Genomic DNA, 61,095 nt, shown 5'->3' with positions numbered 1-61,095 from the left:
ATCAATTCCTTTCTTTTCTTCTTTCTCCTTCCTCCAAAAACTCTGTTTTCGATGGCGATGCCGGTTGCAGCAATATCAACAACAGTGGCGCCAGCAACAGCAACAACAACAGCAGCAGCAGCAGCAACAACAACAACAACAATCATAAGGTTTTTCCTGAGAAACAGTAACATGGATACCAAGTGTGTACGATCAAGATTGTTTCATCAAGTTTTTTTTTTTTTTTTTTTTATTTTTTTTATTTTTTTACGTTGTATTTTTTTCAGTCCAAGTAATGATCTAATATATTGTGCCCTGATAATACTCTGTTATCTGTAATTGAATTATGTTTTTTTTTTTGTTGGGTAACTCGAAAGCTCTGTTTTTACTCTGCTTGGATTCATATATTACTCATAAACGACGGCGAATTCAGGGAATAAGTAAATTACACATTGCAAATATTGTAAAATCGATGAAATGTGGATGAAAAATCTAAAAGTATTACGATTGTCCAGAATTATTAGTCGCGTTAATTGAATTAGCCAATTTAGACTAGTAAGTAGTAATAGTGTAACAAAATTTGGTTTTCCTAGTAGTAAGAACTGTGTTGCCTAGTGATTATGGTTTGGGAAGTCAAATTAATGATATCGTTGATAATTTTCCTGAATTGGGGCTTTTTTTTTAAGGCTCAACACCTTTTTATAGATTTAGTTAGTTCCATACAATACATAATTATGCTTTCATTATTTGGAATATAATTGTCCATTTTAAGATTGCAAACAAGATAATTCTCTCTATACCAAAGTGTGTTAATATCATAGTGATTAGAGTCTTAATATCCTAGTGATTGGAGTCTTAATATCATAAGGCCCGATTTATGTTCCAATAGTTTCAGTATAAAACACTAAACAACCCTCAAAAGTCAAAACAAATTAGCAATGGTTCTTTACTAACTCCCTATCATATCATTAATTTATTTATTTGATGTGGATAATTATGGTCCATGAAAGGATGAAAATCACTCAACGATACAATTAGTATGTTAAAAAATTGTGAAATAATTTGTTTGAAGTACATTATATCTAAAAGGGTTGTGATTATATTAATTTGTAACATGACAACCAATTCCAACCAAAGTTAATTTTTAGTACTACCCCGTTTGAGCCATTGCCAAGTCATTAAACGATCCAAATATTAGACATCTCTCTTCTCGTTTTAGGTTTTTATAAATTTACTCCGTATCTCAAAGATTCCACCAATCTTGTTCATGTTCAATCATTTTATGTATCAACCTTATAAAAGTAACAACTCCATGACAATCTTAATAGACTAATAGGCAATATTCGTAAATATTATTATTTTTTATCTTATTTTACTTGTCTCAATAATTAATTAATTAGATCAAATATGACAAGCAAAATGACAATAAGAATCAAAAATAGTATTGCAAAATTGAAAATTACTTATACAATACTCCTTTCGTTGTCTATGGAGTTTTTATTTTGTTTAAGGAGAAGCTTTCACACGCTTACCTTGATCCCAACCCCACTCTTTATTTGTCTACATTTGTTTATTTTAGTACGGGGTAGGATTTTGTCACTGCTTTTATTCCAACACTTCATTTTCTCTCTACTCGTTTTTCCTACTCCCCTAACTTATCCCTATTTATTTGCTTCATTTTATTTTTTACAATTTTTGAGACTCATTTTAAAATATACTAGTAAATATCTTTAAATTCATATGAAAAAATTAATTTTTTATTGATATTTTAAAAGGATATTGAAATGAATCCAACAAGATTTATAAATAACTAAATTATTTCTTACTCTGTATGAATTAGTGATAATTTGTGGTCAAAGTTATTATAATTTGATTATAAAAGCGCAATAAGGCAAAAATAAGAACAGAGGGAGTACTTTAGTGGTGAAAACACCAAATTACATACATACATTAATAAAATGGCAAAGAATAGTGAAATTAGCAAAATTAACTTGGAAGTCCAAGAAGGGTAGTGTTATCCCAGCTACGAGAAATCTTGTCAAATGCATCATATTAGATCAACTCGTGTCATTCTTAACAAAGAGAAGAAATCCGACATTGATGCTTGACGGATGAAAGATTAAATTACGTTTGACATGTAATAATAAGAATTTCAACATAGCTTGAATATAGTATAATTACATCACCAAAACCTGAATAAGGAGCAAAAAGGCTAATTACCACTAAGCATAATTTTAATTTTTAAGCTTAATACTCCATAAACCTTGACTCATAAAGCTAATTATCACATCAACTACTAAAATTGAACTAAAACTAATTAAGATACTACCTTAAATTAGTGATATTCCAAGTTTACCAATAACATGTACACTCCTATATATCATTAATCTAATTAACAAGCTAAACAAATGATTAAATATTGGAGGGAAAGAGAATATCAATAAGTCTAGAGGCTATTAGGACAAAGAAAAAGGTTAATGACGCATTTGCAATTGAAGGGGTCATATTGGTGGTGACTAAACATGAAAAAGATACTTTGAATATTACCAACTGCATGTCAGCATGTTCCTCTAATCCTCTTTATTTATGATCATTTGGCAACTAAAAATTTGCACAAAAACAGTGCAATTTTATGCATACGAAGGGAACTCTAGGTTATTTAGACTAGAGTTGTTAATTTGGCTGTCGGGGCTAGAATCAGTGAAATCAGGTCGGGTTTATTTTAAATTTGAGTCAAGTTGAAATTCGAATTTAGTTTTTTCAGCCGATTTCGGGTCATGTTAATCGGATCGGTTTTTTGACAACTCTTACTTCCTTGATCGGTCCCCAACGATCATGGTCACAGTGACACAGCGTCATTTTAAAAAGGTTAACGTTGTATTAAAAAAAATGATAATGCGTTAAGATGGAAGTTAGTTAGCAAATTCAGTTGATTCTGGTAGGATTATATAGTCAAGCTGGTGATGTCATTGTTAATTTGCCGACTGTTATAATACTCGTACAGATATTAAAAGGTTTTATTTATTTAAACAATTAACTACTTCCTTCGAAAGCTAAATAAATAAGGGGAGCACCCTTGATAATTCTATATCATTTTCTCACCTCTATCGATCTGATCACATTACCTCCGTCCTTGTCTCTCCTCTTCGTCAAAACAAAACAAGAAAAAAAAAAAGGGCAAAGAAAATGTCGAAAGAGGGTGAAAATGGCACGTTTTACTTGAACACTAACAAGGGGAGTTGTGTTATACCTGCTAAAAGGAAGCTAGTAAAGCGACTCATTTTCGATCAATTCGTTTCTTTTTTCGTCTCTCTTTGTTCCACTTCCGACTCTGTTTCCTTCATGCACAACAGCGGCAGTGGCATCGGCAGCTGCAACAGTGGTAGTGGCGAGGCCGGTGGCAGTGGCAACAGCAACAATAAAAAGAATCAGCAGGTTTATCCAATGGAATAGTAACATTCCATATATATTTTGTTGGGTTTTTGTTTACAGAGCTAAATAATGATATGTTGTACCAATTTGTATTTTGCTTTTTTTTTTTTTTTTTTTGTTTTTTCTCTCGGAAATTATAGGGGGGGGGGGGGGTGGGGGGGAAGATTAATGTAGATTAATTGTTTGTTTTTGTTAAAATGTATTTGGGTGATTTGTTGTTTTCTTTGCTTGTTGTGAAATTTAATGTTTTATCCATTTGGGATCTGCTATTTTTGTAAATTGGTGGGTAATTATAAGTAGATACTCTGTTTTTTACTTTTTCCCCATCTAACACTAGAGTTGCTTATCGATGGGATGACCCATTGACCTGGCCGATATATCCCGAAAAGAGCTTGGTTTTTTATTAACCCAAAAAAGTGTTTTTAGGCTCAACTCTGTCGAAAATACCCAAGTTAGCCCAAAAAGTCAATCACATTTTTAGTTTGTGCATGACATTTGGGACTGTAACCCGACTTGGCCCGATATGAGTATGACTAAAAATTAGCAAGATATTTGGACATTAAACTAATGGTGTAACAATAAATTCCAAACAACAGTAAGTTCATAAGTACTCCGTAATACTCTGTAAGACCTAATGATGAATTTTAATTAACAATGTCAACAGAGGGAGAAGATTTTTTCATTTAATCACAATGATGGGAATTATAATTACCCAAGACAATTGAAATAATACTTTCTCAAGTCACAACCAATTTAACTTCGAACACGAACACGTGTACCCATCAAACGACAGTCCTTTCTCCTGTTTTGTCCCAAATGTTGTATCCACACTCACTAAAATTCAAAATTGGATTGGGTTTTGGAGTTAACAACACATTTTCCGAATACCCAAACCCATATTCTTTTCGCGACGGATTGGACCGGGTCAGTAAGCCGGACCATTGATCTAATCTCAAATAGGGGAAACAGAGTCTCCATACCATCCAACTAACAAAACAGATTACAAAATGGACAAAATACTAAAATTTGACAAGAAGCAAAGAGAATTACAAATCACCCAAATACATTTTAACAAAACTAAACAACTAATCTTCCCTCCTCCCCCCTCGCCGCCCGAATAAAAAAAGCAAAATATGAAAATACAAATTGGTCCAACGTTGATTAAAAAAAAAAAAATGTAATGTTACTATTCCAGCGGATAAACCTGATGACTCTTGTTGTTGCCACCATCACCGCCACCGGCCTCGCCATTATTGTTGTTGCCACCGTATCCGTCATGTATGGCCCTATTGTACATGACGGAAACAGGGCAAGAGGGAGAACAAAGAGAGACGACAAAAGAGACGAATTGATCGAAGATGAGTCGCTTAACAAGCTTCCTCTTAGCTGGGATAACACTACTCACCTTCTTAGGCTTGTAGTAAAAAGATGAGCTAGTCTCCTTGGCAATTTTATTTGCCATAATTGTGTTATTCTTCTTGGAGGACAGAGAAAGGAGGGAGGTAGTCGTGGAATTGAGGTATGAAAATGATATAAAATTTTCGAAGGATGTAATTGGTTATTTATTTTGTTTTGGAAACAAGAAATGTAGCATAAAGTTGAAATGGGCGAACTTTTTAGTTAAGGATTGGGAGATGGTGCACTTGGTTGCGGCAGATGTTTTGGGGAAAGGTGGACCTCCGAGGATATTTACATTTTTTTTTTTTTTTTTTTTTTTTTTTTTTTTTTTTTTTTTTTTAAGTAAGTGAAGTTGTATGTTTGTATACGTCAGTTATCAATTGACTGTAGTTTGTCATTTATTCAATCTACTCCCTACGTTTCTTAATAATCACAATATTTTGAGTGATACACATGACAATACAAAACTTTAATTATTAATTCTCCCTCCATTTCTAAAAATTTAACTCATTTTATATTTGTGCGGTCTCCAATGAATATCTTTGACCATGAATATTTTCGACTATATATAACTAAAAATTATAAAAAGTTGATATTTGAAAAATTTTAATAATGGAAATCTAATAAGATCTCATATGCTAATTTATTTACATTGTATAAGTCATTAAATGTGGTCAAAGTTATTTTATTTTGACCCCATAAATAGTAATTGAGTCTAACTTTCAGAAATAGAGGTAATATTTATAATCATACATTATTAAAAAGTATAAAAAGTTAATATAATGAAAACATGAAATATAAGTTTTTATATATTAGTAAAAAAAAAACATAGTCAGTAAAAACATATAAATAGTGTAAAAGTCAAAGTGACGCAATTATTACAAAATAGAGGGAGTTAGTACCCTACAGATCGGAGAATTTAATGATTACTGCTTTGTGTCAATTTTCAATAATCGGCACATTTGTTTTTCAATGGTTATATGGGTAGCTGTGGTCATGTTGTCTTAATTACAAGTTTACAACGGTAGAATTTGTTTCTTGAGTAGTAAAAATAAGTTAAGTTTAGTAAAGTGGTAATAATTTTAAAAAACAAATACAATAACGAGTTAGTAAAAATAAGGTTTTTTTTTTTTTTAAGAAAATAACTTTATAAAAATATGTTTCTATTTATAAAAATAATTTACGTACAATAAAAAAAATGTAAATTTAGTAAAAATAATTTAGATTGAGCGATAATAATTTAATTCCAATAAAATAATTAATGTTTTGTAAGTATTAAGTTAAGATAACAAGGTTTATATGATCAAAGAATCTACCATTCTACTTTGTACTAAATTTGTTTCTAGTGTCAATCTTCCTAGATTTAGTATCTTGAAGAGTAAAGTGTGAGAGTATGAAAACATAAAGAAACCTTATTTTGAGATTCGTTATTGCCTTTATTAGGCTTAAACCTGTCAAATGTGACCTGTACTTTTTTTTTTTTTTTTTTTGAAAAGTTCATCATAATTTGAATTTTTTTTTTTTTTTTTTTCACTTATCACTACTTTAAAGTACAGTTTTGCGGTTCAACATTATTTCTCATATACAAATAAATACTTGTATGAATTATAATCAATTATCGGACAAACGATTCAAAGCAAAGAGATCATCTCATCAAAAACCTCGCCATTGGACAATTAGACACCCCCTTTTCCCCTTCTACCACCAATCTACCATCCATCTTTGTTCATAAACCAATATTTCATGGGACCATGTACTATTGACAACTTCACGCCACCACGGCAAAAGTGAGTTAGGATTATTCTATGAAATTGACATCATAGCAACTCTCGAATACACATTATGATACTCCTCTCCTTTTCTTGTGATTTTGACATCTACATAAAATGACACGCTTATATCTCCTCCCTAATTGGCCCCATAAGGCCTAATCGCACCCTTATTTACCTCTTATTATATCAACATTTAAGTTTATTTTTTGTATTTTTCTTTATTTATTAGTCATAATTAGTACTTCTTAATTCTTATTTTAGCTCGACAAATGGCAAAAAATAGTGAAATGGGTGCACTTTACTTAAAGTCCAAGAAGGGTAGTGTTATCCCAGCTAAGAGAAAACTTGTCAAAAGCATCAATTTTGATCATCTCATTTATTTCTTTCGTTTCTCCAACCGCGATGTTTTCATTCATAACTAAAACAAGAAGAATTGTCAAGTTATCCGAAGAAATAGTAAATTCCTTTATTTCACATGATCAAATTTGACCATGTTGTTCATACTAAAAAAAATCATCATCAATCCAATTACTAATGATACTGTGTTATTCTGTTTCATATCCATTGTTTTTCTCTTAATTGTACCATTTCAAATGATATTGTGCTAGTAAATGTGGAAAGTCCAAATAAGAAAAAAAAAACTATTTAAAAAAACAAAGATACCATACATTTTTAATTACAAGTGTTTAATATAAGGAGACAACAAATTTCTAACAAGGCAAATACTGACTTATGTATATATAAGTCTCCACCCAATTAACCACATAGTTTGCCTTTCTCATTCCAACTTAGCTTCCTTGTACCTTCCTATTTATCGTCCACATCATTTTCACAAGTACTTGTATTACTATAATAGGATAGATATGGTTATGAACCGTGAAAGTGATAGCAAAATATGACATGCACCATAAACCATTATTGGTTAATTAAATCGAGTGGGGCATTCTTGGCGATTTTTTGGAAAAATGAACAAAAGAAAAAAAGGGGGATCTTGGCTAAACTCTCTCCATATTTGATACTCGGTGGTAGAGAATCTACATATATGAAAACTTTATGGTAGTCATCCTTAAAATGATTATCATTATTATACTAATTTTTTATTGGTTAATTTTTCATTATTTTTTTTGTCAAAATTAATTATAGATTAATTATAGTAATTATTTATTGAATACAAATAAATTAATTTTGACATAATACTAATTGGATCTTGCTAACGAGCACCCCGGGGCGATTGATAAGGAATAATTATGTTGGTTAAAATAGTATTAAGTTAAGAATGCATGACAAAATCACGCGTCATTCGGTGTAATTAATGTTAGCTTTACTCTAATATTTCCACTTTTAATTCTCTTATCTAACACCCCGAGGGCGCTCATTAGCTTTTGCCATACTAATTTTTAGAATCTTCACTAACTCAATAATATACATTGGTATGTGTGAAAATAGAATAAGTGCAAATAATATAGGAGCAACAAAGGAAGCATTATTTATGGAGGTGTGTTCTATCAGCATATTTTCTTTTGTTTGAACTTTTTTGAGTTTTTTTCCCTAAAACAATCATACCTAGTTCTAAAATTAAAATCGAGCTCAAGTGCTGGCTTATTATTAACCCTTATAAGTTTTTTTTTGGAATTATTTCTCTTGAACTTAATTTATTTGAACTAAATTTCTTCTGAAATAAGTGAAATAATTAAGTTATATAAAAAAAAATAAAAAAAAATAAAAACCTAAATTACACATATTGTTAGGATACATGTATTTATGTAAGAAGTTTTGATAAGTTAGGTTATGTGTTGTACGCCTAATATCAGTGACGGATCTACGGTGGGTTCAATTGGGTTCATTGAACCCATTGAATTTTTGAAAAAAAAGGGTTTTTTTTTTTTTTTTAAAAAAAAAAAAAGGTGAAAAACGGATAAAATCAATTTGTCCGCATAACTAGGATAGAAAAAACAACATAGCCCACTGGTAGAATGGAGTCTACTCATGCGCACCTTCAAGGTCGTGGGTAGGGATGGCAATATTAGATGGACATCCGCTAACCTGATCCACCCACTTAAAATAAATGGACGAAAACCCGAAATAAATGGATGAAAAGCGGGTGACATATGAAGTGGATGATGTATCGGATGTGGATGTGGATGATGATTTTTTCACCCGCTAACCATCCACCCACCCGTTTAACATATATAATGATTTTTAATAAAAAATTTTAAACTATACAATAAAAATGCTTTATTTGTTGCAAATTAATTTTTTCAAAGAATATGTAGTTAGTGCTTCCTTTTATTTACAATAATAAGAATTTATGGTAGAAATTACCTTAAATTTAATTTTATGTGAATTTTTTTTTCGTAAAATGTTCATCCATTAGTCACCCGATCCACCCGTTTCATCCACGGATGATGGATGGACGGATAAGGATGATGGGTGAAATGGATGATGGATGGATGTGCATGAAGCGATTGGAATGATGGATGGATGCGGGTGAAACTCCACCAGATTCGAATCCGATCCATTGCCATCTCTAGTCGTGGGTTCGATTCCCGGGTACATTAATTTTTTAGTTTAGCCTTTTTATTTTTATTTTTTTCCCTTTGGCTTCAATTTCTTCTGTAAACTCCCCCCCAAAAACTCATTCAAAGACTCAAAATATCAAACCCCTTTACCCTAACTATTTTTTCTCTCTAGTTTCGTCATTCTCCAAAGTATATAAAATTTTAAATGCTTTAATTTTTTATTTTTTTCCCTTTTGCTTTAATTACTTCTCTAAACTTCCAATATCCCAAAAACTCATTCAAACACTCAAAACATCAAACCCCTTTACCCTAATTATTTTTTTCCCTAACTTTCTTCTCCAAAGTCTATGAAAATCCAAATGCTTTTGTAGATCCGTTTTTTTTTTTTTATTGTATTCTATTGTATTAAGTTATATGTCATCCATTGTAATCCGGAATTGGAAAGTATCTATTAAAATCTAATTTATACTTCCCATGTTCTTTTTTAATTGCAACGTTTGTAATTTTACAATATATACACATACACTCCTTTACTCGTTTTTGTGATTCATACTGATAGATTTTATAGTTATGATAATAATTGTCGCAGATTAGGATAATATTTGTACATATTTTGTATCCTTATCGTACTAGGTTTACGATACTTTTATAGTCAAGTGGATCTTATTAGAATCGTCTCGGAAAATATTTTTATAATATCAACTATTTATAATTTTTACAAATTTGATACAACTTTAAATATTTACCTTATAAAAAATGTGTATCTCCGGGATACGCCACTAACGCCTATATGTATTTATTAACGGTAAAGGCTCCCAAAGTATAAATATATCCTAACACATGTCACGACACAAATTATAAATAATTACTCGTATAACCGTTGAACTAGGGTTGTGGATAATAAGATGATATATTCATGATAATAGAGATGATGACAATGCAGACGTCATGTTAAATGAATACTTTTTTTTCTTTTCTTTTTGAGTAAATAAGTATTTACCCTGTGCGATGTAATCTTTTTGTCTAAACATATGTATTTCAACTTTTTTTTTTAATCAAAAACTTCTCTTTTGAAAGAAAATCTAAAACATTTGTAAATATAAACCGCATCTTTTTAGCAAACTAAAATGTAATAATATGTACGTAAATGTAATGCAATATATTCTTAACATTTAAAAAATACATCATATCATATGTAACATTAGATAATAAGTTGCATCAAGCAAAAAAATAACTCTGCCAATAAAAAAAATAAATTGTTTTGCCGTTTTATTTCAAATTTTAGCAAAAATAATAAATACTTAAAAACACTAAAAAATCAAAATGTTTGGGACATAAAGGAAACCAAGAAGAGACACAAATGAAAATTGGTCATTTATTTGGAGATTGAAAACGTTTGGGAGATTTTTTATTTTTTTTTTAATTAAATTAGCTCGAATAATGTAGAATTATGAATAGAAAAGAAATTTGAAACATAAAATTAAAATTCAATAGTTAGCAAATTTGAACTCCAAAAACACAAAAAATCCAACAACCAATAAAATAAATACAAGAAACTTGAAAACCCACAAATTTTTAAAATTTCAAATTACAAAAGCAGGATGAATAGATTTGACCAACTTCTATGTATGAAGTAGTATTTAGGAGTCTGGCTATATACGAATTAGTATTTAGGAATTTTTCCAAAAAAAATAATGCACATGATTGATTTTGCAAATATAATATTCACCGATTTTAAAGACCCAACAAATATTCAATTTTTATAAAACTATAACATCATTTAGTCATAATTTTTGAATATCCATACATATTGTTTAATTAATCACAATATTTATATAATTGAGATTAAAATTGTAAAATTGCAAATTGATAAAAAAAAAAAAAAAAAAAAAAGGGAGTAAACTTAGAGAAAACAAACCTTTTTATGACAAATTTGATGAAGTATGAAACTGATCAATACAAAATTTTGCCAAATTGTCTTACAAAATTATGGAATAGCTGGACTCAATTCAATTGCAATGTGAGGTTGTATAAATGAAATTAGAGAAATACTTCGTATGACGTAATGAAATCAACTCAATTGCGGTGTAATATTGTATAATTCAAAATAGAAAAATAGGAAGGAAAATAAATTTTAGACATGAAAATAAAATGGGGAAAAGGAAGAGAATTTCTAATTTATAATGAGTATGATTTAGAAATTGAAGTTTTCAGTATCTATTATTGAAGGCCATCAAGATTCATGATAAGCATTGAAAGAGTACATTTATCCAAGGAAATCAAAAACCATATGATGAAACGGCATCAATGAAAAGGTTTAATTTAAAGTAATAAAAAAATATAAAAATATTTAACTACAAATAAATATTAGGAAAATGCCACGTGACACTTTGTATGACTTGTAAAAATTTCTGTTTTAAAATATTAGTATAGATGTTACTAGATCAGAATACTTCATTGGGATGTAGAATATTATTGCTAACGTCGTGTTTAGTAAAAGAAAATTTAGCATTGGACAAATTTAGATGATTCATGATTGCCATAATGAATATCACAACATTTTAAAACAAATAAACAACAGCATTTGGACAAAAGACATGTTCGCAAATATAAACTGCTTGCAAAAATAGCGCAGCTATACGTAATAATTCTCCATCCGTCTCAATAGATAGTTCCTGTTTGTATTTTTCACGGTATTTAAGAAATGAGAGGAGAAAGTAAATGAAGTACAAAAAAAAAGTTGAAAAATAAAAAAAGATGAAAAGTAAATTATAGACTAAAGTTAGAGAAGAGAAAGCGAATGAAGTACATAAAGAATATAAAAAGTACAATTATAGACAAAAGTTAGCGAGAGAAAGTAGAAAAAAGTACTACAAAGTATATGGAAAATTTAAGGTTACTTTAGAAAATACAATGAATAAAGTTAAAAACATTAGGGTATAATGGTATTTACATACTATCCAAAATATAGAAACATGAACAACATTTTGAGTCTCCAAAATAGAAAAACGAGGACCTATAATATAAAACGGATGGAGTATAATATTTCACTATAGCCATTAATTGGTAAGTATTGGGATCATCTTACGTCAAACTAACCATTGGCAAACTTTTATTCTCTTTCAACTTTCAATCTAGTCACCTTAAGGTTTATAAGGGTCTTAAAACTCTTAACTCTTAAGGCCTAATCCCTCAATCTCTTTTTGTTTGCTCTATGGTCCACTTGTTTGTGAGAGCTTTATGTGTCACATGAGGTAAAACATAAAGAGACATAGAGAGTATTTTGTTGGATGAAGGTATATACGGAGTACATAATTTGCAACTTTACCTTGGTCAACTCGATCAAGAACAGTGATATATATATAATTCGTAACTTTACATTGGTCAACTCGATCAAGAACAGTGATCAAAATTAAAGTGCAAAACTTGCTGGGAGGTAAAGGGTCAAAATAACTAATATAAAATCAATACTTTTAATGTACTGATTTTATTGAAGGAAAAATCAATACTCGGTTTAATTATCTATTTTTTTTTTTTTTGAAATGACTCGTTTCTCAAAATATTTATTGTTAACCAATTTTTTTTTTTTTTGAACGGGATGTGGTATACTCATTGATTAACTTGAAATAACCTTATGAGTGTGTTTCAAGTTAATCCTTTGCAACTTTAAACATGTAAAAAAAATAAGGGACATTCTCAACGGTGACACCCAACTTCTGCTACGCACACATGGTGACCCTCTTGAAAATCAATTATACAAAATGATCTTAGTTAAGAATTTTTTCCCACTTATAACTTTATTTCATTAAATTGTTAATTAAAATTAAGTATGGTTATATTTATAAGAAAAAAACATTTTAAAAAAAATTAACCACCACCAACCATCTACCCACAACACCACCTCCAACTCCACCACCACCTTCACCGAAACCCTAGCTCTACCACCTCACCTTAGCCGAATCTCTAGCACCACGGCGAAGGGCTAGGTCGTCAGAGGACAGAGAAAGAGTGAGGTGTTTAGTGTTCGGGTTTGGGTCTGAGCGGAGGAGAGAGAGAGGGAGGGTTGTGGGTTATGGTTGGAGAAGTGGTTGTCGGTCGGGTTTAGATCTGGGCGTAGGAGAGGTTAGAGGAAAGAGAAAAGGAGGTTCGTGGGTTGTGGTGGGAGGATGAGCAGTGGGTTTGGTCTGGTGGCGGTGCGGTTCTTGGTCTGGTGGGAATGTCGGGTTGAGGTGAGGAAGAGGTTAGAGGTGGTGGTGGCGGTGAGGAGGAGAGAGAAGGAGGGTCTTTGGTGGGTTGGGGATTTTGGCTGGGCGGTGGTCGAGGTTGAGCAGCATCGCCGGCGGGGGGAGCTTGGCTTCGCAGGTGGGGCTGGCTACATCTGGTGGGGATGAGGGTGAAGGTGGTGGCTGGGTTGGTGGTTTTTTTTTTTTTTTTTTTTCAAAGTTAACCATAGTTAGTATTTTTTTTAAATTAATAACACTCATTTATGTCATATGTGAGATAAATTTCTTAATTAGGGTCATTTGGTATAATAAAAATAAAGAGGTCACTATTGATACGTAACAGAAATTGAGGGTCACCGTTGAGAATTTTCAAAAAAAAAAGTATTCTATTTTTGTAAAAATTTGGCCATCATCTACATACTTCTTACTTCTTATGAAGTCTAACAAATTTTAAAAGGATGTAGACTTGTAGGTCATGTGAGATCACTTTGCTAGACTCTCATGGAAATTGTAAATATTCCAAATAAATCAACAAGTGATACTATGTATGTAATGAAGATGAGACATAAACATATACTACTATACTAGCTAGTAGTTGAGATTGATGGTGCAATTTTTCCTATATTGATATAATTATTAGTTATAAAGAGATGTATTGACATTTTGACATTATTTTTGAATGGGACATTTTGACATTATAAGTAATGTCTTTTTTACGTCTTTTTTATATCAAATATTTTGAGGAGTACATAATTTTCAAATAAAACATCATCCTAATGTCTCCTATTCCTTGTTAATGCAATATCATCCCTAAAATTATTTTTTCGTAATACAGACATATACACATAAGGATCTTGCTAACTAACGAACACCCCCAATGCTTTAAATAAGCATTTAAAATATTTTCTAAAATAGTAATAATTTGTAAATTTATGTCAAAATCACGCGTCGATCGCTATAATTAATGTTTATTTTAATATAATGTTTTTACTTTTAGTTAGTTTATCCAACGCCCTTGGGGCGTTCGTTAACTTTTGCCTATACAAAATTATACAAGTATAATTAAAGAATTTGGAATTAATGCTACTCTACTTATTAAATTATAATTACATTCATTGTTGTTAACAGTATTTATAATCGGTTACCAAACTACTTCATTCCCAAATCACAAATTAACAATATGACTAATTAGACCCCACACTCCTTATCCGCGTCTTCCTCGTGCCTTCCATTTTTTAATTAACCGCATTCCTTCTAGTATTACTACTAAACTATCAATTAAACTATCAACCATCAAAGTAATTGAAATTTTCTATCTAGTAGGAGGCTAGTAGCACCAACTTGGCAACTTTCACATTTCCACAATATCATCTATCCAAATAATAGTGGGCCCCAATCTTAAGCGACGCGAAATAATAACGGAAATCTTGGTCTTTTTTCAGTTAATTTGTCCATATAAATACCGTCTCACACTTGTATTTTTCTCACACTTCATTTTTTTTTTCTCTCTCCTCTTTTCCTTCTCTTAATTGGTTTATATTTCTCTAACTATCCTCTACTACCAACAAACAAATTAACCCAAAAGAAAAATGGAGGGAAAAAGTAGCAAATATTACTTGAAGCCTAAGAAGGTGAGTAGTGTTATCCCAGCTAAGAGGAAGCTTGTTAAGCGACTCATTTTCGATCAATTTGTCTCTTTCTTTCTCTCTCTTTGTTCCTCTTCCGACTCTGTTTCATTCATGCACTACAACAACGACGATGACAAAAACAACAACAACAACAACAACAATGAAAACAACAACAAAAATCATCGGATTTTTCCGGTGAACAATTAACATTCTAGTATTACACGATCAAGCTAAGCGGAGGATGGAAGAATACCTGTACTACCGGAGGGTAGATTACAGCTTACAATTTCTTTGTTTTTGTGAAATTGTTCTTGGGTGATTTCTGATTTGTGTTATTTAGTTTGATTTACTACGTATGTGCAATTGATTTTTTTATTTTTCACTTCTTTTTTTTTAATGTAATCAGGGTGCTCTGTTTTTCCCTGTTTGAGTTCATTATTATTATTTACTACCAAAGAATCAGGAATAGACATTACAGATTCATGTGATCCATCAATGAAATTCCTTGCAGTCATGTTAATTATGTAAATTGAATTACTAAATGTGACATGATAACGAAATTTAGAAGCCGGAATTTTAATAAATGTTGAAGTTTTGACTACTACAATAAAATACAGAGCAGATTTTTAGAAGCATAATTGACTTCTTGTAACTTGTAACTTGTCAATATATAATATTGCCTATATTGGACTGTTTTTGTCTATATTTGTACGGCTTACACCGTATCATACACGGGAAAATCTTAGAGCTGATCATATGTGGCGCGGCCGATTTTGGGCAGCTTTTTCCAGCCCAAAAACGGGTTGGGCTGTCTCGGCCCGATTTTTAAAAAAATTTGGATGGGCTTGGGTAGATGATTTTATGCGAATTTCGTTGATTTTTTTTGGTACGGCCCGGCCATTTTGGGCGGGATTAGGCACAAACTTTTCGGTCCAAAGTTTGTCTCGGCTTGACCTGAGATACAGGCTGATTTTTTTGGCCTAAACCCAGACCGTCCAATAATCACTTCTAAAAAATCTCATAAAATTATTTAGAGACAGAGGACGTATACAACAACATTCATAAATAAATAAATACAATACACCATTCAAATAACCGAATACTCCCTCTCTTATCAAATGGAGTAGTTATCGTTGATTTCACTATCTAGCACTCTAAAAACATACTTCGGTACTATATTTTATTTGCCTATTATGCTATTCACATTCTCTATTATTTAGACATAACTGAATACTTCCTCTATTTTTAAATACTTGCTCCATTTCTTTTGAGCACATATACCGATGATAATCTTTGATTAATAATCTTTAATTATCAATAAGTAAATTCTAACAATTGAAAATTAATAATATACTAATTGAGACAATTCCAAAAAGTACCCACAAGACTATTTTTTCTTATATATAAATCATAAACATTAGTCAAAGTAGGAGAAATAAATAGTGTAAAAAAAAAAAAATTGGACAAGTATTTAAAAACGGAGGAAATAATTTATTGGTGTCTAGGCAAGCTATGAAAGATGACACGGTGGTAATTCTACTTGGTGAGATAGGGCGCAGTCTTAATCTTCCATAAAAACAAGTGGACTACGTTATCTTCGACACTTGACAATAGTCTTTTTCTGTTAAAATCTCTTTTATATATTAGTGCTAGTATAATACGCACTTTTTATTATTGAAAGTGTCCTACTTGTGAGATGAAAAAACAGTTCATTCTCCTTTTTCCTACTATTTTCACATTCATTAGTGTCGTTTACATAATGACATGATTATACCATACTTATTTTTTTTTTTTAGGAATGATTATACCATACTTCACTCTCCGTTTATGAGAAGCAAAAATGTTGAGATACCCTCTTCTACCACGTCAGCAGGGTAGTTATGATAATTGCTAGCTGAGCAAAAGTTGTTGTAACAAACTTATTGCTTTCTCTCCTAATTGCTAAGCTTATTGTTTGCTGTATAAATACTTGTCTGTAAGCTTTATTTCATTTTAATCTATTCAATCAAAATTCCCAAATATTCTTCTCCGTTTTCTCTTTCAAAAATTTCTGATATTTTTCACCATTGTTGAGCTTCTGGTTCAAGTTTTAGAACTTAACATGGTATCAGAGCATCAGTTGATCATTATTCTTCGCTTGATTGCTTGATTGCTTGATCAAGATTTCTTCAACTGCTAAAAGTTTTGATTGAATTGTTCATAGTTCATCTTCGCTGGTCGTATTTTTGTTTTCGCTCAATTCTCTGGATCTTCTTGCATCAATATTTTTTCTCTTCAGCTATTGATTGTAGTTAGCTAGTATTAGTGCTACAATTAGCTTCATTTTTTAATATTGTAGTAGATAATTCAATTGATTGCATTTTCCTTCAAAGTTCATTTGTTCCAGTTTGTCTTGAATCGGTTTTTCAAGTTAATCCTTGACTCAATATGATTAAAAATGGAAAACCGAGTACCTATTGTGGATCCTTCTCAAGATCCTACTTCGCCTTACTTCTTGCATCCTTATGATAATCCTGATATTAAGATAATTTCTGATAAGTAGTTTGATGGAAATGGTTATGGTGATTGGAAGAGATCAATGCTAATTAGTTTATCAGCTAAGAATAAACTAGGATTTGCGGATGGATCAATTGAGAAACCTGCTCCTACTTCAAATTTGTTGAGAGCTTGGGAGAGGTGTAATAGTATGATAATCTCCTGAAATTTAGGCGTTTTGGATCAGAATTTAGCTAGAATGGTCTTATACTTTAACATTGCAAGAGAAATCTGGCAGAATCTTGAAGAGAGATATAGAGCTTAATCTGGTACTGTTCTATTTGCTCTTGAACAGTCAATCACTAAGATAAAACAAGGCACATATGACATTTCAACTTTTTACACAAAGCTCAAGAAGTTATGGGATTAGTTGGATGATGTTGATCCTTTACCATACTGTCATTGTGCTAATTGCACTTGTAATGTTGCTCAACGTTTACTCAAGTCTCAGCAGGACAAAATACTAGTGCAATTATCTCATGAAGTTGAATGATGGATTTGAAGTTGTTAGGGGTAGCATATTGTTGATGAAACCTCTTCCAGTCATCTCTCATGCATATAGATTGCTTATGCAAGTGGAGAAGCATAGGCAGCTGTGTAAGGAGAACAAAGAGAATGCTATATCTATTACTGATGAAGCAAATAACACTTGCTGTGAACAAAGGAAGGTATCAGGCCAAATGAAACAACATACCTTACATGCAGTCTCAAGGTTATCAAAATCAAGGCAGCAAACATGCTCAGAGTTCTTTTCAGCACCAAAGACAAGCTTTTCGTTCAGGAAACAATGACAACAAGAGAGCAGGCAACTATTATTGTGATCATTGTAAAATGCTTGGTCACAGCATGCAGAGATGCTACAAACTCCATGGTTTCCCACCTCATTTCAAGTTTGACAAGAATAAGATGGTTGCAGCTATGGTGTAAAATGATGAGTAAGGAATTTCTGCTGATGAGCAAGGACATTTGATGATTCCACCAGGACAAGCTCAACAATACTTGGAGTTTCTTGCTCAATAGAAGATGAACTCAAAGAATAGTGGTGGTTCAAGCAACATCAAATCTGCTAATGTTGTAGGTAAAACTTGTTTACTGTTACCCAAATTGAACAATTGAATAATTCGAAGGTCTTCACCTTTGAACTCATGTATGGACACAAAAGCATCCTTATCATGACAGATATGATAAGTAGCACCACTATCAATTATCCAGATGGAAGAAAAGTGATCATTTCACACAGTGGACATTTGCAGATAGGATCTGACATTGTCTTGCAAGATGCTCTATATATGGCAGATATTAAGTTTAATCTCATATTCATTCCTAAATTATGTTTGGATATGAGTTGTACTGAATTTTTACTGATGATAAATGTAGTGTTCTTCAGAACTCTTCAATGAAGCCACATGTTCTTGGTAGATTGAGGAATGACATATACTACTTGGATGATTCTCTAGTCCAATCAAGTTCTTAGAATAAAGTTGATGCAGCAAGCACATGAACTGAGCAACATCAGAATAATACAAAGCTTTAGCATCTCATGATAGGACGCTTACCAGTTTCTCAGCTTGGGTATGTCTCTTCCTTCTCTAGTAATTTTGATAGTAAGCCTTGTTTGGGAGAATTTTTTTTTGTCAAATCTGTCATGCAGCTAAACAAACTAGGTTACCTTTTAGTTTAGCTCAATAAAAGCAACTACTCCTTTTCAGTTACTTCATTTGGACATTTAAGGCTCTTTTTGGGAGATTACTCACACAGGTTGCAGAATTTTTCTCATTGTTATGGATGATTATATGAGAATGTGTTGGGTATTTTTCATGAAAAATAAGTCTGATGTCACTTCAGTTTTCTCAAATTTTGTTGCTTATGTTGAGAATCAGTTTGATTTGAGAGCCAAGTATGTTAGAATTGATAATGCTCAGGAACTTATTGAAGGTGATATGAAACTGTTTTATCACAATAAGGGCATAGAACATCAAAGGAGTTGTCCTGATACACCCCAGCAAAATGGGGTGGTTGAAAGGAAACATAGGCATCTTCTAGAGACAGCTAGGGCTCTTTATTTCTAATCCAAGTTGCCTGTTGCTTTTTGGAATGAGTGTGTTTTGTGTGCAACACATATCATTAATAGAATGCCTTTACAAGTGATGTCAAACAAAATTTCTTATGAGTTGCTGTTTGGGAAAGTTCCTGATCTTATTACTTGATGGTTTTTGGATGTTTGTGTTATGTTTCAACACTGAAGCAAGGGAGGAGCAAGTTTGATCCAAAGGCAAAACTTCATGTTTTTTATTGGATATTCTCCTGGCCTGAAAGGTTACAAAGTCTTAAACATGGATACCCTAACAGTTCATACTTCTAGGGATGTCATGTTTAAGGAACAACATTTTCCCTTCCACATTTCTTCCTCCCATGCTTCTTCTCCTTTACCTTTCTTTCTTCCCATTGTTACTGATTTCACACCTTTTCTTGATGATAACCTTCCTGAAGTCTTTACTCCTGAATTCCCCTTTACTCCTCCTCGTATTCCTTGCTCTTCTTCCCACTCTTGTCATCTTTCTCCTTCCACTTCTAATCTATCTTCTCCTTCTTTCTTTTCTTCTACTCTTGATACTTCTGACATTTTCGATGATCCAGCTACATCAAAAACTATCTCTGATCTGAAATGATCTGATAGGCCTAGAAAACCACCATCTTGGATGGACAGTTACTACTGTAATTCAGCTCACTGGTGCAACCTGGTCAGTTTTTCTGACCTTCTTGCTCCTTATAGAGCTCTTATTGCTCAAACTGAGTCTCTTGTTGAACCTATTACTTATCAAGAAGCTACTAAGGACCCTAGATGGGTTAAGGGAATGAAAAAGGGGCTTAAGGCTCTTGAAGACAACAGGACATGGATTCTTGTGGAGTTGCCTACTGGTAAAAAGACTATTGGTTGCAAATAGGTATTCAAAATAAAACTCAAAGCTGATGGTTCTATAGAAAGATTCAAAGACATATTGGTAGCAAAGGGTTTTACTCAAAAGTTTGGTATGACTACATTGAAACCTTCAATCTTGTTGTGAAAATGGCCACAGTTAGATGCATCATTTCTCTGGCAGCTAGTAAGGGTTGGCCTTTGTTTCAATTAGATGTTAACAATGCCTTCCTGCATGGTGATTTACATGAGGAATTTTACATGAGACTTCCTGAAGGTTATGATAATGAGGATACAGGAAAGCTTTATAGGCTTCTAAAGTCCTTATATGGCCTAAAACAGGCTTCTAGGCAGTGGTTTGCCAAACTTGTTCAAAAATTGAGTTTCAAAAGCATGTTTGCAAATAAATTGAGTTTACTTATCTTGCACTTATCGTACTTAGCATATTTTGCTAATCCGTATTTCCTATTTGTTTTGGTTTGCCTTGTTTATTTTAATGGTAAGCACTGTTGACTATTTTTAGTTGGGGTCAATAATTGAGCATATGGGAGTCTCGGGATGTTCTTCACCTAGAATTAGGAATGTTGGTCTTTGTTTTTATTATGAGTAATCATGACAATGGTTTCTATTTATTGTTATTATTAATAAAGAAAGAGTTTGATTTTTCGCTGCAAAGTATTGGTTTTGGTTAGTAGTTTGAGTAGCCTTGCATAATCACGCGGCGATAATACGCCTAAATCTATCTCTATGATGTAATTATACGTATTATACTGGTATTTCTTTAGAGGGAGATTTGGGGGTGTTACACCGGTTGACACCAACCCAAAGCTTAGTGCTCATGCCGGGGATCCAGTGGATGACCCGTCGCTCTACAGAAGCCTAGCAGGGGCATTGCAGTATTTAACCTTTACTCGGCCAGATATTTCCTACGCGGTTTAGCAAATTTGCCTTTTCATGCATGCTCCTCGCGAGCCACACTTCAATGCTCTCAAGCGGATCATAAGGCACATCAAATGAACTGCCGACCATGGTCTACACTTGTTCCTATTTGCTCCAAAGCGTCTCATTTTCTACACCGACGCTGATTAGGGGGGCTGCCCCGATTCACGCAAGTCGACTTCGAGCTATTGTGTGTTCTTAGGGGACAATCTGATCACTTGGTCTGCGAAAGGCAAGCAACTTTGTCTCGCTCTAGTGTCAAGGCAGAGTACAGGTGGGTCGCTAATGTAGTTGCCAAATCTTGTTGGCTCAGGAATCTTCTTCTTGAGCTATTTTTCCCTCTTCAACCGGCAACCTTAGTATATTGTGATAATGTCTCAGCTGTTTACCTCTCTAGCGACCTTGTCAATCATCAACGGACGAAGCACATCGAGATGGACATAGACTTCGTACGTGAGAATATGGCCTTGGGTCACATCCGGGTTCTACACGTTCCATCTTCGTATCAGTTTGCAGACATATTTACTAAGGGGTTACCACGACAATTGTTTCTTGATTTTAGATATAGTCTTTGCGGCATCCGTCCTTCTCCCGCTATGACTGCGGGGGTGTGATAGAGAATATGTAATATTCTCTAGTATATTTTGTGAATATTCTTCTGTATAATTAGGTTAATGATATACTCTCATACTCTAGGTTGTAATCCCTATAAATATTATTAATGAGAATAACCTACACTAGGCGAAAACACGTAATCCGCACCGGTTCAAACCCCCCATTTCGCACCGGTCCTTATTTGGGGGGTGCTAAAACCCCATACATTTCGCACCGGTTCAAAACCGGTGCGAAATAAGGCTTTTCGCACCAGTTCTGGCTGAGAACCGATGCGAAAAACCACACTTTTTGCACCGGTTTTGACTTAGAACCGGTGCCAAAAGTCCCGAAAAAAATTTTAAAAAAACTTTTAGCACCGGTTCTTTTCCAAAACAGGTGCCAAAAATGCCCAAAAAAAATAAAAATAAAAAATTTGCATTTTTTTTTTCACTTAAATTGATATATAAACACTAACATATATATAAAGTTACAGAAATTTACTTTTAATACTCCAAAAACCTGTTCTAATGAAGCATATAAACAGCAAACATCGAACTAAGCAGCCCAAACTAAGCAGCTCAACAGGCTACAAAAATAACAAAACACAGCGCAACACCAAAGCAGCAGAGCAAGCACATCAACTCAGCATCACAGCACCCTAGAAACCAGCAACACAGCACTGCAAAAGAAAGCAGACAGCAACACAGCAACACCAACACAGCAGCGCATCACATCAACATAGGAAAACTCGACATCACAACACAGCAGACACAACACTGTAGCAGAAACAGCAGCTCACAGCAACACAGACAGGAAAACCAACCCTGCAGTAATCAAGATAAAAGAACTAGCATCTAATAGCTGAACAGGACAACCAGCTGAGCAGACACAGCCTCACAGATAACATCAACAAAACAGAAACAACTACACAGGAGCATTGATCTTCAGCTGATACAACCATTTGCAATGATCCCTCTTCCACGAATTATCCATGGTGCTCCTATCCTTACAATGGCATAACCTGCCTACATGAAAGGAACAAAAAATTTAGCTAACAAATCATATCCCTTATGATTAGGAAATTTGTAAACATATTCATTCTGAAACAACAAAATTAAATTGTGTACACTACTTATTCTAGTTTCTGTTTCCAAAATCAGTATTATGAAAAATTCATCCTTGTTTGCATGATTCATCAAATGAGATAGAGCTTTTAGAATAATAAGCAGTACATTCTCCTCACTTATTCAATATATACCTGACCAAGATAACTTTTCATGCAGTGGAAACATCTTAATGACCAACTTATGCAGAAATACCCTCTGGAGTAGGTTTCACAAGGCACGATATATAGAGAATCAAAATTTAGAAATTTGGGTCTGAACTTGGAAGGATTTTAGACATTTGGAATAATGTTTGAAATCAATTTGACACAAACTAATACAAAAGCCCTTGTAGTATATGCCTAAATAAGCTTTCATAGAGATCCAAAATTCACATGAAAGAAATTTCACTTGCCAAGCAGAAACAATAGAATATACTCCCGTAGATCCTAGTAGGCTTCTGATGTGCTGCTAATGGAGCATCACTCAATATATCCAAGAATCTATCAAGAAATTGATCCGTGTTAGAGAAAATATGACATGAAATATCAAGGGAAAGAGCCCTTTCGCAAATTCAAACAATTAGGCATGTAGTCATAATCAATAATTTTCTGTCTGCGTAGCATAATCATTGCACAATTTGTTAATTAATCATTGCACAATCCATTAATTTACCTCTAGAAAACAATAAAATGGTTATGAAGGTTTAATTCAGTAATTTATAACATTGTGATACCATATATTGACAATGCCACGGAAACAGTAATGAAAATTGATGTGCTGCTGTAAGTTAGTTTACAAATCAGTTGCTTATCTCTATATTTATGTGCTCTATACAAGGGCTGAAGAATCAATTCAAACTTGAAGATCACAAGCATAGTGCAAGCAAAGCAAGCATCTCATCCATCTAATGCACTATCAAGTGTATGAAAGTCTGAAGCCCATCCTAAGACATGAGTGAAAATAAAAGTTTTCCCCAAGTGATCCTCAAACGTTCACTAGTCAAGGACTTAATCAATTAATCTTAGACTGTAATAACAAACTACTCACCCTGGTCAGTAGTCGAGTGAGGCACAAGAAGCCCGTTTTTGTTTCCTGCCATGAGGTCTTTACAACGGGAATATAATCCGCCAACTCGGATTCAAATATACTGCAAACACACAACAATTCACAGTGTGACTATAAAAAATTAGCCTTATCACAAAATAACCCAAACCAAAGGAACACTAAGCCACTAATAATCTCAGTAGCTTAAGCAAGCAAACCTGTAAAAGTTCTCAGACCTGCCAATTGCGACCAAACAATATGCATTAGTCAACTTAGAGATTACACCCACTTCACAATTGTTCTCAAATTGAAGCCCTACAAAATATCCATCATAAACACATTGAAGCAAACAAAAATTGACACTCAGATCCAATGCTTGAAAAAATTGCCTAATGCATACAAATTTTAATCAGTATGAATATAGTGAAACTCAACTTGTTCATAGGCCAATTATAATGAATTAAACTAATTATTTATCAAAACAAACTCAGATTCATAGCAAAGTTATTGAATAAAAAAAGAAAAAGAAAAAAAGAAACAGTGAACCCAAAATAACGAGTCAAGTTCCAAAATCAAAGAACGCACAATACACAATCTACAGATTCTACACAGCCAAGGTTAGCAAAAACATTACTTGAAATTGGGGAAAAAATTGAGCAAAAAAACGAAGATTAAAAAAAATAAATCAAAAATACAACGTAATACCACAAATTTCAACTAAATCTATAACAAAATCAACAAAAAATACAGCATAAAAGAATATAAAGATGAATTAAGCGAAAAAGAGAAGAAACTTACTTGTAATTGGGGAAAAAATTGAGCGAAAGAGAGATTTATATTAGGGTTTTGTAAGCTTTAACAGGAAAAAAAAAAAAAAAAACCTTTGAAGCGCCGGTACCGGAGGCCGTTAAAGGTGACGGTGTCTTAGTCGGAAGCGTTGCAGGTGACGGTGCCGCCGGTCTAACTGTCTCTCTAACCGTTCACCACTTGCTTTAACTCGAACAAGATTCGAACGAAAATCGAAGACCTCACACGAGAGATGAGAGCAGAACGAGATGGGAATGAAAGAGGAAGGAGAGATGAGAGCAGAACGAAAGATGAGAGAGAATGAGAGCAGAACGAGAGATGAGAGAGAACGAGAGCAGGGCAGAACCAGAGATGAGAGAGAAGGAGAGTAGGACCAGAGAGGGAGAGATTAAAATAAAGAGGCGGATTAGAGAGATATAACAGCCCCGTTTTTTTTTTTTTTAAAAAATTTGGCACCTGTTTGAACCGGTGCAAAAACAGTCTTTAGCACTGGTTTGGATTGAACCGGTGCGAAATCCCTTCCACCCCCTTTTTTTTTTTTTTAATATTTCATAATTGGCATCGGTTTGAACCGGTGCGAAAAAGATGATTTCGCACCGGTTTATTAGGAACCGGCGCGAAAAGTTTTTTTTCCAATCCCGCCCATTTCTTTTCCCACCGGTTTTTAAGAACCGGTGCGAAAATTGCGCTGCGTAATTCATTTTTTCTACTAGTGCTAATCAAGGAGATTTATACACACTTATAGAAAATACAAGGTCTCTTTTAAGACTGTTAAGAGGTTACACTAGATACATTAGTATTATATGAGTAATTCAAATGTCCTAATGATTTGAGTCTTAAGATCTTAATTTGGTGCCAGATTTGAGTTTCCAATAGTTTCATTAATATAAACAACCCTCAAAAGTCAAACAAACTAGTAATAGTTCTTAAATGACATTTATTCTATCATATTACTACTAAAATTATTTGACGTGGATTGTGGTCCATGATAAAATGAACATCGCACAACAATCACTATCACTACTATGCTCCCAAATTATGAATTAATAATTCGAATTGAAGTACATTATCTAGAAGGCTTGTGATTACATGAATCTGTAATATGATAACCGATTCCAAGCAAAGATTATTTTAATACCCCGTTCAAGTCATTGTCAAGTCATTAAACAGTCAGAGTATTTGACACCTCTTTTCTCTTCTAGGCTTCTACCAATTACGATTTACCTTACGATTTCCACCGTTCTTATTCATCTTAAATTATTCTATGTATTAAACTCATAAAAGTGACAACTCTACGACTCTTTGTAATACAATATTCTCTCTTTTTTTTTTTTTTTTTTTTTTTTTTTTTTTTTTTTCTGTCCTATATGATTTATCAGATCAAATACGACAAGTAAAATTACACAATCTATACAAGAATTGCAAAATTGTAAATTACAATATTTCTTTTCATTGTCTATTAATTTTGTTTAAGGAGAACCTTTCAATGTCATCATGCATTGACTTAAAAAAATTGTCTTTTAAAGGAGATCCTTTCATATGTTTCATTGTCGTTGACACCAAAACAGGCTTACCTTGATGCAACGGATCACACAGGGAGTTATAACACCAAACTATTTATGCAGAGTAATAAAATGACGAAGAATAGTGAACTTAGCACACTTGACTAGAAAGTCCAAAAACTAATCAATATAGCTTAAATCAGTGATCCGTACACTGTTATTCCAAGGTTACCCATAAACAAAGATAATCACAAACATGTACTCTCCAATATCATTAATCTGATCAACAAGCTAAAGTGGAGTATTGATTAATTATCGCCTTATTGGAGGAAAAGCTAGAGAACATTAATAAGCTTACAGACTAATTAGCACAAAGAAAAGGTTAATGACAAATGAAGGAAGGGGTCAAACTGGTGGGCCTAAATATGAAAAAGATATTTAAATGCATGTTCCTCTTTATGCATGATCATGTTGTAGATACTATACGAGGGTGCATCTCCTATCACAGGAGAGGTGGGGGTGAGGATCGAACCCTGGTTACATCGAGGAAAGATAGAGCGATTAATCATCCCTCCACTCGATATTACTCATGTTAGTTAGCAAATTCAGTTGATTCTCGTAGGAATAATATATATTCAAGCTAGTGATGTCATTGTTGATTTGCCGACGTTTATGTACAAATATTAAAAATAAATAAATAAATAAATAAAAATAAAACAAAAGAAAAGAAAAAGCTCCATTTAAACGATTAGCTACTTCCTTCTAAAGCTGAATAAATAAGCTGAATAAATAAAGAAAAAGCTTCATTTTTAACACGTTTGGGTATGACATTTGGGACTAAAACCCGACCTGGCCCGATATCTAATGTAGTGTAGTTATATACTTCATAACTACGAGTAACAGTTTGACATCTAAAATATTAGCAAGATATTTCAATATTAAACTAATGGCATGGCAATAAAATTCAAACAATTGTACTCGGTAAAATACTCAATATAAATATAGTGATGATTTGAATATACGAATATCAAACAAAGGGGGGATAATTTTTAATTTTTTTCTCAATGGTGGGAATTATAATAAATCAAGGACATTTGAAATTAATGTTTGAGGTTTTCAAAGTCCCAACACGTTTAACCTTGTAAATGAACTTGTATATCCATAACCTTTTTAAAACAATATGACATGACACGACACAACATAACATGTTTCCTACTTCTATTTAAAATATCGTCAAGGAAAAGAGAACGTCACCAAATCTAGGCTAATTATCAACAAGAGGTCAATGACACAATTGCTATGAAGGGGTCATGCTGGTGGGCCTAAATATGAAAAAGGTATTATATGAATTTCCTCTTTAAGCACGATCATCAGGTCATGCATTCATGTTGTGGAGTAGCTAGGAAAGTACTCCAACGAACAGTGCATTTCATAAAATTCCATGGTAAGGGACACACAAGGAGTCAAGGATATCTAGTGGATGACAAAGTGACAATTGATGATTTGATGGTTTTAAAACTTGAAAGATGAAAAAACAAAATCTAAAGTTTAACTTGATCATTATCATTTTTTTTTTTTTTTTTTTTTGAAACAGTCTATTCTTGTCCGATTTCTTTGAAAAGATGTACAATTATAACATTAGCTTCTAGAGTCCTAGTCGGAGAATGCCAAATACTCGTATTGCAAATAAATTAGCTTAGCAAATGGATTTGTATTTCATATTCATGAAATTATAAAAGTAAAATTCACCAAAGAGCACTTTGGGGTGCATATTTTATTGCCCTCCTTATCCTTTCAATTTTGAAGAAGCTTTGTTTAAACTAGGTTGACTTTTGAAACTTGTAATTAACTTGTAATATATTCCAATACACATTATTTTGCATAACAAGTAAGTCGTAAATTGTTCTTGAACCACTTTTTTTTTTTTTTTTTAAATAAAAAAAAAATTGAAAAAGTGTATCAAATTAAAACATGACCCAAAAATAAATGTAACAATAATTAGCGTAATAATTAAATGGACTCGAGCCATAAGGCGAGCCAAGTCACCCTTCAAGGATATACCGTGGCACTACACATTGGCTAGACGGCTACACTAACTAGCACTCCAAAAACATAAAATGTACCCCATTCATTTACTTTGTGACACGGTGACTTGATAATTCTACTTTGTGAAATAAAGAGCAGACTTAATCCTTGATTAGAAACAAGTGGAAAACGTTATCTTTGATTCTTTGACACTTGAAAATTTTAGGCTTTTTCATTTCAAGAATCCCTTATGTGAAGTACTACATATTTCTCGTATATATTATGCACTTTTTATTAATTTGAAGTGTCCCTACTCATGATTCCTCAAAAAAAAAAAAGGGGGGGGGGGGGGGGGGGGGGGGGGGTGGGGGGGTGGGTTGAGGGGTGTCCCTACTCATGAGATGCAAAATACATTTTGTCTTCCTTTTTCTACTAATGTATTCATTCATATGTGTCATACATATTCATAATAATACGATTATGTTATACTATCAAACTTTACTCCATTTATGAACATTAATATATAAAGTTACTCAACACTCCCTTTCACATCAAATTTCACATCAAATTTATTTTATTGTAAATATGTTAATATATAGGTAACTATTTAATTTAAATCTCTCAATAATTATGACTATTGCTATATAATTATAAAAGTTCTAAAACAAACAAATCCCAAAATTTAATAGGATGATATAAGGAGTTGAATTTTACATATACCATCCAATGACATAATTTTACACCATAGCATGTTGCTAATGTGTATATATACGAAATTTCCACAAAATTTCATTGGTGAGATTTTCAAATATATATTTTTGGTATAAATAGCACCATTTCATTTTCTCACCCTCTAACCTCCCTCATTATTTCTCCCCTCTCCTCTGCTTCAATTCCTAAAGTTCTAACTTCTAACCCTCCAAAAAACACAATTTAAAAATATATATATATATATATATATATATATATATTAAAGAAAATGGTGAAGAAGATGGAGAAGAAGAATGAAGTTAGCTCAGTTAACTTGAAACCTAAAAAAGGAAGTGTTATCCCAGCTAAGAGGAAGCTTATCAAACGCATCATTTTCGATCATTTTCTTTCATTTCTTCTTTCTCCTTCCTCCAAAAACTCTGTTTTCGATGGTGATGCCGGTTGCAGCAATATCAACAACAGTGGCGCCAGCAACAGCAACAACAACAACAACAATCATAAGGTTTTTCCGGAGAAACAGTAACATGGATACCAAGTGTGTACGATCAAGATTGTTTCATCAAGTTTTTTTTTTTTTTTTTTTTTTTTTTTTTTCAGTCCAACTAATGATCTAATATATAGTGCCCTGATGATACTCTGTTTTCTGTGATTGAATTATGTTGTTTTTGTTGGGTAACTCGAAAAATCTGCTTTTACTCTGCTTGTATTCATATACTACTCATAAACGACGGCGAAATCAGGGAATAAGCAAATTACACATTGCAAATATTGTAAAATCGATGAAATGTGCAACAAAAATCTAAAAGCATTGTGATTGTCCAAAATTAGTAGTCACGTTAATTGAATTAGCCAATTCGGATTACTAAAGTAGTAATAGTGCAACAACATTTGGTTGTCCTAGTAGTGAAAACTATGTTGCCTAGAAGTCGAATTAATAATACTGGTATCTTGGATAATTGTTGATAAATTTAGTGAATTAGGGCTTCTTTTTATAGGCTCAATACCTTTTTAAAAATTTAGTTAGTCCATCCAATACATGATTATGCTTTCATTATTTAGAAAATAATTGTCCATTTTAAGATTGCAAACAAGATAATTCTCTAATCTCTAAATATACGAAAGTGTATTAATATTATAAGGGTAATTTAAATGTCGTAGTGATTGGAGTCTTAATATCATAAGGCCAGGTTTATGTTCCAATAGTTTCAATATAAACATTAAACAACCCTTAAAAGTCAAAACAAATTAGCAATGGTTCTTTAATGACTCCCTATCATATCATTACTTAATTTATTTGATGTGGATAATTATGGTCCATGAAAGGATGAAAATCACTCAACGATAACAATTAGTATGTTAAAAAATTGTGAAATAATTTTATTGAAGTACATTATATCTAAAAGGGTTCTGATTATATTAATTTGAAACATGACATCCAATTCCAACTAAGGGCATGCTTGGATTGGGGGAGATATATTAATAGGGTAATAAAAGTCAAACTAAGCAAAATAAAAGTGAAAATAGGGAAGGAGGAGATAGTGATGGTGTGATTGTAAGGAAAATTATGTAGTGATGGTGTGGTATGAGGTGAAGAAAGAGGAACTAATACCCTCATTTTGGAGGTAATAGTTACACTAAGGGGAGGGTGGGTAACTATTACTCTCATCATGAGGGTAATAATTCCTCCATCTCTCTCTTTTCCTCATAGCACAATTACTTTATTTAATTTGTAAACATCATGCCTCCTACAACACCTCTAATTACTTATGTTTTTTCAAGTTTGACTTTTATTATCCCTTTAATATATTACCCCTAATCCAAACAAGACCTAAAGTTAATTTTTTAGTACCCGTTCGAGCCATTGCTAAGTCATTAGACAATCCGAGTATTAGACATATCTCTTCTCATTCTAGGCTTTTTTCAATCTACTCCGTATCTAACAGCTTCCACCAACCTTGTTCATGTTCAATCATTCTATTATATGTATCAACCTTATAAACATAACAACTCCACAACAACCATAATAGGCAATATTTGCAAACATTTTTATCTCATTTTTACTGGTCTCAATGATTTAGTATTGCAAAATTGAAAATTACTTGTACAATACTCCTTTCGTTGTCTAAGGAGATTTTATTTTTTGTTAAAGGAGAAGCTTTCAATGTCATTGTCATTCATAAAAACACGCTTACCTTGACCCCAACGGCCTAACCCCACTTTTTATTTGCCTACATTTGTTTATTTGAGTAGGATTTTTGTTACTCCTTTAATTCCAACACTTTGTTTTCTCTCTACTCGTTTTTCATACACCCTTAGCTTATCCCTATTTGTTTTGCTCCATTTTATTTTTCACAATTTTTAAAATACATCTTAAAATGTAATAGTAAATATCTTTAAATTCATGTGAAAAAATTATAAAAATGTGATATTCTAAAATTACATTGAAACGAATCCAATAAGATCCACACATAACTATATTATTTCTTAATCTGTATGAATTAGTGACAATTTGTGGTCAAAATTATTATTATTTGACTATAAAAGTAAACAGAGAGAGTACTTTAATGGCAAAACACCAAAGTACATACGTAAATTAATAAACACAAACTACTGGGTGCGGACGTCCGCACCCAACAGTTCGTGTGGCAACCCTTTCCCCTTCAAACACATTACCCGACGAAGATGACGAAGTGCGATTTGCGATGTATGGTGGACGAAACTATTGCAATCGAAAATACTGCTTGGGTGCTGATAGATTTCGATTGCTTCACCATCGCACCACTGCACCAAATCGGCTTCTCATTCCAAATTGAAACTACTGCAATCGAATTTGTGCGATTTGCTGGGTGGTTGGCTGGGATGGTGTTAATTTGGAGGTTGTTGGCCGTGGTGGTGTGAGTTTAGAGTGGTTGGCTGCAGTGATGTGAGTCGTTCGAGTAAGTGTGAGTTTGGAGGTGGTTCGGTGGTTGGTGGGTGCGGTGGGTTCGATGGGTTGGTGGTTGGTTGTGGTGGTGTGAGTTTGGAGGTGGTTCAGTGGGTTGGTGGTTGGCTGCTGCGAATTGCGATGGTGTGAGTTTAGGGGTGGTGAAGAGTGAGGGAGTGCGTGAGTAGTTTGGCTGATACATTTCTGTGTTGTTGGCTTATTTTTGGGTTGTTGATATTTTGGGTTGTTGGCTGATACATTATTCATTTGAAAGAAAGAGAGGAAGAAGGGGGAAAGAGGAGAGAAAAGGAAATAAAATATATTGTATGTTATTAATCATATTAGCCAACAAAGGATGCATATCAGCCATTAAAATGAACATATCAACCAATTGACATGATGTCTGAAATCAGTCAACATTAGGGACATATCAGACATTAATAAAAACGTATCAGCCAACAAAAGAAATATATCAGCCAACAAAAAATACATATCAGCCAACAAGAGGAAATATATCAACTAACAAGAGGTACTTATCAGCCAACATAAGGAACATATCAGCCAACAAATTAAAGGAAGCATATCAGCCAACTAAAGGATGAAATCAGCAAACAAAAACAACAGGTAAGCCAACAAAATAAATATATTAGCCAACAAAATGAAACATATAAGCCAACAATTAAAATATACATATCAGCCAACAAAATAAAAAAAAATAAAAAAAAAAAAAAAAAAAAAAGCCAACAAAAGGAATACATTAGCCAACACAAAAACCATATTAGCCAACAAATGAAACATATCAGCCAACAAGTCAAATATATTAGCCAAGCCTCCCGCACCAAATTTGCGTGCAGACGTCTGCACCCAATACCTTCTCATTAATAAAATAGCAAAGAATAGTGAAAATAGCACATTTAACTTAGAAGTCCAAGAAGGGTAGTGTTATCCCAGCTAAGAGAGATCTTGTCAAATGCATTATACTACCTCTATTTTTTTTATTATTTGTAACAAAGGAATAATTAATATTCTACAAATAATACCCCTTTATTGCATACAATAAAAAGCAGCGGAGGTAGTATTAGATCAACTGGTGTCATTCGTAAAAAGAGAAGTAAACAGATATTAATGCATGAATGGTTACGTTTGACAAGTATAAGAATTTCAACATAGCTTGAATATAGTACAATCACAAAAACCTTAATAAGGAGTTGGAAAAAGAAAAAAAAAAAAAAAAAAAAGGGCTAATTACCATTAAGCATAATTTTAAGCTTACTGTTCCATAAACCTCAATTCATAAAGCTACTTATCACAATAACAACTTATCACAACAACTACTTAAGCTAATAAAAATATAAAATTGAAGCAAAAACTAATTAAGATACCTTAATTAATTAGTGATCCATACACAGTTATTCCAAGTTTACCAAAAAACAAAGATAATCACAAACATGTACACTCGAATATATCATTAATTTAATTTACAAGCTAAATTAATGATTAATTTATTGGAGGAAAAGAGAACATCAATAAGCCTAGAGGCTAATTACTTAATTAGCACAAAGAAAAAGGTTAATGACGTATTTGCAATTGAAGGGGTCATATTGGTGGGGTTAAACATGAAAAATTCTTTATTTGAATATTACCAACTGCATGTCAGCATGTTCCTCATTATGCATGATCATTCGGCAATTAAAAATTTGCAAAAAAACAGTGCAATTTTATGCATACGAAGGGAACTCAAGGTTACTTAGACTAAAGGTGTCAATTTAGGTGAACAGGCTTTGTTAGATGAAGTTGGGTTGAATTTATTTTAAATTAGAGTCAACTTGAAATTTAAAATTGTTTTTTTTTAGTCGGTTTCGGATCAAGTTGATCGAGTAGGTTTTTGACAACTCTAATTTTGATAATGCCTTATTGATTGGTTCACAATCATGGTGACACGGCGTCATTTTAAAAATAGATGTCACGATAATATTACCTCTACCTTATTTGGTAAAATTTTCCACTTGTAATTCCAACAATCTTTCGAGGATCATGGAGTGGAGGGACGGTTTGTCCCTCCATCCCTCCCAAGTGTGACTTAGGTTCGATCCTCACCGCATCCTTCCTGTGATAGGAGAGGCGCCCCCCGTATCTTATCGTGGAAAAAAAAAAAAAAAAAAAAAAAAATTCCAACAATCTTTCAAGGACGGGGATGTAGATATGGATCGGAGTGATGGATCAAAATTGAGTAAAGGTTAACGTTGTATTAAAAAAATGATAATACGTTAAGATGGAAGTTAGTTAGCAAATTCAGTTGATTCTGGTAGGATTATATAGTCAAGCTAGTGATGTCATTGTTAATTTGCCGACTGTTATAATACTCGTACAGATATTAAAAGGTTTTATTTATTTATTTACTATTTAAACAATTAGCTACTTCCTTCGAAAGCTAAATAAATAAGGGAGTACCCTTTCTAATTCTACTGGTGGTATATCATTTTCTCACCTCTATCTGATCACATTACCTCCCTCCTTGTCTCTCTCCTCTTTGTCAAAACCAAAACAAGCAGAAAAACACAAATATGGCAAGGAAAATGGAGAAAAAGGGTGAAAATAACACATTTTACATTAGAATTTTCAGTAGTGTTATCCCAGCTAAAAGGAAGCTAGTGAAGCGACTCATTTTCGATCAATTTGTCTCTTTTTTCGTTTCTCTTTGTTCATCTTCCCACTCTACTTCCGTCATGCGCAACAGTGGCGGTGGCGGTGACGGCGACGGATATGGCAGCAGCAGCAACAACAACAGTAGTGGCGAGGCCGGTGGCAGTGGCAACAGCAACAATAAAAATAATTATCAGGTTTATCCGACGGAATAGTAACATAACATATTTTTAGATGTTGGGTTTTTGTTTACAGAGCTAAATAATTATATGTTGTGACGATTTGTATTTTGCATCTTTTATTTTTGGCGAACGAGGGCAATGAAGGACGAATAATATAGATTATTTGTTTGTTTTTGTTAAAATGTATCTGGCTGATTTGTTATTTGCTGCTTGTGAAATTTTATGATTCGTCCATTTGGGAATTGGGATCTGTTATTTTAATTATTGGTGGGTAATTAAAAGTTTATTACTAGATGCTCTGTTTTCTCCATTTGAGATTAGAGCTGCTCATCAATTAGATGACCTGTTGACCCGGCCCGATCTATCCCGAGAAGAGCATGGGTTTTGATTAACCCAAAAAAGTGTTTTGGGTATGAAACTAAAACCCGACCTGGCCCGATATCTAATATAGTACAGTCTAGTTATACTTAAATACTTAATGAGTTAATATTCAATCAACTTAAGCAGTTAGGCATCTAAAATATTAGCAAGAAATTTCAATATTAAACTAATGTTGCGACAATATAATTCAAACAATAGTAACTAGAAAAATATAATGATACACTGATGATTTGTAATAAAAATTATCAACAAAGGGGGGATATATTTAATTTTCACAATGATGGGAATTATAATTATCAAGGACATTTGAAATTAATGTTTGAAGTTTTTAAAGTCTCAACCTGTTTAATTTGGAACATAAATACTCCGTATGTATTCTCATTGGATGACAGCTCTTTTAAAGGCAGCATGACTGCATGGCATGACACGATACATTTTCCTAACTCTAATTAAAATACTGTCAAGTAAAAGCAAACACCACCAAGTCTAGGCTATTTATCAAGTAGAGCTAAAGAATTTAATGGCACAATTGCTACTAAAGGGGTCATGCTGGTGGGCCTAAATATGAAAAAACTAATAGATTAAAAGAAAAGGAAAATTACAAACTAATATATATATATAGGAAATTGCTAGAATGAGAAATGAGAAAGCTAATAATATTCTAACACATGTCATTGTCAAAATATGAGAAAGTTGAGAATAAAAAAAAAATAAATAAATAAATAACAAAAAAAAATAATTGAATTTTAAACTAAGATGATGTGTCAATGGATTAGTGGCTTTCTCATTTCTCATACTAGCAATTCCTTATATATATATATACATACCAGGAATAACACGTGTTACTTTCTAGTGTTGTTTTTTCCCTCCAAAACTGTTTTTTGCTCTTTTTTTTTTAATTATTTTTTAATTTTTTTTTTTTTACTTTTTATTGTAAATATACTTTATATATATTCATCAAATCATTTGATTGTGATTCACTTTCCTAATAAAAATATATATATTTGTGATTCATATATTTTCCATATCTTTTATTGTATATTATTATTATTATTATTATTATTATTATTATTATTATTATTATTATTCAATCTATACCGTAATATTAAAACAGACACTAGGAAGAAATCGATTCTAGAAATAACACGTGTCACAATCTGGTACTATTTTTTTCTCTAAGTTTTTTTCCACAGTGACATCAACTACTTATTGTAAAATATACTAAAAATATTCACCAAATCATTCACTTACTTAAACAAAATATATATTTGTGATTCACATATTTTCCATAAAATACTATTCTAACGTCTATTACTTTGTATATATATGGAGTATATATTCTTTCCTAATCCTTATGCAATATTTTATTCCTTTAAATCTTCAATATATTATATATGTAGTAATTTTGTAAGAAAATAAAAATAAAAAATTATGCGTTTTAGAAATAATTGATTCATACTTGATTATTACTACTACCTCCGTTAAGTTTTAGTTGTAACTTTGAGGTGCAACACGAATTCTAAGTCAAAATTTCTTAATGATGATTATGGGATAAATGGGTACGTGATTAAAGAGGAGAGAGATAAAGTAAACTTGATTAATTAACCACCCAAGCCACTCACCACACCAGGCCACCACCACCAAAAGCCCCCTAAACCTAGACCACCCACCACCACCGACGCCATCGAACCCCCAAACCCAGACCACCACCGACACCACCAAAACCCCCAAACCCAGACCACCACCACCACTGAAACCCCCTATGCCAAGACCACCGATCGACACCACCAAAACTGCCACTGAAACCCTCGACACCACCTAAACCTAGACCACCCACCAACACCGACACCATCGAAACCACCCACAAACCCACGAAAATCACCGAAACCACCCAGGCCACAAACCCACGAAAATCACCTAAACCACCCACAAACCCATCGAAAATCACCAAAACCACCGACACCACCCACAAACCCACTGAAACCCTTAAATCCAAACCACCCACAAACCCACAAAAATCACATCCATAAAACCCACGAAAACAACCACGTGTTGCTTCCCTTCTTGCCGCAAAACCACCATACCCACGACGACGAAGTTGCTGCTAGCCTGCTAGTAGTGCATGCCAGAGTCGAAACCAAATGGAGGTTGAGATAAATGGAGATTGAGAGGAGAGAGAAAGAGCCAAGTTGAGAAGAAGGAGGTAGAATGTTCAATCTTCATTCATCACATCTAATGAATTGATGAAAATCTATGGATTTACTTGAGGAAAAATAAATTTGGTAGGTGGGAAAATGGGTTAATTTTTGGTGTGAGTTGTTAGATTAATATTCAGATTAAGTTGTTAGTGTAATTTAATTAAGGAAAATTTGTCAGAAAAAACCTTTTAAATGGGTCATTTTGCAAGAAGAAACCTTATAAACGATTCTTTGTTAAAAAAAACCACTACGATTACTTTTTTTGTACAAAGAAGCCTGGCCTCTATTTTCCGGCATTGACTCTCCTTTTCTGGCGTTGACCAATTGAAATTCCTACTTGCTGCCACTTCTTTTGATAATTGCACCCCCCCTCTAATTTTCCCTTTGCCTTCTTGAATGCTCTGAAGCAATATCACATCAAATTGGGCTACTCACTCTTTGTCTCTGCGCTCGCCAATAATACCATCACCATTAATTGAGGTAAGTGGAAAGTCATAAGTTGTTTACTCGAATTAGTAATTTGAAAATTGGGGCTTTTTGTATGAAATTGGAAATCTGATTTTGTTACTGTATCAATGGCTGATGGAGGAAGAAAGGAGAGGCTTGGAAAGAGGACGCTTGGACGCTATACAAGGTTTCTCAATTACGTAGTAAAGTACAAACCCAGGTATGTTCTTCAATTTCCTACTCATTTGCACAATTCGCGTTTAAATGCATAGTCTTTATTTCCAAAAAACGATAATTAGTAAATTAAATTTACCTGATTGTTGTTGGTTGTTTGATGATTTTGAACACTGATTCTCGAATAATACATGCAAACTGGATTGAATTGTTGAATTTTTTTACTTGAATTGTTGAATGTTTTTACTTGAATTGTTCATTTGTTGATGAAGTGTGTTGAATTTTCGGAATTTTGGTTTTGTTGGTGTGTGTGTCAGGTTCAACGGTAGAGTGAATGTGTTTGAACCTCGGTTTAAATTCATGGAACCCATTAACATTAGGATGTACTATGGTGGGCATTTTGTGACTAAGAAAAACATTACAACTTATGAGAAAAAACCAAATGTAGACCCAACAAAGTATGGAATTGCTTTGCGTGTGAATGTAGAGGAGGTTTGCTATTTTGAGTTTGCCTACTGGATTAAGTCTGACTTAGGCTTTGATGATATTGGGGAAATTTGGTATAGGAAAAAAGGATGTTCTTTACACACTGGGAGGGCTAGAATAGAGGGGGATAAGAACATAACAGAGTTCCTTGAAGCACCTGAGAAAGATGCATTTTATCACCTTTATGTTGTGCATGAGGACAAGATGGATGATGTTAATAGGAGGTTAATTTATGGGCCAGGTGTTGCTTTTTACACAGACAGTGAGAGCACAAGTGGGAGAGGTAGTGATATGGCAAGCAATGGGGTTGGTGAATCATTAAATAATCAAGAGGGGGGTCCACCAACACACAAAGTTCATGACTTCCAAACTAAAAACCCTAGATCTGAGCTTTCCAGCAGCCAAAGAAACTTTCACAAAATAGTTTCAGAAACTGTTCTCCCCTCCAAACCAGTTCATAGAGCCACAAGGCCAAAGCTTCCAATAATTTCAGCTCACAAAAAACCACCCACCCAATTCATTGAAATAAGTACCCCTTCCAATTCTGCCAGCAGCTTCCCTGTTCTTCCAGATGTCACTGTTTTGCCTGCATTGTCTACCTTGCCAGAAACCAACCCAGAACCAAACACCAAGCAGTTGATGGTTATTGAGAATGACACAACCAACTTCAGGGAGGCAGAACCAACTGGTGAATTAAGTGACTATGAGGTGCAACATTTTGAGGAGGATGATCCTGAATTAAGTGAAAATGAGGTCCAAGATATTGAGGATGATGATGCTGAATTAAGTGACTATGATTATGAGGATAAAGATGATGATGATTTATTTGATGAGTTTGTAGATCATGATATACAGGAGGGTTACTAGGAGTTTTAAGTGTCTGTCAAAGGGTGTTGAGGATAATGATTTTGAGCAGAATGGTGAGGATGGTTTGCAGATTGGGAATAATGAGGACATAGTGGATTCAGATGATGAAGTGGTGAGTGAGGTTGGTTCAGATGATGAGGGGCCAGTGTATCCTGAGTTCAACCCAGATACTGATTTTAAGGGCAAAGTGGTGTTGAGTAAAGGCTTAAAGTTCCCAACTAACAAGTGCTTTAGGAGGGCTTTACAATACCATGTTATTGACCATGGTTATGACTTTTACTTTCTGCATAACAACAACCAAAGAGTGAGTGTATATTGTGCTAATAGATGTGGATGTCCTTGGAAGAGAGCAAGAATTGTGGAATGCACATGCAAAGCTAGAAGGAAGTGTAGGTTTAAGATACATTGCATGAAGTTAAAAGGGGTGGCAACTTGGCAAATCAAGAGTCTTAGGCTTAAGCATATATGTGGGCATCAACATAAGAACTCAAAGATTAGTTCATAATACTTAGCTGAGAGGTACCTTGAAGACTGGAGAGATGACCCCACATGGAAGCTAGCAGCATTTATTAAGAGGGCAAGAAGAGAGTGTAGAGTAGAAATAAAGTACTACTTGGCATGGTATGCTAGGCAGAGGGCATTCAAGATGATTTGGGGGATGCAGCTTTGGAATATGAGAAGGTTTGGGATTATGCAGCTGCCATAATGAAGTATAACCTAGGAAGTACAGCTGTTATGAAGGTAGATGGAGTGCTTAACCCCCAACCTGTTTTCCAGAGGCTATATGTGTGCTTGCAAGCCTGCAAGCAAGGATTCATGGCAGGATGTAGGCCAATCTTGGGAGTGGATGGTGCTCACTTGAAGGGGGCTTATCCAGGCATTCTACTGACAGCTGTGGGGAAAGATAACAACAACAACATCTTCCTAGTAGCATGGGCAATTGTAGAAGTAGAAAATGGAGAAACTTGGACATGATTTTTGGAGTTGTTAAGACAGGACATTGAGTCAGTTGCAGACTCTGTCACTTGGGTGCATGAAGCTGATGAACTCACTTACATGAGTGACAGGCAAAAGGTAATTGTGTTGCTTACAACTTTGTTCTTTTGTTTAACCAAACTTACCTATGTTATGCTTATTGCTTACTCTGAACATATGAAACAGGGCCTATTGGATGCATTTGCCACAGTCATGCCTAATGCAGACACTAGGTACTGCTGCAGGCACATTTGGAGCAACTTCAAGAACAAATTCCCTGGGACTGTCTACAAAGAGCACTTTTGGAAAGCTGCAAGATCTACCACAGAGGTACAACCTGTATTACAGCATATTCAATTGCTTGCTTGTATTTGCAACATATCTTACATGTCTCTTGCTTTTGTGTTATTTTGCTTATGTATGGCCATAGCATCACTTCAAGCAGCATATGCAAGACATCAAGAACCTGAGTGTAGATGCCTTCAACTACTTACAAGCCATCCCAGCTGCTCATTGGTCAAGACACAAATTCAGCACCTTCTCCAAGTCAGGTATGCTCTTGAACAATTGTTGTGAGAGCTTCAACAATGTTCTTAGAGAAGCTAGAGCCAAACCTATTCTACAGTTGATGGAGTGGATAAGGAGATATGTAATGGGAAGGTTTTTTTGCAAAAAAGGAAGGGCTGAAAACTTTCAATGGTGTGATCATGCCAACTGTTCTAAAGATGGTGCATAGAGGTCTGCAACAAGTGTCCAACATGAGAGTAAGTCAAGCTCACTTAATGGAGTTTGAAGTTGATGACTCAGGAGACACCTATGTTGTGAATCTGGAAAACAAAGCTTGTAGCTGCAACAGATGGACTCTTATGGGAATTCCTTGCTGGCATGCACTTGCCTGTATTCAATTGAGAAGGCTAGACATTGAGAACTTCATCCACCCAGCTTATCATGTGGAGACCTACACCAAGGCATATGCTCCAACCTTTAAAGCAATGCCAGGTCATCAGCAGTGGGAAGTCACTCCTTATCCCAGGCCATTACCTCCTGCACATAGAAACTTACCTAGCAGGCCTTCACATAAGAAGAGAAAGAAAGAAGCTGGAGAAGATAAGGAGAGGAAGAATGTCAAGAGGGCAAAGGTGCAAAACAAATGCTCTAACTGTGGTGGGTTGGGGCATTACAAGAATAAATGTCCAACCCCACCTATTGATAAGCCAAAGAGGCAGCCTGGAAGACCAAAGAAAGTTGCAGCAACAGGGCAACCAGTAGCAGGCCAAGCAGCAGGAACTACCTCATCCCAACAACTGAGTCAATCAACCAAAGCTTCTCAACAGTCCATCTCACTGTCTGCACCCCAACATGGAACTCAACAAGCTCATTAAGTTAATCAAACTTTTAATGTTAATACCTATATGCTTTGACAACTAATCTTTTGAAAAACAATTGGTGTACTTGTTTTTTACACCAACTTATGTTATGGCAGTTCTGTTTTGTAAAACAATTGGTGTACTAGTTTTTTACACCAACTTATGTTATGGTATGGTATTTCTGTTTTAAGCAATTTCATTAGTTCAATTCCTCTTACATTGTGTGCATGTTATTGTTGCTTCAACATTTGTAACAATATTTAGAAATCAAAACATGAAGTGAGTAAACAAGATGGCATAAAAACAGTAGATACACTAGTAGAAAAAACTAATTTAGAAGCGGTTCAAACCCCCTAATTGGAAGCGGTTTTGAACCGCTTCGGTTTGGGGGGCTTGCCATTGTCAGTTAGAATTGGAAGCGGTTTGGCGCCAAACCGCTTCCAATTCCTATTTTTAAAAAACAAAAATTCTACAATTGGAAGCGGTTTTGGCGCCAAACCGCTTCCAATTGTAGAATTTTTTTTATTTTTTTTTTATTTTTTATAATTTATTACTAATAATATTAATATAATAATATTATTAGTGACCTTTCACAATAATTCAGTATTATTAATTAATAGTAAAATAATATTATTAATCGATATAAATTTATTATTATTAATTAATAATAAAATTAATATTATTAATTAATAATAATATTAATATTAGTTACAAAATAATACAATAATATATATAACACGAAATAATTATATATATAAAAAGTAACATCATTAATATATTTAATGAACAACAATATTTAATTACACCAAAATATATTAAGATTACAATTAGAAATACTACGTACATACTAATACATACTTAATTAAAATAATGTTGACAATAATAAGTAATTAAAAAAGTCAAGCTAACAAACCAATATAACCATTACCGCAATTCTACATGCCATCAAATGTGACGAAAAAAGCCCACATGTCGCGAACTTCATTGATTTCATTCCTTATTAACGGGCCTTCTCTTTGAACCTTGCAAAACTTTAGAGAAAAAAAAAACCAAACATTGTCATGAGTATTACAACACCGAAATTCACCGAAAATCACCAAAATGGCCGAAATGCACAAAAATGACATGCATCACGTACATGTACATGCTGTTGGGCAGCTGCCTGGCTGGGCTGTTGCCTGGCTGGGTGCCTACCTGCCTTGGCTGCTGCAGTGGCCTGGGCAGCCTGCCTTGGCTGCTGCACAGCCTGGGCAGCGTGCCTTTGCATATTGCGTGTTATGCTTGTGTTTTGTTCAGTGCAATAATGAAAACAATTAATAGGTTGAAGATAGTAAAAGCATACCTCATCTAGTTGTTGTGTGTCCTTGCAACTACTGACTATGTCAAGCATAAACCTCATAACGTATAGGGCACAGTCAAGTCCGTTGTCTTGTTGCGCACACTGACATGCCACAAAGGATATCAAATCATGCATAGCCATAACCGAAGCCAAGTATATCCGCAGCAGAACGACAATGTAGCTTCTTCATAACACTTTAAGAAAGTAAGTTCAAAGTTAGAAACATAAATACTCAATGGTTTAAGTGAGGTCAATCAACAATAGGAAGCAATATGTACCTATTCAATATATTATTCACTAGCAACCTACGTGGTGGATTCTGATGAAGTGAATCAAAGTGGTAGATTGTGTATTTGGAAACACAAATCACCAAAAGGGTCCAATGAGCACTGCATATATTGAAAAAACGTCAACAAATATACGCCACAGTTAACTGCATTTTCAAAATTTTTTTAAAAAATAACTACTGAATTTATGACATTTGTAGACGTACTCCTCAAAACATGGGGCTAATATGAACTTATCTCCCGCACGCGTTGATGCCTTGATACTCCGTTCTAGGTAATCTTCCACATCACGAGGGTTGCACAATCATCTGGTAAGCGAGGTCTGCTCGGGGCAAAACCACCCAACTGCAGCCTTGGAATCGCCTAAGCATCGTGCTCCTGTAGTGCCCTTCATGACAGTATTGTGGGGAATAATTATTAAAAGCATTGTTTACAGTCGAAAATGCAACAAAATGATTAGGAATAGTGGCATTGCATTACCTCATGAAAGCTTGAACGATGGAAATGTTAAGCATGGCACCGGATAGAAATTCCTTCACATCCTCTTTTGCAATTGGTGCGATCCCATCCTCATCATAGTGAAACAATGCCTTAGTAAAATCACTTCAATAGATCTACCCCTAGGCAACTCACTCACACGGTTATGAAGAAAAGTACAAGCTCTAGAGAGCGAATTCAGGATGCCGACTTCTACTAGTGGAGTACAACTCGTGGCAGAACCTCTCGAACTCTTCAACCCTTGTCCTTGTTCCATGTTCTTTGTAGGTTGGACATTCTTAGATTTTGGCTTCTCCACCTTCTTCCTTTTAGATGACTGATTTTCATTTGTAACATAAAAGCACATGGTTATATTACAAGCTATTTGGGACATGTTTTAAAAACAAGGTAAGTAGTGTACACTTACCCCTCCTATCAACCTCACCCGATCACGTGGCCATTGCACAAAGCTACCTTTCGCATCAAGCAGCGTGATGAAGTCATATTCCTCTCTAGGTGCCGGTAGTGGCAAGTCCTCAAACCCTGGTACTATGGAATTGATCCCGACCGAGATATAGTGGGTACTAGTATTAGACTTAAAATGGACCTTGTCAAACGGTTGTGCGCTACCATACCCCACCAACTCTCCATCCACGTTTTTGCCGGGGTGAAAAAGCTCACAAGGCGTCTCTTCCTACACAGTTGATTAGGACAAGTTATGAACTAATTAACCAGCGTAAGCCTAATACGTTTACATTTCATTAAGACTTGAAATTTACCTGAACATCTGGAAAAGGATCAGGTGTCTGGTTTGCAATCCCCCTTGAGTCTGCATGCGTAGGAGTAGGAATCTGCAATAGTAAAATAATTATGCTACATAAGGCCTCGTTTGATGATATGAAGTTCATGTTCTCAACTGTAATTCAATTACCTCTCTCTCAACAAGTGGATCGTCCCCGGCATCTTCTGGGTGACTACATGAGTCCACTGGGGTTATCGGGGGCAAAGACAAGGTTGGCAAGTTCATGTGCTTTAAAATGGCATTGAATTGACTTTGCAATTGTTCTTGCACCTCTTTGCGTATCTCCGCCTTAATTGATTCCTTTTCCTTGGCATTCATATGGTGAGGCGAATTAACACTTGATCTAGTTCTTCTTGATCTAGTGTATTCTGAACCCATAAGCTTTTCCCACCCTAGTTGTTTCCCTCCCGCACCAATGACTCGCCAGGGTGGTATGGTTTTCCCAAAGCCAAGGTAAAAGGATCGTTCTCTATGCTTGGAGTGAGCTTGCCTTCAACCACTTCCGACGTATGCTCGAGCTGCAACAACACAAAAAGTTTCCAGTTCTAAGTTAGATGTAGTTTCTATGGAAATATTTAATAATAACTGTGGAATATTACCATAAATGTCAAAGGGTGCTTACAAGTGCATCTGCTACTGGCCTTTTATCCGAGTGCATGATGTACTTCCCGGTGTTCTTGTCGATCCCATGCATAGCACACCACCAATCATTTGCACGACTTACCAAACTTGTGACCGTGGAATCAAGCGGTTTATCAGATGATGGTATTTTGGATGCGGGGTATAGACCCTCTTTGATCCACTTTGGTCTACTTTCCGCAAATGTCTTACAACCCATATGATGGTTATACATTTTCTTCTCAGTATTGCTCGTAGCTTGTTGACTTTTTTCCTACACATTACCAAATGTTCGCATCATAATATGTAGTGAGCAAAATTGAGGAAACAACTCTAATTTATATTATAATACATACAAGTGCAGTAGTAGTAGTTGATTTCGCCACAAACTTCTCCCAGTCCTTCACCGTTATTTGTGGATATACATCCCACGGTTTCTTCTCAGGTTCCTCCTTTCTTGCATTACCCATCACAGTTTTCTTCGGTTTATGCCTTTGTTTCTTATGGATCCATCTTGTTCTCAACGAACTTTTGAAGTTTTTGAATCTCTCTTGTACAAAACCTTCAAACGATCTTCTCTTGTCTGGCTCATCAGGAATATTAAACACACTCTGTAAGAATGGCAAACGTACATGTTAGTCTAGGGAAAAATAAAGTAAAAAAAAAAAAAAAAGATCCTGCACAGCCACCCTAGGCAGCTGCACAGCAGCCCTGGCAGGCTGCACAACCAGCCTAGGCAAGCTGCACAGCAGCCCTGACATGCTGCACAGCCAGCCTAGGCAGCTGCACACACTACTACATTTAAGAGCTAATACAACGGCTTTTTCCGTTGTATTAGGTGTCCAAAACCACGGTTACCAACCGTCACATTTGCAAGGGTTGGATTAGGTCTAATACAACGGCAAAATAAACCTAATCCAACGGATTGAGCAATCCGTTGGATTAGGTATCTACCTAATCCAACGATTTCTTCAATCCGTTGGATTAGGTTCCCTTTTGTTTTTTTGGGAATAATTAGACCTAATCCAACGCATTGATGAATCCGTTGGATTAGGTCTTTTTTTTTAGTACCGTTGTATTAGATCCTTTTTTTCTATTTTTTTTTTAAAACCGTTGTATTAGGTAATTTTTTTAATTTTTTTTTTGAAATATATAATTATATATTATACCTATATACTATATATAATTAATTCGTTTAAATCTAAAAGGTATAATATATAATAAATATAAATTATATTAGTATATTTATAATTTTTTTTTGGTAAATAAAAATATTATTACCAAAACGAGCTGCAAAGTAGCAAAAGAAAGTACATATACAATTAGCCCTCAGGCCTAAACTCCAAGACACCTAAAGCCCCAAAGGGCACACAAACACCGGCCCCAAAGCCCTAAGTAGTAGCGTCAAAGCAAGGAAACAATAAAACAGCAAACAAAACAACCAACACTAGCAGCAGCTAGGAAGATGCATCACCGCACCAGGCAGGAGGTAGCACAGCACCAGGCAGAAGACAACACAGCAGCTGACAGGGCAGTAGCAGCACCAGAACCAGCAGCAGCAGAACATAGACAGAGCCATAACAAACAGCAACATTAAACTGACCACTGAGTACTAGGAGAAAAGCAGAAGCAATACAAGGCAAGCAGCTGACATGATGGGTAGTAGCAACAGAAGGCAAGCAGATGACTAAGTACTTGCAACATTATTCCGTACTTCATTCATCCCGGGGTAGCTCATCGTCATCAAGCACCTACATGTAAAAAACAAATAATAATATATTAGGACAAGTAATCCACAACACAACAGTCACAACAATAACAACACCAACAATAACAACGCACAACAACACGAACACACAGCAACACAATGCAACACACAGTACAGCAGCAGGCAGGCAGGCAAGCAGCAGCAGCAGCAGGCAGGAGCATTTTGAGACAAACAGATAACTTGACAGAAACCAGGAATTCATAATACAATAATTTAAGGCAGCATGGACATGTGGAATCAGCAAACACAAGACAAATTGCCATGGCAGATCAACCGAAAATCTTAAGAGTTGCACTGTTTGGGTAGAGCTTCCCATGGTTCTGTATTTTAGAACGTACCTTAAGTTATTGATTGAAAGACATTAAAAAAAGAAAAAATGAAATCACAAATCAGAGACAAAAACTATTAAGTGTCCAAGATCTTATGCGTGATGAAGACTAGGAAGCATCAAGCTTACAAAAACACTAGATAGCTGATTAATATTGCACTAAGTAGCAATTCAGCACCAGCAAGATGAGGTAAATGCAAGAGGCGGGGTATTAGAGAAGGGAGGATTAAAAAGAATCTGGTTAAAGGCTTGAATGAGTTGATTATGATGAAAATGTTTGACCCGTATTTGCCCACACAGTAGTTCTAATACTATGCAGTCATCAGAAGCCATAGTTCGATGTTGGAGCAAAAACTATGGAACCCTCCAAAGCTAAAAGGGGCCATCCATAATGCTCCAGTAATAGACTGTTCGTACGATATTGCTTAGTAGATTTCCAATTCAGTTATGTGCATCACAATACCAATATGATTGTCTCAATGTCATTATTCATGAAAGTACAAATGCTACAGTACCAGTATGTGAAAAGAATTGGATCGGCTACTATTATAAACACCCTAGACCCTAGTGATATTAAAACAGAATTAATAGTTCATGAAGTAAGCCATTTTATTTAGCAATATGACAAACAAAGCCCTATATTACAGAATTTAGAATCAGAACTTCTGAATTACAGCATATGTTAAACTAAAAGTTGGCGCAAGTCATGTTTTGTAATCAACCTTCTGTTATTTATTTAGCACAACCAATCAACCAATGACATGTTTCTGTTCAGAGAAGTTTAAAAAAGAAAGTTTAAAAAAGAAAGTTCAGAGCAGAGAAGTGCAAATTCAACCTGATTAAATGATTTTGAAGATTGTCCACTTTGGGCAGTATTCCGATTTGGTGCACTAGATGCATCATGCGGAGTCAATTGCTGCAAAGTACTAGGAACCACAAGATTAATCCCGGGGTTCACCTCGCGAATTGAATCCAAAACTGCAGCGGTGATGGTAGGTGCAATTTCTTGGACTAATTGTGCTTTTTTGCCTACCAGGAATTCCTCCGGGAGTATGTAACTTGACTTTGTATCTTTGTTCTTCAAATCACTCTTCTTCACACTCGAGCCATATAGATGCAAAGGACTTTTGCGTCTAGGAGGTGGAATCACTTCACTGTAAGGGTCATTGCATACATTACCATCTTCTTGTGATTCTGCTGACTCCAAAGCATCAATTTTGTCCTGTTTAGGCAAACATAGTAATGTGTTACTAATTATCGAATAACTAACAATATTTAGGCGTACAATGTTACTAATTATCGAATAACTCACAACATTCTCTTTTGCTTTTTCAAAGCTGCTAATGTATGTCCTTTCAGCACTTCTTTTTCTTGATTCCTTGTAAACAAATTTGCTTGAGAAGGTTCTTTCTTGTCTGGATCTTGTTGTTGCTATATATATATGTAAATCATAATATATGAAATTAGAATAAAAATATATGCAACATGCCTATAATTTAGATTTTAAAAAATGTACTTACCAACTCATGGCGTAAAATAGCATATGATTTGCGTCCTAAAGTGTGCATATCATCTAACATTAGACGATTGCTTTTGTTGCTGTGGCTAATTGCCTAGGGAAAATCGGAAACCACCATTTAATTCAAAATTAAACACATATTAGATAAAATTATTCGAGAGAATTAGATTAGAATCAATATACAGTACCTTCGCCTCATTGGTATGCCAATATTGTAGAAGATCTTGGAACATCTGATCGGAGATTGAATCTGGTTTATGTTCCCACCTTAAATCATCCGTATCATATGCATAGAAGTGTTTCTTCTTGATTTGGCATTTATAATATTTCCAACAACTATTTACAGCATCCATCACCCAATTTAACCCGGCATGGGGGACCATATACTTCTCCTGTTCAAGCTCAAACATTAGTAACGTGTGGAGGTGTACGTGTAATGCAACTAAGACAGTATCATTGTATACTACCTGGACATAATCCAATATCTTATCAAGTGTCGGTAGGCTAGGAAAATTTTTGTAGTTAAGCGGTGCAAGTTCGGAATCCCTTGTCACCGTTCCCAGAAAAAACTTGAAACTCTTGCACAATCTCCTTAGTAGGTCCAACTGGCTAACCTAATGAGTTCAGAACAATCATAGGACGCTCCTCTCTTGAATGTGCGTGAACTTTGTGGAGCATTGTTCGACCTCGCTGTTTTTTCCTTTTCGAGGACAATTCACTTGATGTTTCTGTGGTAATAAACACTGCATTCGTAAGTTTATCCAGCTTAACAAGTTTATATATATAAAGTAAAATCTCTGACCAATATAACCTTAGATTTAAGAAAAAAAAAAAAAAAAAAAAAAAAAAAAAAAAAAAAAAAAAAACTAAAAAAAGAAAAAAGAAAAAAGAAAAAAATAAAACAGAAAACACCACACTAAAACAGAAAGCAGCCAGAAGAAACAGAGCTTCATATAACAGAACAGAACGAGTGGACAGACGCATATTTGCATGACCACGACTCATAGTAATTTATCCTCTTTTAATAACCTGATTTAGTCTGTTTGTTTAAGCTCAAGTTAAAAAAAAAAAAAAAAAAAAAAAAAAAAAAAAAAAAAAAGCCCAAGCCTACTTTTGGATAAGGTTCTTGTTTGACCGTAATAAGCCCAAGTCCGTTGGAAAAACTCCTTGTCTGATCCTTCTTCACTCAAATCATGGAGACATTCCGATGCCCAAAGTCTTTGCAGCAATTGGACTTGCATTGTCCGTGACAACCTTAACTCTGTCACCAACATCGAGCTGAATAATCAAAGCCTCAACGGCACACTCAGCACCCTTGACTTCAGTGCACTTCCTAGTCTTACAAGCTTATCCCTGAATATCAACCTGCTGCAGGGTCAAATCCCACCAAGAATTGGTAATCTTTCTCAACTTACTCACTTAGACCTCAACAGTAACTTGTTTGTAGGTGTTATACATGCTGAAATCGGTCAGTTATTACAGCTTGAGTACCTTAACCTGTATAATAATGATATAGCTTATGCAGTTCCTGTTGAACTTAGTAAATTGTTGAGGTTAAGTTACTTAAATATTGGATCAAATAAACTTAATGCAGAGTTTCCAAGTTTCTTATCTAGCTGCAGGAACATGACTTATCTCGATCTCTCAAAAAATACATGAATTTACTAAATCAAAATAAAAGTGGCAGAAATTCTTTATGGAATCAAGTTAATAAAGATCAACTAAGTTTTACCTATAACACTTGCTTGATATATAAGAGAGGAAAACAACAGCATAACAGCGTCAAGGAGCACCAACGCAGGACCAAAGAACAACTGAAAAACAAGCAGCCAGCACCAGACAGAAGAAACAAAGCTTCACAGAATAGCATAAACAGCCTTGCAGCAGAGAGCAGCAAACAGAAGCAAGTCGCATATTAGCTTATCCACAAGGTATACATATTAGCAGAACCTTGTGGGCTATACATACACAGACACACACACACAATTCGCATTTTAGCTATTCGCACCCCAAACTACCATTAATTCGAAAACAAAATCCGCAAAAATCAGCTAAAATCAAACCCTAAATTCGAACACTAAATCTCTGAAATTCAAAATCTAAAATCGAACTATAGATCCGCAAAAATAAGCAAAAATCGAAGCCTACATTTGCAAAATCGAACTAAAAAAAATCAAACTCCATGCGAAACTCTTAAAATCAAATCAGAAAAATCGAACTCTTAAAAAATGTTATCTGCTGATCTGTTATAAAGGTCACTCTGTGTTGTTGTACATGAAGTACATATATGTATGTATGTATATAACAAGAATATCATGATCAGAATATACCTTCCATTCCAAACTGTGCTATAACTGCTCGGTCCGCTGCTTCATTGCCCTCATCATTGCCCTCACAATTGAACTGAAGAGCATCATCGGTCTCATTCAGCTGCTTATCATCATAATTTTGCCCTTTTTCATGCACCTCACTGCTCATCATCAGCGCTTCATCTTTTTGTCGTTTCCGAAACTCGAGGTAGGCTGACATTGAGCCAAGAGAACAGAAGCTCTTTTCTTCACAAATGCCTTTGTTGACCCCAATTGCTGTTCTTGCTGCTTCCTTTGAATTTCCCGTGTAGGAACTGGATGTTGTTGAGAAGAGACCTATAAAACAAAAGCAAAACAAGTAATGCATAAGTCAAACAATTAATATATATAAGTAATACATATATATACAAAGCAACAAATTCAAGTTACTAAAGATACCTTTTCACATACTTGTCTTTTTCCACTACCAAGAGTTTCCTGTTCCATATCAAAGTCTCCTGAGGAGCCATCATCTGTATGCCTCACACTCGAACAAAGTATGTCGCGTGTTTTTTGTTGCAGTATCTTATTCGCCAAGGATCCCGATCCTTGGGCTGACATTCTTTCAGCATTATACTTCAATTTTCTGAGCCTTTGTAACTCATAGTCTGGAAGCTGACTTTGGGAATCAGAAGCTTTTGCTTTACTCCCCTTCATCTGCAAAGCCATTCAATGAGAACATGTTTACAAACCATAAAAGATAATAATATGAAAAACAATGCAATATAATATAATATAATATAATATGGAAAGTAGTGCAATATAATGTAATATAAATTGTTAGGGAAAAAACCATCAGAAAGCTCTCTAGGAGGGATTTGAACAGCATAACGCCAACCATCTCTATTAAGATCTTCAACATAAAACACTTGATGTGCTTGAGATTCCAAGATAAATGGTTCTTCTTTAGAAATTGTCTTAGACATATTAATCATTACAAGCTCATCATCGTCTTTTTCAGAGTGAAACCACACACACTTAAATAAGACGACACAGAAGTAGCCATGGTAAGATATTGAAATAATGTCTGTTATTGAACCATAATAATTGACATTAGCCTCAATAGGATTTTGATCTTTGGAACTTGCAAAGCTATGTGTCATGGCCGTTAGAGTGACTCCACTATTTTGAGTTACACAATTAGCATCGCGCTTCATGGTATGGAACCTAGCTATAACCATTGACTGAGTACCCAGTATACTTTTTAGCAATGTAAGAAGGATCTTTTGATAACCATATGATATTGTTAGGGATGATGTCTTGGCCCTCTTCAACAATGAAATCAACTTTCTCCCTAAACCAATCCACAAAATCCTTGCTGTGATCTTGAATGCTATTCCATTTCCTTTTTCCTCTAGCGCTTACAAATTCCTTGTGCTCACTATGAAATATAAAAAGATTACTTTATTAACACTACAATTAAAAACATATTGAAAACCAAGAGAAAAAAGAAAAAAAACTACATTTTGGTTGGTAATCTAACCTTATATATTTTCTCAACTTCCTCGCAGTCACAATTGAACAAGACATAACGATGCGCTTGTACCCATTGATTGTGATCAAGTATGTGTTCACGGTCTTTTTTCTTTGATGTCCTTCCTTTCCCTTTTACTGGACGTCCTACCTTAGGAAGAAATGATTGTGATGTACTACAAGCATTAACCTGAAGTGTGGCCGAGTTTGATCCTTTCAAAAATCTAGCTACAAAGGCAACACATTCTTTGGCTAGATATCCTTCTGCCATTGAGCCTTCTGGACGAGCTTTATTTCGAACATCTTGCTTTAGTCCATGAAGATACCTCTCAATCCCATACATACACCTTGAACTTACAGGTCCACCCAATTTAATTTGGCCCACTAAGTGTAGAGGTAGATGTACCATTATATCAAAAAAGGCAGGTGGAAAAATCCTCTCAAGTAGGCATAATGTTTCAACTAACTCAGATTGCAATTTTTCAAGATGTTGAGGATCAACCATTTTACTCCATATAATTTTAAAAAAAGCACAAAGTCTAATCAAAGGAGTAGCAACATCTTTGGATAATGTTGTCTTCACTACAATTGGGAGCAAATAATTCATCATAAAATGTGCATCGTGGCTTTTGTAGCCTGCAATTTTCCTTTCCCCAACTTGTACACATCGACCAATGTTAGAAGCATAGCCTTGAGGAAATTTGGCATTTTTGAAGACTTGGCAGAATTTACGTTTTTGCTCCAATGACATCCAAAAGCGGGATCTTGGAAATTCTTCACCACCATCTTCCAATTCTCTTGGTTGAAGCTCCGGCATCAAATTAAGCTCTACCAAATCTCGACGAGCACTCTTATGATCCTTGGTCTTTTGAGAAATGTCTAACAATTTCCCAATGACACTATCAAACACATTTTTCTCAATATGCATTACATCGAGGTTGTGATGATTAAGACAATGCTTCCAATATGGTAACTCGAAAAGAATGACCCTTTTTTTCCACGGGTTCGGATCATCAACATCACGCCTTGGTTTCTTTTGCTTCTTTCCAAATTCATTTGGAAAAATCACGCAACAGATTAGCTACATCAATTCCATTCAATGGAGTAGGTTGATGTCTTTCCTCAACTTTCCCATCAAAATTCCTCTTATCACAACGCCAAGGGTGAAATGGAGGTAGAAATTTACGATTTGCCCTATACACATTCTTAGCACTATAAGGCAACCACTCAGAATCTAATTCATAATGACACTCAGGGCACGCCAAGTATCCTTTTGTGCTCCAGCCAGATAACATCGCGTAAGCAGGAAAATCACTCACGGTGGTCATCAATGCTACATGCATGTGAAACCTCTGGTTACTCGAAGCATCATAAGTTTCCAGTCCGAACTCCCACAAATCCTTCAAGTCCTTCATTAGTGGTTGCAAATATATGTCAAGGTCATTGCCTGGGGAAGAAGGACCCGGAATTAGTAGTGCTAACATCAAATACTCAGGCTTCATAATCATCCAAGGAGGCAAGTTGTAATTTATCAACATAACTGGCCAAGTACTATGTACAATACTCATTGAGTTGAACGGGCTGAAGCCATCTGTGGCTAGTCCTAGCCTCACATTGCGCGGGTCATCAGAAAACTCTTTGTATAAGGAATCAAATTCCCTCCAAGCTTGGCCGTCAACTGGATGATGTAAAAGATGATCAGTTTCACGCCCATCCGCATGCCAAGTCATGTATCTCGCCGTCTCTTGACACATAAATAGTCGTTGAAGCCTTTTCTTTATCGAAAAGTACCTAAGAATCTTTTGAGGAATTCTATAGGTCTTTCCCTTACCATTTTCTATGTCATCCTCTTTGTCCTTTGATTTCCATCTTGGTGTTTTACAAACATGGCAGCTTGTTGCATTTTCATGCTCTTCCCAATATATCATGCAATCGTTTGGACATGCATTAATCTTTGTATAATCAAACCCCAGCACTTTCAAAACACTTTTTGCTTCATTGAAAGAAGCTGGCAACTTTGCATCAGGCAACACCTCCCTTATAAGCTCTAATATATCTCCAAATACGGCATTGGTTAGATTATGATCACACTTTAAAATAAAAAGTCGAATCATGAAGGAAAGTTTTGAGTGATTTTTGGAACCAGGATACAATTCTTCTTGCCCTTCTTCAACTAACCTCAAAAACTTTTTTGCCTCATCATTTGGCCCATCTCTAAAAGCATCACGTGCATCATGCAACAACCTCACTACGTCATCGCTAGATTCATTTGGGATGGACCCTTCATCATTATCCAAAATAGTTTCTTCTCTTTGGATATTGAACCCTAAATCTGATAACTTATCCGATCTTGGAACAAAACCATTACAAATTAAATGGTCTCTCACCACACCTTCACACCGCCAAAAACGATAATGACTAATTTGACATGGACAACAAATTTGATTTCCTTGAGACTTAATAGCAAAAGCCCTTTTGACATATTCGTCGACTCCTTGTTCATATTCATCGCTCCATTTGGCAAACATCCACCAATTCTTAGTTCCACCTTCCATTCCTTAGGGTAAAAATAGAAATTAACAGTGTAAATAGGTGCCAAAGGATAAAGTCACATAACCTGTACAACTCTCATTATTTTTCATGGAGGTGTTCTCATGGAGGTGCGGCACAAAGGTGATCAATGAACTATATAATTCTATCCCAGACACTAAATACACCCCTTCTAGATAAGGAAGTGTTATTGTCAAATAGCTAACATATAATGCAGGAAAATTACCAAAACACAAGATGAACACCAAGCTAGCCTATACTAATATAGTGTGTAAGCAGACTCAGAATTAATGACAAGATACAGAGTTATAGACATTAATTGGGTTTTACACATATTCCCTACATAAGTAAAGATTAGAGAGCTTTAAACACAAAAAATTAATGGTGGCCAAGGGAACAACGTTGCACCCACAGGTCGGACTTAAATTACATACTGTCCATTCTTCATTAAATCCAAGGGCCTTAAATCAATACTATAGCAAAACACTACTTAAAAACACCAGAAAATGCCAAAGAATTACAAAAAAAAACATTATTTGCATCAAAAAAACATCGTAACATTCCACAAAAACATTATGTGCTCATTCCCAATATCATTGCCCGGTTGGAACTTGTAAAAAAAAATTGGCTTCTGAGAGTTCTAACCACACAATAAGCAATTATTTATAACAATAGTACAAACATCCATAACATGCAGATATCCAATTCAAAATTTCAAATTAGCCAATAAGTTGCATTTCAACTAAATAACAAATTGCTGCAACCAAATGGAAATGCTTTAAAAACTACCCCTGCAAAAGAGAATTTAAGGAAATAGAACAAGCAGCCTAACCTTGAGTAAGGGATGCAAATGACCACCTTCAGGTGGAAGACCTTTAGCTTTAAAGTTGTATTCTTTTGAGTTCCAAATCCTTCCAGGCACCACTGAGATAACATGCCAGCATTAGAAAGTCAAACAGCAGGAAAAAAAATAACTAAAACCAAGCCCCCGCCACAATGTCAACAAGTCATAAAAAGTTTGCTCATAGCAACACAAGAACAGATTACACTCATTATAGAGCACCAAGGCACAAAAGGCTAATTGGTAAGTATGCCAAAATTGGCGAGAGGGTATGTCACAATGTAAACTGTGCAAAGGGATCACATGACACAACAAACTTCACAAATGGAACAAGGCCTGAAGGCCAACAGATTTTCAAACCAATTCATCACTGAAGCTTAAAGATCACCACTGGAAATACCATCAATTTATCAGAGCAATACCAGGCTTATGCAATAAATGCAACATGTGTGTGTGTGTGTGTGTGTGTTTATGTTGCATGTCAGCTAGGTGAGCTAACCATATCCAATTTGTGAAGATAGAGAAATGTGAGTACAACACAATTAGAATCAAAATACAAATGACAGAAAGCTAGTTTGAATGCAACAATTCCAGGATATTAAAGGCACCAACTGAGTCTCTAACTCACTACAAGTGACTGAAATACATGCAGCAGTCTTCATTTTTGCTACAGGAAAAATTGCCAGTGGCATCCCTCTTAAAAGACCTAGGATGCAAAACTATAATAATTCTTTTAGACTGTTGTAACTTGGTAGGGTACCAAACATCGATAAGATCGAAAGCCTCTTATGTCACCTGCACTACGGATTGCGATAAACCAGGGAAAGAAAATTTTAAAAAGGGAACAAAAACATGCACAAAAACAACAGAGCACTATTAGATTAGCAACCAGTGGTCAAGCTGCTAAACATTAGTATATGTCAGATTGTCAGGCACATGAAACTTACGTTGCAAAGTCCATCACAATTGACAGTCCCTAGAAGATACTATAGCTGCATCATTAACTAATTAGTAACTACGGTGGAACACTCTGGGATATGCACACAAACCTCAAACTTGATTTGCATGGACAATATACCTTGTTTCACTTAAAGGTCAAGCAAGCCATAGAAATTTATTTCCCTATTAAATAGTCTAAAAAAAATTAAAATGATTGCTGTCCTTGAATAGTTAAATGGCTTCAGAAGGGATCTTTCCCACAATTATTCCAGAGCCATTTACAACTGCCAGCTTTCTTATAACCCATGGGATTCTACTACCTACTCAAATCAGCCAATCATGGCTTCAGTTAACATGTTCCAGTATTAATGGGCATGTTGATTACTCTTAGGAGAGAGAGAAATTAGGGAGGATTTTTACCTTTTGAGGATGTTAATTAAGAGGGGGATAATGATAATGATAATCCTACTAATTTTTCTTTTTTATTTTGGGTTTTTTGGGGAGGGGAGATATTCAATAAGTAGATTGTACTACAGGGGAAAAAGGGTATATGGGTTAATTTTGGTCTTTTTTGTAAATGAATTAATGCAAGTTTGGCAATTAGTGTCCCATTTGCAGCAATGATATATGTACAATCTTGCATGTTATATCTTAAGGGTTATTTAAAGCTTTAATGTGTTTAAGTTTGTCATCATCTGCTTAAATTAGCTCAGCAAAACTCAGGAGAAAATTATTTTACCAAAAGTACTTAAATTTATAGCAGATCAACATAATGAAGATATAACAAGCAATTACTATGACTAACACAGTATGCTACACTATTGCCTCAAGTCTACTAGCTTGAAATATCAAGAACTTGTGCCCTCGCTATGAACTACGAGTATAAATACATACAGCTTCTTGCACTGAACATGATTGAGAATGACAGTAACAAAATTAGATGAAAATCAGACACAAGCATGCAGTAATCAGTTTAGTTGTTCACTTACGCTTAGAAATTCAAATATGCACTTATCATATCCTCTCAAAGTATGAAACTACAATTACTGAACTAATTTACAAAAAGTGAAGTAGTTTCTCCGAGTCAACAGTTAGTTAGAGAATGGATCACTTAGGTGTAACAACAGCACATAGGGTTGCGGTTAGCTAGCAAATCGATCACTTAGGTGTTGATACTTGCTACAACACAGGGATTCGCAGCACAATTCAATTAGCAGATCATGTTAGTGTGGAGATAACCCATTGCTGCTAGCCTGTTATGATCATAGATATCTGCTCATGCAATCCTCAGGTTTCTAAGAAAAATGGGAAAGAGATATTTGATGTTGACTGAATGCTCTAACTACAACAGAAATGCACCTATCAAGCACCTCCAAATCATCATTCCTCAATTGACAGAAATGTGAGTCTAAATTCAGGTTTTTCCTCCAGAAAAGAAACTATGTGTCTATGTTAGATGTCGAATTTAAGTCCATCCACAAAATTACTAAGCACTTAAAAGATAGATGACTTCATATTACAAAATCAACAATGGCAACAACAGCCACTAAGTAGTACCTATTACAGTTTTGATGGGAGTGAGGAGAGGTCTACATTTGATACGACTCCACCGGTAAAGGCATACCCTCAGTCGTAATCAAGAAACAGAAACTAAAAAAGAGACTCCACCAAGGTAGTATTTCAAACAGGTAGTCATGTCTATTTTCTTCTAAACAGGTAGTCATGTCACTCCTAGTTGACATATATTTAGACCCGGAAAAAGCACAGCAGCATTGAAATTGCTCTTCACATTATAAAATGGGAGTAATGCACCACGAATAGAGAACATCCGTAGCTGCAGGCTGAACATTGCACTGATGCAAAAAAAATAACCTTCGAAGCAACTAAAGACATTCGGTGACATTCAATGGGAGATAACTAAAATTTCACAACAAAAATCAGCTAACTTCAACAGGTTTATGTTAAGTATTCCCAAATAAACCCCCAAAAAAATTAGGGTTCATAAATCGAAAAACCACCCCCAACAACCACCCTCAAGCAAGCAATCAGCCACATGCAACATTCGAACAAATCAACAAATCTAAATCCAAAGATTCGAGCAATCAGCCACATGCAAGGTTCAAACTAAAACTAAATACAAAACAAAATCAACAAATCCATGGTAGACGAAAATTGAAGGTATACCTACCTCAGATAGAGATTCGAGCACAGCAAAACAAACGGCGAGGAAGGAGAACGAAGCAACGGCGGCGGCGAGGGAGGAGAACGAAGCAACGAGCAGCAGCGGAGGAGTACGAAGGAAAGAGAGCAGCAGCGAGGGAGGAGAACGAAGGAAGACTGCTGAGAAGTTTGGGAATTGGGGTTTCAATTTCATTTTTGGCTCTAATATTTCAGCATTCCAGGTTTTTTTTTTTTTTTTTACTCATCCGTTGTATTAGGTATTATTATTTTTGTTCTTTTTTTAGTAATTGGGGTTTGATCCGTTGGATTAGCTCCAACTGAAAAATTAAAAAAAAAAAATTTCGGGAACACTATCCGTTGTGTTAGAAGAATAATCCGTTGGATTAGCTCATCTAATACAACGGATTAGTTTATCTAATACAACAGTTAGTATAAACCGTTGTTTTATCCCTGTTTTAGTGTAATACAACGGATTAGCCTTGTCTAATACAACGGTATAAAATTAGCCGTTGTATTAGCTATTTTGTACCATTGCATTAGATAAAAAATGTAATAGTGACAGCAGCCCTGGCAGGCTGCACAGCCAGCCTAGGCAGCTGCACAGTAGCCCTGGCAGGCTGCACACAGCCCTGGCCCTGCACAGTCAAGTAGGCAGGATGCACAACCAATGTTACGAAGTTTGGCTTGATTTCGGTGAATGCACATTGATTTTGGTACGAAGTTTTTTGAGAAAAACTAAAATGCAAAACACTTACCATTGTATCATCCCAAAACATTTGAAGCAACCCTTTAGGTATCTCTGCCCAGTCAAGTGTGATCGGTATTTTACGAGTCAATATCCCAATGTGTGTCGAATATTTGCTGCGCCATTGCCCAGTAGGTTGACCCAACTCATCAAACTCAAGAATCATGGGTTCCCCGGGTTTCTTAAAAGCTTTTGTTGCACCCCTTACCTTTCTCTTCCCCGGTGCCTTTCCACCACCACTGATTTTCACTTGACGTTGCATTTATCCTTGTGAATCACGTACAAACTCGGAGACAATATCATCCCTAATAGGGGGGCACATTCAGCTTGTATCTCATAAGCATCAAGCCTACGCTGCAAGTCATCATGAGCTTGGTCTTCTGGTTCACCCAAATCTTGCTCCTTGTTGACATCATACAACTCATCACCAGATTGAGAACTACTAATGTCTTCATCATCCATATCCTCTTCGTGGTGAAGATATTCATCACCACCCATTTTATGTAGACACCTACCACCACAAGACACGCAAATAGTTAGTAATTAGTAACATGTTTACAAGTTGAAAATGCTTAAAAGTCATTGATTTCATGCTAATTCAAGGTTATAGGAGCGAAATAAGTTCAAAATGGCAAAAATGAGCAACTAACTTTCCCAACTTGTTTATTTTCATTCCTAGTTCGCATCTAATCCTTCTAACAACTCATATTTGGTATACAAAACATGTTTACAAGTTGAAAATGCTTAAAAGTCATTGATTTCATGCTAATTCAAGGTTATAGGAGCGAAATAAGTTCAAAATGGCAAAAATGAGCTACTAACTTTCCCAACTTCTTTATTTTCATTCCTAGTTCACATCTAATCCTTCTAACAACTCATATTTGGTATAAAAACATGTTTACAAAAAATTACGATGCTTAAAAAAATTGTACCTCATTCGAGTATTCCCTCATTGTGGTCTGCTCGAATATAATTTGCATCCTTGTCTACATCATTTGCTACATCAAGTGTAGGGGCGGTGAAAGGGGCGAATCATCAAACGCATCATATTCGTCCTCGTCTTCAACATCTCCAACCCCTAAAATTCTTCTTTTGCTAGCAAGGAC

The 61,095-nt window shown here is 34.8% G+C and overlaps 5 protein-coding genes and 1 long non-coding RNA gene across 8 annotated transcripts; all 6 read right to left on the bottom strand.

The window, feature by feature from the left end:
* Positions 1-22,396: 22,396 nt before the first annotated feature.
* On the bottom strand, positions 22,397-25,192 carry LOC110721950. 3 transcript variants are annotated; one of them, XR_002511485.1, is made up of 3 exons: positions 24,305-25,192; positions 24,090-24,189; positions 22,397-22,961 (listed from the first exon to the last, which is right to left on the bottom strand). It is a non-coding gene; the product is annotated as an uncharacterized LOC110721950 (long non-coding RNA). The 3 variants fall into 3 exon arrangements; XR_002511484.1 differs by lacking the exon at positions 22,397-22,961 and adding an exon at positions 23,269-23,542; XR_002511486.1 differs by lacking the exon at positions 22,397-22,961 and adding an exon at positions 23,871-23,985.
* Positions 25,193-43,883: 18,691 nt separating this feature from the next.
* LOC110721948 lies at positions 43,884-45,072 on the bottom strand. The gene is made up of 4 exons (XM_021901185.1): positions 44,809-45,072; positions 44,657-44,728; positions 44,305-44,571; positions 43,884-44,203 (listed from the first exon to the last, which is right to left on the bottom strand). Exons 1-4 carry the CDS (start codon positions 45,055-45,057, stop codon positions 44,177-44,179), a joined length of 615 nt encoding a protein of 204 aa, XP_021756877.1. The 5' UTR covers positions 45,058-45,072; the 3' UTR covers positions 43,884-44,176.
* Positions 45,072-46,888, bottom strand: LOC110721949. Its single transcript, XM_021901186.1, has 4 exons — positions 46,777-46,888; positions 45,654-45,908; positions 45,302-45,571; positions 45,072-45,197 (listed from the first exon to the last, which is right to left on the bottom strand). The coding sequence occupies exons 2-4, from the start codon at positions 45,765-45,767 to the stop codon at positions 45,072-45,074; spliced, it is 510 nt and encodes a 169-aa protein (XP_021756878.1). The 5' UTR covers positions 45,768-45,908; positions 46,777-46,888.
* A 124-nt stretch (positions 46,889-47,012) lies between these two features.
* Positions 47,013-49,322, bottom strand: LOC110721947. Its single transcript, XM_021901184.1, has 4 exons — positions 49,101-49,322; positions 48,914-49,006; positions 48,229-48,615; positions 47,013-47,048 (listed from the first exon to the last, which is right to left on the bottom strand). The coding sequence occupies exons 1-4, from the start codon at positions 49,320-49,322 to the stop codon at positions 47,013-47,015; spliced, it is 738 nt and encodes a 245-aa protein (XP_021756876.1).
* A 290-nt stretch (positions 49,323-49,612) lies between these two features.
* On the bottom strand, positions 49,613-52,417 carry LOC110721946. The gene is made up of 5 exons (XM_021901183.1): positions 52,199-52,417; positions 52,054-52,113; positions 51,660-51,917; positions 51,243-51,557; positions 49,613-49,640 (listed from the first exon to the last, which is right to left on the bottom strand). Exons 1-4 carry the CDS (start codon positions 52,415-52,417, stop codon positions 51,393-51,395), a joined length of 702 nt encoding a protein of 233 aa, XP_021756875.1. The 3' UTR covers positions 49,613-49,640; positions 51,243-51,392.
* Positions 52,418-53,785: 1,368 nt separating this feature from the next.
* On the bottom strand, positions 53,786-55,288 carry LOC110721945. Its single transcript, XM_021901182.1, has one exon. The coding sequence runs from the start codon at positions 55,286-55,288 to the stop codon at positions 53,786-53,788; it is 1,503 nt and encodes a 500-aa protein (XP_021756874.1).
* Between the last annotated feature and the right edge of the window lie 5,807 nt (positions 55,289-61,095).

The sequence above is a fragment of the Chenopodium quinoa genome, unplaced genomic scaffold (assembly GCF_001683475.1).
Source record: "Chenopodium quinoa cultivar QQ74 unplaced genomic scaffold, ASM168347v1, whole genome shotgun sequence".
Lineage (NCBI taxonomy): Eukaryota > Viridiplantae > Streptophyta > Magnoliopsida > Caryophyllales > Amaranthaceae > Chenopodium > Chenopodium quinoa.
This window is presented reverse-complemented; position numbering and strand designations above follow the sequence as displayed.

What these genes read in the sequence shown, in the direction of transcription:
- LOC110721948 (XM_021901185.1), bottom strand. Translation starts at nt 45,057, where the DNA reads ATGGGTTCAGAATACACTAGATCAAGAAGAACTAGATCAAGTGTTAAT. An exon ending in ATCCACTTGTTGAGAGAGAG is followed by an intron (nt 44,729 to 44,808) that starts GTAATTGAATTA and finishes TTACTATTGCAG; the next exon opens with ATTCCTACTCCTACGCATGC. An exon ending in ATCCTTTTCCAGATGTTCAG is followed by an intron (nt 44,572 to 44,656) that starts GTAAATTTCAAG and finishes TCAACTGTGTAG; the next exon opens with GAAGAGACGCCTTGTGAGCT.
- LOC110721949 (XM_021901186.1), bottom strand. Translation starts at nt 45,767, where the DNA reads ATGGGTAATGCAAGAAAGGAGGAACCTGAGAAGAAACCGTGGGATGTA. An exon ending in CAACTACTACTACTGCACTT is followed by an intron (nt 45,572 to 45,653) that starts GTATGTATTATA and finishes GGTAATGTGTAG; the next exon opens with GAAAAAAGTCAACAAGCTAC. An exon ending in GGCCAGTAGCAGATGCACTT is followed by an intron (nt 45,198 to 45,301) that starts GTAAGCACCCTT and finishes GTGTTGTTGCAG; the next exon opens with CTCGAGCATACGTCGGAAGT.
- LOC110721947 (XM_021901184.1), bottom strand. Translation starts at nt 49,322, where the DNA reads ATGTTTGAGCTTGAACAGGAGAAGTATATGGTCCCCCATGCCGGGTTA. An exon ending in CTATTTTACGCCATGAGTTG is followed by an intron (nt 48,616 to 48,913) that starts GTAAGTACATTT and finishes TTGCCTAAACAG; the next exon opens with GACAAAATTGATGCTTTGGA. An exon ending in CTTCAAAATCATTTAATCAG is followed by an intron (nt 47,049 to 48,228) that starts GTTGAATTTGCA and finishes TTTTACATGTAG; the next exon opens with GTGCTTGATGACGATGAGCT.
- LOC110721946 (XM_021901183.1), bottom strand. Translation starts at nt 52,417, where the DNA reads ATGAAGCGCGATGCTAATTGTGTAACTCAAAATAGTGGAGTCACTCTA. An exon ending in TCCTAGAGAGCTTTCTGATG is followed by an intron (nt 51,918 to 52,053) that starts GTTTTTTCCCTA and finishes ATGGCTTTGCAG; the next exon opens with ATGAAGGGGAGTAAAGCAAA. An exon ending in AAAGACAAGTATGTGAAAAG is followed by an intron (nt 51,558 to 51,659) that starts GTATCTTTAGTA and finishes TTTGTTTTATAG; the next exon opens with GTCTCTTCTCAACAACATCC.
- LOC110721945 (XM_021901182.1), bottom strand. Translation starts at nt 55,288, where the DNA reads ATGGAAGGTGGAACTAAGAATTGGTGGATGTTTGCCAAATGGAGCGAT.